This window comes from Narcine bancroftii, chromosome 5 (assembly GCF_036971445.1).
Source record: "Narcine bancroftii isolate sNarBan1 chromosome 5, sNarBan1.hap1, whole genome shotgun sequence".
Taxonomy (NCBI): domain Eukaryota; kingdom Metazoa; phylum Chordata; class Chondrichthyes; order Torpediniformes; family Narcinidae; genus Narcine; species Narcine bancroftii.
The window spans coordinates 118582411-118654499 of NC_091473.1; the positions used below are offsets into that span (position 1 = coordinate 118582411).

The 72089-nt window shown below is 42.6% G+C and overlaps 1 long non-coding RNA gene across 1 annotated transcript; it reads right to left on the reverse strand.

Moving 5' to 3' along the window:
* Nucleotides 1–15500: 15500 nt before the first annotated feature.
* Nucleotides 15501–39468, reverse strand: LOC138762785 (uncharacterized). The gene is made up of 3 exons (XR_011357145.1): nucleotides 39402–39468; nucleotides 27222–27314; nucleotides 15501–15659 (listed from the first exon to the last, which is right to left on the reverse strand). It is a non-coding gene; the product is annotated as an uncharacterized lncRNA (long non-coding RNA).
* Between the last annotated feature and the right edge of the window lie 32621 nt (nucleotides 39469–72089).

A 72089-nucleotide genomic window follows, 5' to 3' on the forward strand; every position in this document is an offset into this window, starting at 1 on the left:
AGAGGTCTCATCCAGTTAATTTCTGGCTTATTATGTCTAGGTTCCTGCTCTCCAGGAAATGAATCAAAAGGTTCTGCCCTTTCTTCCCGGAGGGTCTCACACTGTTCTGAGTCCCAGTCTCCTATTGTCAATAGAGGTGGTAATCTAGTACTTTGTGAACGGGTCATCATACCACCCCTACTTTCTTCTCCTTTCTTTAGCTGTGGGGGAGGAGGGGAAGGTGCAGAAGGGTAGAGCATAGGAGAGAGGGGAAAGATAGGAGACTGCATAGGAGGAGCATAAGGTGGAGGAAGGGAATGTAACACATCCCATCCTTGTGTTTCAGGGACAAAAGGTTCCTCATCCTTCTTGTCCTTACATTCCTTTTCATTCAAAACCAGTTGATCAACCAATCCACTGAGCCAGCAGGCTGCATATTCTCTGCTCTCAATATTATCTCTTTGGTTTTGATAGAGCCAGATGTTCAATGCCTGACACATCCAGTCATCCTCGGATCCGAACTTTGGCCAATATACCGAACTCCCTTTTATCGGACTTTTAACCCATTCCAGACAGCAATACCTGACCATGGTCAGTTTGTCTTTCCCGCGGGTTCTCCCCGCACCCCAATCAGATAGCATTAATCCTAACGGACTTTGCTTAATTATCTGATCGTCCCATCCTTCCCTTGGACTATCTTCTTTTTTTTTAAATTTTTTTATTTTTCACACCATAAATCACATTAGCCATGATATACACTATTTCTTTTTCACACATATACAGTGACTTTTTCTCCCCCCCCACTTTCCTCCCAAACCACCCCCCCCCACCCCCCCCTCTCATCCATTTTAGGTATACAATCTAGGTTGCATTAAGCCAGTCAGACAATGTTGTCATTCAACAAAATTACACCAGAAATTCTACTGAGTCCATTCTTTTCTTTCCTTCTCCTTCCATCAACTTAGGTACTGTTTGTCCCCGGTAGGTTTTCGCTATTGTATTTAATGTAAGGCTCCTATACTTGCTCGAATATTTCAATATTATTTCTTAACCTATCTGTTTTTTTTTCTAATGGAATACATTTATTCATTTAAATTTAGTAGTTTCTTCCTTTTAATTTGGTTATGTATTCCATTAATATTTAAAGACATATAGTTCAGCGTAGCCCTTTTATATTTTGTTTATCTTCTCTTTCCGTTTTTCCATCATTACCTTTCCTCCTTTTCCATTTCTGTTTTCTTATTTTCAACTCTTTATAAGACAACATTCCTACAACATCCAACATTTTCCTTATTCTCCTATTTCTATCTTATTTATCCCCAATCTCCCCTTCACCTCCTGAGTTGTCCTTTATCCCTTGTCGGACAACCACATCCCCCCTCTCCATTTGGATTTGCGAATCCACTCGCAAGCGTCAACTGATTTTGCAGTGACCGCTATTTCCCCCCACCCCGCCTCCCCCAGAAAAGATTTCACTTTTCATATGTCACAAGGGTCACTCTTTTAATTCCCTCCTTATTCTCTCTATTCCATTACCTTCCCTTATTAATTCTTGTCTATACTATCTATATTTTCCTCTAAGTACAGATACATTTATGTATGCTCATTGTCTCTATTCACTCTTAAACCTCTTTACCCGCATACATATCAATCGTGATCATTTTTACTCTCATTACCCGTCTTCATCCCTCAGTCTATTTTTGTCTTTACCCACATACATATCAATCGTGATCATTTTAACTCTCATTACCCGTCTTCCTCCCTCAGTCTATTTTTGTAATTGTTCTGCAAATTTTCGTGCTTCTTCTGGATCCGAGAATAGTCTGTTTTGTTGTCCTGGAATAAATATTTTCAATACCGCTGGATGCTTTAGTATAAATTTATACCCTTTCTTCCATAAAATCGCCTTTGCTGTATTGAACTCTTTTCTCTTCTTTAGGAGTTCAAAACTTATATCTGGATAAATGAAGAATTTTTGCCCTTTATACTCCAGTGGTTTGTTGCCCTCTCTTACCTTTTCCATTGTCTTCTCCAGTACCTTTTCTCTTGTAGTATATCTTAGGAATTTTACTACAATAGATCTTGGTTTTTGTTGTGGTTGTGGTTTAGAGGCCAATACTCTATGTGCCCTTTCTATTTCCATTTCATGCTGTAGTTCTGGACATCCTAGGGTCTTAGGGATCCACTCTTTTATAAACTCCCTCATATTCTTGCCTTCTTCATCTTCCTTAAGGCCCACTATCTTTATGTTATTTCTTCTGTTATGGTTTTCCATTGTATCTATTTTTTGAGCTAGTAGTTCTTGTGTCTCTTTAGTTTTTTTATTAGATTCCTCCAATTTCTTTTTTAAGTCTTCTACCTCCATTTCTGCTGCTACTGCCCGCTCTTCCATCTTGTCCATTTTCTTTCCCATTTCTGTTAAGGTCATCTCCATTTTATTTATTTTCTCTTCTGTGTTGTTTATTCTTTTTCTTAAATCCTTAAATTCCTGTGTTTGCCATTCTTTAAATGACTCCATGTATCCTTTAATAAGAGCAAGTATATCCTTTACCTTGCCTTTCTTTTCTTCTTCTATTTCTCTGTACTCTTCCTCTTCCTCTTCTTCTTCCTCTGGGTTGACCATCTGTTGTTTCTTTGGTGCCCTTTCCTCCTCTTCTTTCTTGTTTCTATTGTCTTCTGTGGTCTCTTCTTGCTGCAGGTGTTCTGCAGCTGTCGTTGCCGGCTGTGGAGATCGACTCCCCAGCTTGTCCCCCCTCCCGTCGGTGTGTTTTTTTTCATTCGCATCGCACATGCGCGAAGAATTGCGCATGCGCGGTTGCGCACTTTTACTCGGCTCTGCGAGCCATTTTTGTAGTCGATTATTTACCGACCTGAGGGAGCGGGTTTCTCTCTCCGCAGCGGGCCTCTTCGGACAGGTAAGGCCTTCACCTTTTTCCTCCTTTGTCTTCTCTTCCTCTCTTCTTACCGTTGCTTTCGATTTTTCTTTTTTTGTCGCCATCTTCTTTCCACCTTTATACTCACTTTTCTGTAACTTTTATTTCTGTGCCTTTGTGTTTTTCTTTGTTTTTCCCGACTTTTCTGGAGAGGGCTGGAGTTCACCATCCGGCCACTACTCCATCACGTGACTCCTCCCTTTGGACTATCTTCCATGCTACTCACACCTCCCATACTAACAGTTAAGTAAAATTCCTCTTACCGGGATCCAGTAGCTATTCCTAGCGCGCTTCCTTAACGTCCTCCCATCGTTTGTTCTCAATGCCTCTTCTTGGATATCACTCGCTTCATCCACTGACCCGTCACCCGCCGTCCGTGAGTCCAGCTGAATCAGCCAGGGTGCACCTACCCTCGTCGTCGGGCACTCTGTCAGTGGAGGGAGTGGGATCCCGGACGAGCCCCCATTTGTGAGAAACAGAAGTACCTTCACAGAAATTGCTCGAGACAAAAATTGAGAACAAAGAACATTTATTATACAACAATGCAAAGTTGGGTGCTTCCCCTTACCCTGGGAATACACACACACACTGGGGCTCACCCAACTTTTATACAGTTGATTTCAGTATAGAAATACCCTCCCCCTTATATTCTTCTGCCTCCTGGATGAGTTTGGCATTAGGCAATCCTGTCTGCCTACGTGCTGTTTCTGTGAACTTGGAGGACCAGGGGGTATCCTGTCGGTGTCCCATCATGTCATTGTCCTTAATGTCCTTATTCACAAACCTGCCTTTGTTCTAATTCACACCTTCCCGACTCTCAGGCTACAACCTTCTTATATGCTAATTCTGTCTAAGGCTAGAAGACCCTTATCTTATTCAGACTAACTCTACTTCCTACATTCTAATATCTATCCTTATCCTATTCATACTGGCTTTATTCATTACACAAATATCCATACTAGTTTCCTCATCTTTCATATTTTCATATTAGTTTTACTCATCTCTCACAAGAATGATGATGGCTGTCTTGAATTTCTCAGAGATGATGGACTGCTGCAGGGATATGCTGAAGATGTTTGTAAAGACTTCCATCAGTTGGTCTGCACAATCCTTCAGTACCTGACTAAGTCTGTCATCTGGTTCCTCGACCTTATGTGGGTTCAGTGTTCATGCTGCGAGGTTTAATGGTGCACCCAGGAGGAATATGATGCATTGTTTCTCACATTTAGTCTTGCCCTAATAGATATGGCCGAGGACAGACATGTCATTTCAGGAAAGACTTTGGAGGTGGTTCAGAGGAGGTTCACCAGGTTGATTATGGAAATGAAGGTGGGGTCAGTGTGACTGTCAAAGCCAAGAGCAAATGGATATTTGAATGTTCATTTTTGGGCTGCAGGAGTTGATAACAAGATGTGTGTTTATTGACTATTCCTAGTGACCCTTATGTGATCAGTCTTCTGGAATTGCTGCAGTCCAAATGGATATAGAGTTCCAGGTTTTTGATCCAATAATCATGAAGAAAATAACATACATTGTAAATAACCATGGCAAACAAATACTGAACTATATGATTCCACAGTCCTGCTTGTTGGGATTATATAAAATCAATGCATCTAAAACTACTGTACAAATTAAGCAGGAGCCAATCATTTAACTTCCCCACCCTTTCCTACAATGACATGTCTGTCCTCAGCCTCATCCATTATCAGTGCAAGACTAAGTGTAAGCGCGAGAAACAATGCATCATATTCCTCCTGAGGGCACCATTAAACCTTACAGCATGAATATTGAACCCACACAAGGCAGCGGGATCAGACGACAGACTTAGTCGGGTACTGAAGGACTGCGCAGACCAACGTCGTCAACATATCCCTGCAGCAGTCCATCATCTCTGAGAATTTCAAGTCAGCCATCATCATTCTGGTACCATAGAAGTAACAGGCTTGATGACTACTTCCCCGTGTCTGACCTCCAATATTATGAAATGCTTCAAATGTCTGGTGATGGAACACAACAAAGCACACTTCCCAGGGACATTGGATCCATTTGAATTCACCTATAGAAGAAACTATTCCAAAGATGATGCTATAGACTTGTCATTTCACTCCATCCTGACCAACCCGGAGAATGACGCTTCATACACCAGGCTGCTGTTCATCAACTTCAGCTCAGCATTGAATACGATCATCCCCCAAAGGCTGGCGGAGAAGTTGTCCTTGCTGGGACTCAATACCCATCTCTGTAACTGGATTCTGGACTTCTTAATGGAAAGACCAGAATTTGTCCAGGTCAGCAGCAGAATATCAAGCACTGCCACACTAAGTAGTGGAGCACCTCAAGGCTGTGTGTTCAACCTGCTCCTGTTCACACTACTGACCCACAACTGCAATGCCAGATCCAACTCCAACAGAGTCCTCAAGTTTGCAGATGACACAACAGTAGTTGGCCTCATCAGCAATAACAATGAGTCGCACTACAGAGAAGAAGTGGAAAATGGTGCGAGCGGAACAACCTGAGTCTCAATGTGGACAAGATGAAGGAGATGATCAGGGACTTCAGGAGGACCAGGAATGACCACCCTGTGGAGAGAGAATGACCAGTTGTGGAGAGAGTAGAAAGCACCACATTCCTCAGAGCCCACTTATCTAGTGAACTATCCTGGACACAGAACATCTCCTCACTTGTCAGGAAAGTGCAACAATGAGAGCATTTCCGGAGAAGACTGAAACGGGAAAAGCTACCGGCCTCTGTCCTGTCATCTTTCTTAAGGTGCTCTATCAAGAGTATCCTGGCCAGTTATATCAAAGTGGAGCGTTGGATCGGAGGTCAATCCACAGGCTCATTAGAGAGCAGCAGAGAGGATCAGTGGAGTCTCCCTACCCCCCATATCAAAGTGATTTACTGGGCTCATTGTTTGAAAAGGGTGTGCAAGATCATTGAGGACCCCTACAACAGCATCTTTCAACTTCTCTCGTCATGCAAGAGATACAGGAGTATCAGAACCAGAACCATTGGGCTGAGAAACAGCTTCATCCTACAGGCAGTGAGACTGATGAATGTCTTGCTGAACTGTTCACACTAAACATCCAAGATTATTATGTATTAAACAATATTTATTTGCATATATGTACTGCATAGGTATCTTTTGTCTGTGTGCTATGTCTGGTTGTGTGTTTGCGTGTTTTTGCTCCGAGAACCAGAGAACACTATTTCGTTAGGTTGCACTTGTACCATTAGACGGCAATGAACTTGAACTTGATTTTTCTAATTTAGGTATCCCATTCTCCCATCTGACTTCACTGCTCCCATCTTTTCTCTAACTTCTGTGCTTATTGCTTTTCTCTCTCAAACTCCCCATTCCACCATTCTCCATCTACCTGTCTCTTCACCTCTCGCACCTTCTGATCGATACTGTTTCCCCTCTGGAACTCTAGCCCATCTTCTTCTTCCGTTTACATATGTAAATTTGCCTATTCTATTTCAGTCTTGTTAAAGAGTTCACCCCCGAAACGTAACTGACCATTTGTCCCCATGGATGCTGTCCTGATCTGTTGAGTTCTTCCTGCATTTTCTTTTTGCTCACGACTCCAGCATCTTTAGCTTTTGTGTTTCTCTTGTGCAGGAGCCTGTACAATTCTAAGTGTGCTCCCAGCTGCCAAGAGGATCTTCTCATTTTCAAGCCTATGATTGAAAAGCTGCTATAGAATACAACAAAAAAACATATTGCAGCAGGTCAGCAAATTATTGGATTCCTTTGGAGAATATTGCTCGATATGAGCCTTGTCTATCGACTGTGAATTCTTCATAATCAATTCTTTGTCTATACCAGATTTATACAAAAAGATTTGCAAATCAAATTTTTTCTCTCTAATTTCACACATTATTGATAGCTGAAGAGTGGGTTATTCACCATCATAGTCCATCTAACAGCTAGAAGAGAGTGTGATGGATTATGTTATATTTCATATTGTATAAAGATATGTTTTAAAAGGAGATAAATTGTGCGGCGTTTTTAAGTGTAGGTTACTAACACACACAGTCAGACAGCCCAGGCTCCCAGTGTCCTTCTAAAGTCATTGGAAACTGCTTTGCTGAAGGACTTCACAAGTAGGTGTTAATTGGACATGCTGCGGAGTAATGGATTATTGTTTTGGAAAGCAACAGATGAACGGACAGAGGATTGAGTCTGGTCCCGCAGTCTGTCTGAGTGCAGAGGATCTTGTGGTTTTTCTCAGAGAGAGAGAGAGAGAGAGAGAGAGAGAGAGAGAGAGAGAGAGAGAGAGAGAGAGAGAGAATTCAGTTCTACAGTTCAGCAGCAGCTGGGACTGGAACAGGACAAGCTGGCAAGCTTGTGGAAAAGCCCCATTTTGAAGACAGATTGTGAGTTCTTAGTTCAGCCTGGTCAAAGCCCTTGTGGTTCATACAAGAGGAGACAGCTGGCTGTATAATGTTTTACCTGAGATAGGGGAAACAGAAAAGGAACTCTGTGATGACCTGAAAGAAAGAGGCTATCATCTGGAAAACCCTGATGGGTTAAGTTTCTTCAGCAAGACACTGAAGTGACTGATTGGAAGGATTCAGTTTGCACGTGTCCAACGAGCAACCACAACAAGAACCTTCCTGAACGGTAACCATTTATCTTTCAAGCTCTAAAGTTTGGTGAAAATTCATAAAGGTTAAATTCAGTGCACAGTATAAGTATTGCCTGATACCGGTGAACTTGGAGGAGTGAGAAGTGAGATTGGACTGTGAATCAAAGAACTTTTCTGAACTTATATACACATTACATGCATGTGCACTTAGAATTAGAAGGGGGTTGTTAGGTTAAGTTAAATCAATAGTAATAATTTAGAGTTTGATCCTGTTTACATGTTTAAAGATAACTAAAAGTAAATTTTGTTTAAGTAACCATTTGTCTTGGTGAATTTCTATTGCTGCTGGGTTTTGGGGTCCTCTGGGCCCGACACAAGGAATTGTCAAAGAAATGGCTGTGCCTTCATACTGTATTTTATGCTTAAAGTATAAAGTTTTAAAGTTTAGCTTTATTGTCTTAGTACATACATGACATTGCATGCAAACCCTGAGATTATTTTTTCCTGCAGGCCAGGCAGAATTTCTACTTATCGGTAGTGCAAAAAACTGAACTCAAGCGAAGAGACACATACAAAAGAGAGAAATGGAAACCAACTGTGCAACATGGTAAAAATAATATTCAGCTATAAATAATGTGTAAAGGAAGAGTCCTTAAATGAGCGTCCAATTGAGTCTGTTGTTTAGGAGTCTTTTAGTGGAGGGGTAGCAACTGTTCCTGGACCTGGTGGTACAAGTCTTGTGGCACCTATACTGCTTTCCTGATGGCAGCAGTGAGAAGAGAGCATGTCCTGGGTGGTGTGGATCCTTGATGATCACTGCTTCTCCCTGACAGCAAAGTTCCTTGTAGATTTTCTCGATAGTGAGGAGATTTTTGCCTATGATGTACTGGGCTGTGTTCTCTACCTTTTGCAGGGATTTCCCCTCAGAGGTATTGGTGCTCCCATGATGCAGCCAGTCAGCACACATCTATAGAAGTTTGTCAAGCTTTTTGAATAGTGATCATATTAAAGTACTGTTTGGATGAGTTTTGGGGGATGTTGATGGATATGTGTAAGTTTAAACAGGAAATCTGCACATCAATATACAATAAAGGAAAGATTGAAAAAAAAACTTTATCTTAATTCTGGCTTAGATACTTTATCTTTTTGTTCACCAGTAATATACTTGGTTTTCAGTTCTGAAAATCCCTGTTGAGCACAAATCGAAAGGATAATAAGATTTTTTTAAATAAAGCAAGTGCAGGGGAAGTCTGATCAGTTGGAGGGTCCCGAAATAAACAAGATTTCTTTTTGGACAGGGGGCTGGTAAAGACAATTTCTAAATAAACTCGGTCATCTTCCGATTAGTTATTTTGGCAGCTTTGAAAGTTTACATTGGAGCAGATGTAAAATTCATGTGGACAACTTAATCATTGATGATGTTTCTAAAACACACATGTCCCAAAAACAAACATGACAGCAAGTCTCTCACTTCATTCAAGCACAATTACTCCTTTTAAAACTGAGCAACCATCAAGTAGATTCAATTGCCTTTATAAGCTTCAAATACAAAATATATATTATGCAACAGTTCAAACTTTTTGCATTTAAATAGAGATTTTTTATTAAAATATTTGATTGTGGATATGATTTGTACCATCATGATGTGACTACATTGAATAATGAGGCCAAATGTGTCCTTCTCTGTTGTATGTAAACAAGCTCGAAAGAAGAACTAATAATAAAGATTAATAAATAAACTATCAAATAAAGTTTGTTGCACTCTTTGTTGTGGTCATAATATAATTGGACTGTTTGCACTGGATTTCAACAAATATGTCCTATTTAAACAATCGTACTCTTAGAAAAAATAGTATTCAATTAACTTGAAACTTTCTCAAGATCAGCTTAAAAAGGGAGTAAGTATCTGAGACATGATAAAACTCTGATTGTATTCTTGTCTGAAAATAATCACATCTGGATCAGTTTAGGGGTAGTAGTAGATTCATCCAGTCCCTGTTCCCATTCAGAGATTCCTAATGCAATTCCACAAGTTTCATCTGTTATGATTTTGGCTCAAACATGACTGTGATACCAAGGGTAATTTGAATCTTGCCTGTTTTGTAGAAACCAAATAGGTGGTAGTTATAATCCAAAAATAAGCACGAAAGGACAGAGATGTTCCTGAATCTTGCTGTTAAAAGCTGAAAATGATACAATATCTATCTCTTCTCCGTGAAATCTATTAAGACTTCAACATTTTTTTTCCACAGAATCATGGATTAGAACGGCAGAGGAAAGGGCCATTTAAAGTTGGTTCCATGCCCTTTAACCCATACCTCAGCACTATATTTCTCTGCAACTACTGTTGCATTTGTTCATTGTCCAGTTAAGGAGCTCATTCTAAATCCTTACCAGTCATAACATTGGAACACTGTTATCCCATGGAAGTGAACATCAGAAATCAGTCTGACTGCTGTACGTGGATAACTGAGTAACATAGAAACATAGAAGATAGGAGCAGGAGTAGGTCATTCGGCCCTTCGAGCCTGCTCCGCCATTCAATGAGATCATGGCTGATCTTAAAAGTTCAGTACACCATCCCCGCCTTCACTCCGTAACCTCTAATTCCCTTATACTGAAGAAATATATCTAATTCCCTCTTAAATATATTCAATGAACCTGCCTCTACTGCTCTCTGTGGCAATGAATTCCACAGATTCACCACCCTCTGGGTAAAGAAATTCCTCCTCATCTCGATCCTAAATGGTTTGCCTATCATCCTCAAACCATGGCCCCGGGTTCTGGACTTCCCCACCATTGGAAACATCCCTTCCACATCCATTCTGCCCAGTCCTGCCAGAATTTTATATGTCTCTATGAGATCCCCTCTCAATCTTCTAAACTCCAGCGAGTACAATCCCAAATTGCGCAATCTTTCCTCATAAGTTATTCCTGCCATTCCAGGTATCAGCCTGGTGAATCGCCCTCCATTGCAAGAACATTCTTCCTTAGATAAGGTGACCAAAACTGCACACAATACTCCAGGTGTGGTCTCACCAAGGCTCCGTACAGCTGCAGCAAGGTATCCTTATTCCCATACTCAAACCCTCTTGATATGAAGGCCAACATACCATTTGCCCTTTTAACCGCCTGCTGTACCTGCATGCTCGCCTTCAGTGACTGGTGCACAAGAACCCCTAGGTCTCTCTGCACTTCCCCATCTCCCAATCTATTGCCATTCAAATAGTAATCTGCCCTCCGGTTTGTATTACCAAAGTGGATAACCTCACATTTATCCACATTGTAATGCATTTGCCATGTATCTGCCCAGACCCCCAATTTATCCAAATCACACTTGAGCTTCCTGAGCCCCTCTTCAGTGCACACAATCCCTCCTAGCTTTGTGTCATCTGCAAATTTGGAGATATTACATCCAATCCCCTCATCCAGATCATTAATGTAAATTGTGAACAACTGGGGTCCCAGTACAGATCCCTGTGGCAACCCACTGGTCACCGCCTGCCACTCAGAAAATGAGCCGTTGATCCCAACTCTCTGTCTTCTATCTGCCAGCCAGTCCTCAATCCATATAAATACCTTGCCCCCAATCCCATGAGCCTTGATTTTGCATGCCAGTCATTTATGTGGGACCTTATCGAAGGCCTTTTGGAAATCCAGGTACACCACATCCACTGGCTCTCCCCCATCTATTTTACCTGTCACCATCTCAAAGAATTCCAATAGATTTGTCAAGCACGATTTACCTTTTGTAAATCCATGTTGACTTCGTCCGATCCCTTCTCTGCTAGTCATATGCTCCGCTATTACATCCTTAATAATGGATTCCATCATTTTGCCCATTACTGATGTAAGGCTCACCGGCCTATAATCCCCCACTTTTTCTCTATCCCCCTTTTTAAATAGTGGGGTAACATTAGCTACCCTCCAATCCATGGGTACTGATCCTGAGTCTATCGAGTTCTGGAAAATAATTCTTAAAGCATCTGCTATCTGAATGTCCACTTCCTCAAGTACCCTAGGATGTATATTATCAGGCCCTTGGGATTTATCTGCCTTCAATCCCATCAATTTCCCCAAGACCATGTCCTTAGAGATATTGATTTATTTCAGTTCCTCCCATGCATTAGTCTCTATGTTTCCCAACATCCTTGGGAGGTTATTTGTATCCTCTCTTGTAAAAACAGAACTAAAGTTAGAATTTAATTGGTCTGCCATTTCCTTATTTCCCATTATATATTCCCCTGATTCTGACTGCAAGGGACCTACTCTGGATTTCACCAATCTTTTCCTCTTGACATATCTATAAAAGCTTTTGCAGTTGGTAAAGATCAGCATTTTGAGAAGAACTTTTTCCTGTAGTGAAAATACTATTTAAATCATCTCACAGTCCCATCACAAACTATTACAATGGATCCTAGTTAATAAATCACAAAATATGCAATTTTGTTAAACAGGTTAAGGCTTTTGTTATCACAGGTTATAGATTTTTTGGGTGGTCAGTTCAAGGAGATTCCAAACCCCTTCCCTAAAGTGAGAGCACTGCATTTAAGTGTTTCCCAGTCCTTCAACCATTCCTCTCGTGGGATACTGCCATTGGAGTTCTAAAGGTTTATTCAAACTGGATCCAAGCCATAAAATAAGTTGTTAATCTGTATCAGTTCAGCAATGAAATTTGCCATGTCAACAGCCCTCATCCTGGCATTTGTCTGGTAATGTTGCACTGTCACATTTCTTCAGGAAAGTTTGCATGCATGATGCTGCGATGATCTGGAAAAGAACAGAGAAGACTGTTGAAAGCAGAAGACTCAAAAATGATAATGATTTTGAAAGTTAAGCAGCACATCTCTGCTAAACTTGCCTTCAAATGAAGCTTCCAATTTTATTAATATACTGGTAGCATGCCCACCATCAATGGATGGGGAAAGAAGTCTCAATAAACATGAAACATGATACAAAATGAACTCTCCACCATCAAATATTAGGCAGTGGGTCCATTGTCAGTAATACTTACTAAAACTTGCTAAAAAATAAAAATATGAACATGCATTTTTATTGGTGAAGAGTCGTGGTAGATATCTCCAAATGGGGATACATTAAAACAATTAGTTATAATCTCCATCAGCCAGCTCCCCACCATGACTACCAGCCCCCCCACATCTCCATCGGGCACACAAAACTCAAAACGGTCAACCAGCTTACCTATCTCGGCTGCACCATTTCATCAGATGCAAGGATCGACAACGAGATAGACAACAGACTCGCCAAGGCAAATAGCGCCTTTGGAAGACTACACAAAAGAGTCTGGAAAAACAACCAACTGAAAAACCTCACAAAGATAAGCGTATACAGAGCCATTGACATACCCACACTCCTGTTCGGCTCCGAATCATGGGTCCTCTACCGGCATCACCTACGGCTCCTAGAACGCTTCCACCAGCGTTGTCTCCGCTCCATCCTCAACATTCACTGGAGCGTTTTCATCCCTTACGTCGAAGTACTCGAGATGGCAGAGGTCGACAGCATCGAGTCCACGCTGCTGAAGATCCAGCTGCGCTGGGTGGGTCACGCCTCCAGAATGGAGGACCATCGCCTTCCCAAGATCGTGTCATATGGCGAGCTCTCCACTGGCCACCGTGACAGAGGTGCACCAAAGAAAAGGTACAAGGACTGCCTAAAGAAATCTCTTGGTGCCTGCCACATTGACCACCGCCAGTGGGCTGATATCGCCTCAAACCGTGCATCTTGGCACCTCACAGTTCGGCGGGCAGCAACCTCCTTTGAAGAAGACCGCAGAGCCCACCTCACTGACAAAAGGCAAAGGAGGAAAAACCCAACACCCAACCCCAACCAACCAATTTTCCCCTGCAACCGCTGCAACTGTGTCTGCCTGTCCCGCATCGGACTTGTCAGCCACATACGAGCCTGCAGCTGACGTGGACATTTACCCCCTCCATAAATCTTTGTCCGCGAAGCCAAGCCAAAGAATCGCTGCACACAAAATGCTGAAAAAACTCTCTAATCTTGCTTATTGCATTTTTCATAATGGTATAATTAGCAAAAATTAGGACTATGATACAGGAATGGCCATAAGTAAGAATGAGCCGTGCTGTGGATGACAGGTAACCAGATGTGACTATCAATTACCATCTCTTCTCACAACTGTACAATGACTTCAGTGAGGTGTTGGAGAACATCGACCATCTGTTAAACATGCACACAATGAATTTTCACTTTCAGGAAGGGAAAAATAAAAATAAAATTGGGTGAAAATGGCAGGACAAAATATATTTCAAAGTAGGTATCCTGAAGAACAACATAGAAACAAAATTTAAATCCTTTGTAATTTTCAAGTCTGTATTGGATCACTGAGAAACTATAAAGAGACCATTTCAGTAGAGGGACAGGCTCTTTGACCACAATGTCAGTGCCAACCATGATGTTAAATTATTCGAAATCTCTGCTGTTTGCACACGATATGCAGTATATCCCTCTATTCCCTGCAAAAGTTTCTTAAAGGCTACTATTGTAACTGCTTCCAACACTACCCCTGCGTAACGATCCAGGCACCTATCATTCTCTGAGTAGGAAATAAACTTGTCATCTCCCATTAAAATTTCCTCTGTCACCTTAAACACATGGTGAAATATACCTTTTTTTTGTTCTGTTATGATTAGAATAAAGTTGGATTTAATAGGAATGGATCCGACAGATGATAAAGTTTTTAAAATGTAAGTTATTTCTCAAGTTTTAAAAATCTGACTTCAATTTATTTTAATGTTATGCATGTTAACTCATCCTTATTGTTCCCCTTAATTTCAATGATGTTTTTACTGATAATGTTACCGATAACTAGTATTGTCCCTATAAAACACTGAAATAATTGAGTTTTAATGGAACCCTGGTAAGTTATAATTTGAAATATGCACTTTTAATGCTTGAACTGATTTGGGTTTGAAGTGAAACAGGCTTAACATGACATTGGTACAAGTGAGTTACAATACCTTTCCCATCTTTGTCCCAGATTTGACAATCGTTGATTACTTTTTTAGGCTTCTTTTTAACCTTTGGCATAGTGAGTGCTTCTTGTATCCCTGGAAAGCAAACATACTAAAGATGAGTGGCATCCAATCATCATTTGGCAAAAATGGTGCCAGGTATTTACACACGTTAGTCGGAAGGGAAATATCCCCTGCGTAGGTCAGTGATAGAATATGGGTACATGATAGAATGTTGAGAGAACGGGATTGATGCAGGATTTGTGTAAGTGTGTGGTTGATGGTCAGTACCGACTGGTTGGGCCAAAGGGCCAGTTTCTATACTGCACATGCCCCTTGATCAGCAGATATTTAATAATCCTAGGTCAAAGATATTATTTCATTGGCGGTGCCTTTCATATGTATTTTGACAAACAGAAAATAAATGCTTGGATTAAAATCTTGCAATCAAATCACAAAGTTGTCAGTAAGTAAGATACCTTAAAAATAATCAGATTATTTTTTTCCCCCAATGCTGTGGTACTGTGCACTTGATAAACCACTGCTCTCGGTAATATTCTCTGTGCAATTTTGGCATAGATATAAAAATAATAAACTCAGGAAATAAACAGTGTGTTATGAAAATATAATCTTATTCCACATAATGACTCACGTTATTTTTCAGCTCTTTAGAACCCCATTGCTTTGACATTCTGTTGATGATAGCTGGCAAGAACAAAACTTTAGCTGGGCAAATTGAAAAGGGAATGATTCAGTATATTTTAATGAAAGATATTTTTGTGTTTATGGCAAAAAGTCAAGTTTCAAAAGCAGACTAAATCAAGCCTACACAGCCTTGTGTGTATAATTATATTCTAGTTATAGTAAATATATAAGGTGGCAAACATATTCCCATGTTCCTTTCTGATTGGTGGAAGGTAATATAAATGTCAAACAAACCAAGGTATACAGGGGTCAGTTTAATTCAATTCAAACCCAAGAAGGAGATTATTATCTGATTCATCAAGCTGATTACTGCAAGTTTAAGGTAGTCATCAGGCCTCATGGCTGCAAAACCATTGCAAAAGGAAGTATCATCAAAGACGTAGCTTCCAGATTACGTGGGGCACGTGGACTAACAGAAATGGCTGTGAACTCGTAGAGAGAGAAAATGGCCTCTGTAAAACAGAAATTAGAAGATTAACTCCATGGAAACAAGACAAAAATCCTGAACTTATTCTTATCCTAAAGGACTTAAGGAAAAAAGGCAAATAAAATCCATATGTGCATATCCCATTTGAAGCAAATTTCTTGTATTATTTGGATAGATGTAATTTATGACTATCCTGCAAAATGTATTACTTAAAAAATGCTAAAGATAAAGGCTGATCATAGAAACTGCAATACAGATGGAAATCATTCAAAACATACCCCTATTTCTTACAAAATGCCAAAGTTAAAAGCTGATCATTGAAATTGCGATTCATGATATATTCCAGACCTTTTATCTGAAACTTAAGAGTCTATTCCCATTTTCTCCCCTTTGCCCATTTACTGATAAGAACCATGAAATTCATTTCTAGATACAAGATCGCAGAAGGTTGAAAAGGACATCGGATTTCCACTGGGATACCAATAAATCAATTATTTGTTGCAGATGAGCAGCCACCTGTATTTGTGTCACTGATATGGATTCAAAATTGCCTTGGCCAGAGAGGTCTGTGAGCAGAGGTGTTTTGCACGGAACTGCTGTTCATTTTAAATTTTTTTAAAACTTTAGACATACAGGTCCTTCCATCACAAGACCCTGTGCTGTTCAATTACACCCAATTGACTACAATCTACCACCAGCACCCGATCCTCTGCGAGGACCGACCATTCACGGCCTTTGAAGCGAATAGGCGGCTATATCAATTTCTCAGGGTACCATTCGGGGTCACGAATGGTGTCGCGGTCTTCCAGCGGGAAATGGACCGGATGGTGGATCAGAACGAGCTAACCGCTACCTTCCCGTATCTGGACAATATCACCATCTGTGGCCACGACTTGCAGGACCACAACGCCAACCTAGACAAATTTCTTCAAACTGCCCGTCGGCTGAACCTGACTTACAATTTGGACAAGTGTGTCTTCCTGACCACACGACTCGCTATTCTAGGTTGCTTGGTGGAGAACGGGATAGTCATGCCAGATCCTGACCGCATGCGTCCCCTAATGGACTTACCACCCCCCCCCCCCCCCATACCCAGAAAGCGCTCAAACGCTGCCTGGGCCTTTTCTCGTATTATGCCCAATGGAAAGCCCACACATACACAGGGAGAGTGTACAAACTCCTTGCAGGCAGTGCCAGATTCTAACTCAGATTGTTGGCATTGTTACAGCATTGTGTTCACTGCTGCACTAACCATGCTGGTCTTTGCTGTTTGTGTGTTTGTGTTTTGAGTTGTGAACAGTGAAGCAAGTTGTCAAATGGTGAAGCAGGGTATGGGTAAGTTGGAGATACTGTACGTAGAGAGAAATAGCAAATGGAGATTAGTCAAGACCCGTGTGATGTGTTACACTTTGGAGATCAAATGTTACAGAAAAGTATCCACTAAATTGCAGGAGCCTGAGGGATATGATGTACAAAGGGATTTGGGGGTACATCCATTGCTCATTGAAGTGACAACAGGCAGATAGAGCAGTAAAGGCAGGGTTTGTCATGTTTGCCTTCATCAATATTGTACTGAGAATACAAGCTAAATCATCATATTGAAGTTGTATTAAACTTTGGGAAAGGAACATTTGTAGTTCTGTGTGTAGTTCTTGTATCAACATAACAGGCAGGATGTGGAGGCTTTGGAGAGGGTGTTGAAGAGGTTCACCAGAATGTTGGCTGAGGGAGTATTACTAAAGAAGGAGAGGATTGATAGGAGGGATTGAGAAGAGAATGTGAATTGATTTAAATTAGGAAGGATAAAAGGAGCCATTAGCAAGATTAAAAAGCATCCGAGACCTTGTTGGTGAAAGGGCCTTTTCCCGCCCCATACCCTTCGAGATCTCGTGATAGCCAGTGACATAGCTAGGGAGGGTGCAAGGGGAGTGACTATTCCCCTGAGTACATTTTTCAAAAGTGGCACCTTGCCCCCCCTCCCCAGTCTGCACTGCCAACCCCGCTCCGATGCCACTGCCACCCCTTCTGCCCCCCGGCCTGCTCCAATGCCATCAATAAATCAGTGCAGCCTGCCATTCAACCCCTGCTCATCATCTGGCATGTGTCATGGCGCCTTTTTTATGTGCTCGCTCCCCCTAACTTTAGAACCTGGTTACAACCCTGATAACCATTGCCATTAGAACAAACTTAAATACATATAAAATGTGAGCCAAATGATTACAGTTTAGACTGAATTCCCAGCAAAGTACAGCACACAAAGAACCATAGCAAAAGGAGTCATAGACTCCTTCAGTGTCAGTTAATAATTTCCAAACTTCAAGATGCAGGCCACAATGCCGCCACCCCCCACCCACCGCCCCCCCCCCCCCACCAACTCGATCCATGACTTCCTGTCTAACAGACTGCAATCGGTGAAGATGAGTAGCAACATCTCCTTCACAATCAGACTCAACACCGGCGTTCCATCCTCCCTCTATATCCACGACTGTACTGTTCCAACTTCATCTTAAAGTTTGCAGAAAGAGAGATTTTGTTCAGCACAAGTTTGAAAGTGCTTCATGTACTCTTGTTGATATATCCTTGTGAGGATCACAAGGGTCCCCCTCTGCCCCATCGACGTGATCTCCTGGGATTAATGTTTGGAGAAGGCGCACTAAACCATTGAGGACCCCTTCCACCCCGCGCACAGCATCTTTCAGCCACATCCATCGGGGAAGAGATACAGGAGGATCAGGGCCAGCACCTCCAGGCTGAGGAACAGCTTCTTCCCATGGACAGTGAGAATGCTGAATGACCAAAGGAACTGCTTACGCTAACCACCCGAGACGCTCAAATTTACTAAATGATATTTATTATTTATTGTTTGTCTGAATGCGTTTTATGTCTGGTTGTGTGCCTGTGTGTTTTGCACTGAGGACTGGAGAATGCTGTTTCACCAGGTTGTACTTGGGCAATCGGGAGATAATGAACTTCAACTTGCTTTTCTTTTATTCTGCAAAGATACTGCAGGCATGATGAGATTTCCTAGAGCAATTTGTGATTTTCAGTAGCCACTAACTCCATTCCATTCCAGTTGTTGCAAGTCCATCGAATAATATTTGCACATGTTGAAGTCTTGATTGTTGAGAGAAGAACTACTGTCAGCTTTTTAAAAAAGTTTAAAAAACTAATAATAGAGAAAATTCTTATTCTAGAATGGGTTACTTTTTAATTGACAACCAATTGATCTTTTTGAGCAAAACATGTGAATATCAAGAAATAGTTTTCTCTGATCATTTGAATTTTTTTGGAATCCATAGTTTTTCTCTTGCCAGTCCTAATCACCTTTTTTTTAACCTTTTGTCAGATACAGGTTTTAGGGAGTGGTGTAGACTGGGTATCAAAAATTTTAAGGATTATTTTTATTCAAGACTATTAAAAGTTTAATTACCTATTTAGTCATAAAGCACTGACATTAAATTTTACACTCTTAAAATATGGTTCGTCTTTTTATTTTGTAAATTATGTTAGCAATTTATTACTCAAAGTTTGCTGAGCATGAAATTTACAAGTTTCCAAAATCATTGCAAAATATGAATATAAACCAAAATATATAACAACATTAAATAGGTGGGTTTTCCAGAAGAAAGACCTGTGTAACCCCTTTTCAAATGACTGCATATCCAAACATCTATATACCGTGGGCAAGCACATGATCAGAGATCCTAAAAGCATTGAATGGACAAGTTTGTTTGGTTTTTTTTAGACATAGCACGGTAACAGGCTATTTCAGCCTGCATGTCCATGCTACTTAATTTACATCCAATTAGTTTACACCCCCGGTATGTTTCAAATAGTGGGAGGAAACTGAAGCCCACAGGGAACACCTACTGAACCTTCTTCAATCAAAAGCAAAGAAAGAAAATTCAAATTCAATCCTCGTCCAACGTTACAACAGAGACAGAATCGGCTGATACTCAGTCTTCTTCAATGGAGACAAAGCAAGCCAACTCAATCCAAGTCCAACACTAAAGCTGAGTTGGCTTTGTGTTTGGCCAAAACTCGCTGGGCTTCTTTCTCCGAGTTTAGGAATTTCTTCTGGCCGTCTTTTATGATGACTCTCAGTCATCAACACCAGCCTAAAACCCTGCTTGAAAAGCTTCTCCATGACCAGATGGAATTTTTGCCTCATCTCCATCATCTCAGAGTGATTGCTCCATAAATCTAATATGATGGTCTTGAAAGGTAGATATTTATTTCGTTGAGCCTCTCGAATGACCCGTTCTTTTTGTTGAAAATAATTGAAAAGAAGAATCACCAGCCTTAGACATTCTTCAGAAGATGCCTTTGGTTGTACTTGATTGATGTGCTCTATCAAGTTCAGGCTCCGGTCCAAGCAAATCTTTTTACAAATATCTTGGTGAGTAACTTGATAAAAAAAATTGTATAGGCAACTGTCCTTTTTCAGTATGGTTTTTAATCCCAAGATATAGATATTATTATATCTGCTTCAGCCCTCCAGATCAACCAAATGCGACGTTAATTTTTTATTGCTGGCAGCCATATCGAGTTCCAGCTTATCAAGTCTACTTTTCACGGTGACTGATTCTTTCTCTGTGTCATCCAGGCATTCTTCAATTGCCAGAATAGCATTTCGAACTTTGTTCAACTTAACCTGTAACTCTCGATAGTGTTTATCCATAGTTGCTGTTAATTTCTTTATATTTTCTTGGGATTGCACCTTCATCATTTTAGCAAGGGGAACCACTTCCTCCTTGATTTCTTTACTCTCCTTCATTGCCTTGGGTCTTTTTTTTTTAGGCACGTTCTGTACAACAGTAGTAATAACAAGCGGTGAAGCCAAGATTTAACCACTTCATTAAAAAAAGGTGGAAAGTATTAGAAGTTGGCAGGAGCTCACGTCTACTACATCCTACTCCATGTAATGGCCAGCGAGGAGTCACAAACTCCTTACAGACAGCGCGGGATTCGAAACCCTGTCCCGATTGCTGGCGCTGCAAAGGTGTTGCACTTGCCACGAGCCAACCGCTCTGCTTTGTTTCTGCCATTGGTCACACCCATTTGTTTCCTCACTGGGTGTACTTTCAGATTTGTAAAAGCAATGGTGCTACCTCACCAAGATAAAACTCCACTACGTCCCTCTTCTTTTTCCCTTCTTTACTGTTCACAGATGACCATGAACTGCACAGAGAAATGTTTTATTCTAGTACATCATAATTCCTAATGTAAAACCAGTTTATATTTCATTCAGTTAAAGAATCAGTCAATGTGAAGCTTCTATAAAACTGACAAACTAGCCTTATAAGCTACTTAATCTCTGCTGCATTTAGCAAGTGACAGGGCTGTCCTATGTAGTTTCCTCCTACCCGAAATGTGGCTTCCCTGCTGCTATTGAGGATGGAGCTCTCAATGACGTTTCCTCTATTACCTGAACATTTGCTTCAACCCCTCTTCCCCAGACAGAACAAAGATAGAATTCCCCTGGTATTTACCTTCTATCACATCAGCCTTTAGCCTTTGCATCAACACATTCCAGCTCTAACATGTTCTCACCACCAGTTTCATCTTCCCTTCTTTTATCAGCAGTAGATGGCTGATATCTACCTTTATAACTGAGGCCCAATTGTAAAATCTTTGATGATTTGCTGGCACAATTTTGCTAATATCATCTGACCATTTTTTTTTCAAACATTTTGCTTCCTGAAAATAAATTAGGGATTATGATAGACAACTTCAAGATGAATACAAAGATAATTTCAGATTTGTTGTATCACATAGGAAGAAACATTAAATTAACTTTTATTGAATTTAGCATGTTTCATCGCACAATAATGCTGACACATTGTATTAGTTCAACTGACCTAAAAATGTTTTTGTCGCTGATTTTCACTTGAACTCAGCATCTGATGCTTCTCATGTCAGTGTCCAATGATAGTCAACCAGCATTGATGGATTCCAGTTGCCCTGATACCGCTTTTCTATGGTTGCAAGGTCACCGTGCTCATCACTGACTGCACCAAGATCAGCAGGGAAGAAGTCCAAGTACAAATGCAGAAAATGAATTTTCATTGCGTTGCAAATATGTTGCATTTCATGGCTTTGTATCATTGAAACATGACAGAAAATCACAAAAATTGGTTATATCTAAAAAAACGGTACACGATAAGAAAATTTAAGATGATTTTTGTGATCACTGTTCAGGAACCAAAATCTTAATTGTCCAGTGTTATTAGATAGGACCACAAACCTGACTTTCATAGCATATATTATTTTCCCCTGCAACCGCTGCAACCGTGTCTGCCTGTCCCGCATCGGACTTGTCAGCCACAAACGAGCCTGCAGCTGACGTGGACATTTACCCCCTCCATAAATCTTCGTCCGCAAAGCCAAGCCAAAGAGAAGAAAGAAGATGCATGATCCTCAACTAAACTACTGAAATGTTCAACCACCACTTTATTGAACTCCATTAACATTCCTTAACATTACTAAAAAAAATAAACTCAAAATTGCAAATGTTTGAAATCTAAAATTTAAAAAAACTGCAACCGCTGGGTATACGCAGCAGGTCAGGTGCATCTATTTGAAGAGAAACAGGCTTAACTTTTCTGATCTAATACTCTTCATTAGAAATGCAAAGGAGAGTTGTTAAGATGCAAGGGTGGGGAAGTGGAGTGGTTGTGTTACAGTAAAACTTGGGTGATCTCAGGGATAATGACTTCATTAAGAAGATTAAGTGTTAGGATTTCTAAATGACGTGTCTACTACTGGATTTATGCACCATCAAGACTTCCTTCCTAACTAATCCTCGTGCTTCATGCAGAAAAGTGGTGGATAAATCTGTCAGTTTATCATAAAATTTCTACTACTACAATTGTGAAGTTAATATAGAGGACATAGTTACATTGGGAAAGCAGCTAACTATAGAACACTACAGTCATTAAATATGGCATGGAGGTTCCAATCTCAAAACAAATTGCTGAAGAGCTCAAGCCCGAAACATTGGTGATGTATCTTTACCTTTACTACATAAAGGCACTGTTCCACCTGCTGAGTTTCTCTCCAGCATTTGATATTCTTCACAAAATTGCCAATGTGGCTGCTCAGAACCTCATTCCCCCCCCCCCCCATCCCACTATGTGGAGTTGGACCTTTTCTGACTGTAGATGACAACAAGTCTGAGCTTCAGTTATGAGAGATTTTGTTATAATTGTTGTAGTTGGAAGTAAACTCTCAGCCATCATTACAGACAGGTGAGAATTAGCTCCATGAATCTTCCAGAATTGTCCTGTTTGTGAATCCTTACCAGCCATCACTGAAGGTGTGTAGGAGTGGGGGGGGGGGGGTGGATATGGTGGTTGGCAGCATAGTCTGCTTTAACCTCGCACTCGCTTGCCTCTAGATTCTTTCCTGTGAACTGGTTGGTCTTTTACCAAGTCTTCCAATGCAAGTTTATTGACTCCTAATGAAACTTTCCATCAGGTCTTTCTGGCCTTGCCTTGAAACAGGCTGAACTCTTTTTCAGTGTTGAAGGCTCACTGTCATACAACCATTGCCATTCATTTCCAGGGCCCAAGAAATATTTTTTTTCTCTCAGTTATTAAGAATTCAAGGCTGACATCAATAAAATTTTGAATTCTGAAAAGAATCAATGAATTTATGGATTGAACAGGAAAGTAAATTTGAGGTGGCTTGAGGAGGCTGAAGACCAGCTCCAGATTCCATATATATAACAACACAATGTTGGAGAAAATCAACAGGCCAAATTGTGCCCTTTATTTATAAAGATAAAAATACATAACAGATGTTTCGGGCTTGAACCCTTCATCCGTGTATGGAAAAATGTCAGTAGGCATCTGAACAAAAAAGTAAGGGGAGAGGCGAGAGGGTTTCATCTATTTTTATAGATATATATATTCTATGTTTATGTTCCCACATCATTATGCAAACTCATGATTCTCAAGTATACATTCAATTTTCCTTTGAAAGTCATTCCTGAAACTGCCCCAACATCCTTTCAGGTCTTGTGATGCAGAGTATAACAATTTGTAAAAAAAATCACTCCCCTCTGGTTTTTTTGTTGGTTATCTTGAACTAAATTATCTTAAATCATGTAAACAGGAATGATTTTGTTTTTTATATAATGATAATTAATAATTTCCTGGCATGGATTTAAATGAAGCAACTTTGTGTTGTGAACTAATGTTCTTCAGAAAAGGCTGCATGAAGTCTTAGTGGGAAAAATAATCCTGTATCCGAGCAAACTGAGTGGGTTCAGATTTTCAGGGTGAAAGGAAATAAAATGCTATTTTTCTGGCCCAGTGTAGAATTAACACCAAGGTTTACCTGTAAAATTCTTAGTTTCAAGCACCAGCATTGGGCTTAAGTGAATGGTAGTATCTTTCATCCAGGCAATGTCAGATGGGTCTTCAATAAGTTGCTGAATGAACTCAATGGATAAAGAAGCATCTATGGAGGCAAAGGGATGTTTGATGCCTTGGCTTCTTTGGTTAGCCCTCCCTACATCTTTCCATCATGTCCCACCCCTCATATGGTTCTAATCATCTTCTGTCTCACCCTTTCCTCTCATTTCTGTATGCTTCTTCTGCAAACTCGGTCCGGGTGCAGAATCTCAACTTGAGACATCATCCATCTCTTTGCCTCCATAGATGTTGCTGGACCCACTGAATTCTTTCAGCAATGTTTTGCTCCAGATTCCAGCACTTTTGCTGTGACTCCCCTCTCCGCCAGCTGTAGTTCCCCTGTAGCGTGAATAATGGCTCTCATAACTAAGGGTAGGGTTTCACAGTAGTCTTCAAAAGGATTCTGGGTTTAGGCAGGAAACCAGGGTTATATGTGAGTGGATGGGGGCCAGCCATCAGCACCACACCCTACCAGTGTATCCCAGTTCACTGCATTCACCCCTTCCTATAGAATTTAGGGTCTGTGAAGAAAGACAGAGAACATGGGTTCAGAAAAAAAAATGTTTATAAAATATAGGAGATCTCATAGAGGCATTTCATATTTTGAAAGGTTTAGATAGGGCGGATGCAGGCAAGATCTTTCCCTTGGTGGGTGAATCAAGGACAAGGGGTCATAGTCTGAAAATTAGAAGTTATCCATATAAAACAGAGATTAGCAAAAAACTTCTTTAGCCAGAGGGTCGTGGATCTGTGGAACACACTGTCGCATACAGCAGTGGAAGCCAGATCACTGGAGGTATTTAAACAAGAAATAGACAAGTATCTCATTAGTAAGGGTATCAAAGAATATGTGGAAAAGGCTGGAAATTGGAACTAGTGTAGAGTAGCTTAGTGTAGATTTACAGAACAGACTCGATGGGCCTAGTGGCTTGCTTTGGTTCCTTTGTCTTAAAAAATAATTTAAGCTGTCCGTGGGTCTGGAGATCCTGGTGGAGCGTCTTAACACCGGGGAGCCTTGGACTCCTTGGGTCTCCTGGTTCCCTTATGAGGGAGGAGAGGCGGGCTAGGTCTCCGGCTCAAAGGTGGAGGGGGATGCACTTTCCTCCTGAATCAGATCCCCCGAGGCCCTGACTGGGGGTGGCGAGAATTAACTCTGTGGCTCACAGGGCACCTGAGGCAACAGACCCTCTGTTCTGGTGGATGCCAGGTCCCTGATAAAGATGGGTACTCCACACAGGTGTACATGTGATTGGCATGGAGCAACCCTTTCCACCGGGGGTTGGTCTTGCTTCTTCTCGCATGATTCCTGAGAAGGACTGGACCAGGAGTGGTGAGCCAGACTGGGAGTGTAGTTCCCAATGCCAACATTCTTTCAAAATTGAATAGGAGCTCGTGAGGAGAAGTGTTGGTCCCAGTACATAGTAGCGACCGGATGGAATGGAGCACCATAGGAAGGACATGCTGCCAGCGTGAGTCTGGAAGGCCTTTTGACATCAGGGCAAGTTTGACAGCCTTCCAGACTGCGGCATTCTCCTTTTCAACCTGCCCTTCCCCCAGGGGTTATAACTAGTAGTCTTGCTGGACACAATGCCCCTCACCAGCAGGTACTGACGTAGCTCATCACTCATAAAGGATGAGCCCTGGTCACTATGAATATAGTTGGGATACCTGAACAGGGCAAAATGGAGTCTAGGGCCTTCATGACTGACAAAGTGGATGTGTCTGGACATTGACTGGTGAAAGGGAAACAGGAGTACTCATCAGTGTTAGAGAGGAAGAAGGTGTTACCATCTGTAGAGGGGAGAGGTCCTTTAAAATTGACACAGAGCCATTCGTAGGGCTTGGATGGCTTGATCAGGTGTGCTTTTGCGGGGCAGTAGAAGTATGGCTTGCACTCCATGCAGACCTTGCAAGACCTGGTCATTTCCCTGACATGTTCCTACCCTCCAAATGAGTGCGGACCTCCTAAGTTTATCAGTGTGGAAGACATCTCTGGTCACATTCAGGTTGGCCTGGAAGCAGTCTAGCCAGTATGTGAACTCCTCAGCCACATTGGGGGACAGAGGGTCTATCAGCACCATTCCTGGCTTGAGTAGCACTTCCATCGTTAAGGAATAAGCTAATAAAATTATAGCGTGAATAAAAGCTCTCATAATTGGAGAACAAATGCTTTTATTAGCTTATAACTAAGGGTAGGGTCTCACAGTAGTCTTCGGAAGGGTTCAGGGTTTAGGCGGGAAACCAGGGTTATATGTGTGCAGATGCGCCCTCCCAGTAAATCCCAGTTCACTGCATCTCCATGGTGTTCTGGTGGATTCCTCATGGAAAATGGGAGACATTGACGTGTGAGAAAAGGAAGTAGTTATATTTGTATTTATATACCGTATATAGTTGTATAAAAGTCAAAACTGAGTAAAAGTCATCCCCCTATTTTTGGCCCAAAAATCTGGTACTTCAACCCTGGACGCCCAAAGGCCGGAGTTCCTGATGCTTTGGTCACAAACACATGTCTAGGCCCCAGCCACCCACCCATCTGAGCTCCCAACGCCTTGATTGCGAACTTACTACCAGTCCCGGCTGCCCACCCACCCATCAGTGCTCCTGATCCCTTGAACTCAGAATTTCCACCCATCGGATCACCTGATGCCTCGAACACAGACTTATCACCTCATCCCGGCCAGCCACCCGCCTACTGGAACATGCGACACCTCGGCTGATGCAAGTACTTACTGTGATCAAAAGTAATAGCCATGAAAGAGTCAACCCCATAAATTTAATGTTACAAAATAGTCTAAAAAAGCTCAACTTTTACATGAGTATTTTCAGTATTTAAGTTAGTACTTTGTGAAAGTTTTGAATTTCAAATACTCAATTGCTTTGATAACATTGCAACCTTACTTAATGCCTCTGGGAGTTCAACTAGACACCTGTTTTGAAACATCTCATGCTTCACTGGGCCAGTTCAAAATGTTGGGATTGACACTCTCAATGGAAAATTTCAGAGGGAACCAGGATGAAATAAACAGAAGCGTCTGCAGTGCAGCAACTCATGATTTTGGTGCAATAGAAGATCTCCAATTCAAAGATTTCAGCTGGGATAGGAGGACCATTTGTAATCCAATTCTAATGCTGTGCTTATCTTAGTACAGATTTCATTAATTACTCACTTGAAAGAACATCTGTTTGAATCTCTGAAACCAGGGGATTTGGAAGTCAGACAATATGTCTCATAATCTGTGATGCGGTAAGAATATAATGTCCTATAGTTTTGAGATGGATAAAAAGAAAGCATGTGTCATTTAATACAAATATATTTCATTGCAAAATGAAATGTCAGCAATAGGCTCAAATAAAGTTAGACATTTCTGTCTTCTAGTCTATTAATTTTCTAAATTTCAGATGTTTTATTCAGTTTTAAAACCTCCCACATAGAGAGTAACAGTTGCCATCATTGAGACAAGGGTCAGTTGAGTTTGAGGAAGCTCTGGCACAGTTATTCCACCTGATACTGAGAAATCAAATATTTAGGAGGAGATATTAGTTCAATACCAGCTATCTGAGGCTGGCATAATGCAGCAGAACCACAGCAGAAATAACTTTCAATGGAACTTACTGCAATAAATGAAGCAGACATTGAATTGTTCCTTATGGAATTTGACTAATAATTCTGAAAGAGCTAAATATTTATTGCAATCAACTCGCTCAACATAAAATTGGGCATTTCAAATGTTCTTGGCTTGGAAACATGGATTATTTCTGGTCATTTCTCCTGAAACCAATACCTTTGTCCAAAAGATGAAATATGTGAAGCTTGCTATGAGGGTTGCAGTAAAAGTCCTAAAATCTGGACTGCCGGGATTGGGTCAGTCCAGATTTTCAGGATTCTTATGCAATGCCAGCATGCAGGCAGTCACGCACACAAATGCTGAAAGTTGTCAAAAAGTCTGCACTCTCGGGAGGTCCGGATTTCACCAAAGGTTTTCAAGAAGTCTGGATTGTCAGGTGGTCCAGATTTCTGGCGTCTGGATTTTTGGACATTTAGGGAAAGGACTGAAAAGTGTATGATTCACAAGCGAATAGACAGTAATGCTGATAGGCTTGGATGAGAAAAGCTCAATTACAGAAAAATACAAGCATAGACTAGAAACACAAGAGACTACAGATGTTAGGATATGGAGCAAACAAAAAAACAAGCCACTGGAGAAACTCTGCGGGTCCGGCAGCATCTGTGGAGGGAAGGGAATGGTTGACAAGAAGCACATTTGATTAAAAGGAAGGGGAGCTGTGAGGCAGGAACTTGTAGGTGAGAGGTGGAGTGAGGGATGATGGAGAGATGGAAGGGTGGAATCGGAAGATAGACGTTGATAAGTGCAAAGAGACAAAGGAAGAAAAATACAGGGCAGATGGGGGTAGGGGAGAAAGGATGGTGAATGTGAGGCTGGAAGGAAGTGTCCTTATGGTAGGTAAGAAATGTGATATCAACCCAAATAAGAGAAGGCTAATGGGCAAATGAAACCAGATGTGAGAGGGGTTAAGAGATCCAGTAGGGGAAAAAACTGTGGGTCCTAGGCAAATGGAACCAGGTAAAGAGGGGGACTAAACTGTAAAGATATTCTTTTTGAGTCCATGTACTGAGGTAACAATTAATTCCTCAAAATTTCTCACTAGTGTTCCTACCAAGGTCTACACGAACCATTTGGAAAGTCTTGTCCCATAACCTACCTATCATCAACTTAAAGTCAGATAGTTATGGAAGAGATAACCAGTACTTTTGAACTCTTTGGCTAGCTGTACAAGGAATCTTCTACCTGGAATGAGTTTCTCGGTGAATTTTGTTTCTCTTTAAAAAAAAAAGATTCTGCTTTCTCCCAGAAATTCCTACACTAATGTTGTCAGAATATGTAACATTGACGAGAATTGAATTGGTTAGACGTACATTTCAATCAACCCACTGAAAACTGTTTTGGTTCATAAAGGCAGGCAAATTACAATGCATCATGCCTCCAGTATTCACATGCAAAATATGGATGGTATCACTCACCAGCTGCACATTAATACAATGATCTTGCTTTCCCTTGATAAGATTTGATAGTTTTCAGTCAGGCATTCGATGCAACACAAGTTCTAGTACTTGCATCCTGTCTCTGGTGGCGGATCCTGCTACTTGAGGAAAGCTTGCTTTTTGTTTGCCAGGGTCCATAGAGAAGGACAAAGTGTGAGGCCCACCTGAATAGAACATCCATCACCCTGATTTGGTGGTGTACTGCTGATTGATTTATGTGACTGCGGTTACCACAAGGCTGTCTGGAATTACCCAGTGGTGTAAAATTTCAGTGCTGTAATCACTTTAACAGCTATCAACAAGGCTTGTGTTGCTTGCTGAGGTGGACTACAAGGCTGTAGCCACAGGAAGGCATAACTCTTCAAAAGTTTATGTGGAAAGGGAAACATGGCATCTAATACAATGTCTCATGGAAAAACACAAATAGGATCTTTGACCTCTCTGAAACAAGAGTGGTATCAGTGCAGTTGAAATGAGTGTCTTAACTAATCTGACATTTCCCAATCTAGGATCTTTTACTTGCTTGCCCTTTTGCAAAAAAAGAAGATAACAACCACTGAAGGAACTTCAATTGTCCAATACTAAAATCTCTCGAGAACCAATTGGAGCTTCAGCCCTTCAGTGATTCTGTTGGGCCAAAACCCATCAAAAGCCAGGATTAGAGAAAATCTCCACAAACATGTAATAATGCTCTCTATAAAAGCTTCTTTTATCCAGTAGCTGTTTGCAGGTCTATCTGAGCATTTTCCAATATCATGTTAATTAGGACTATTGCATCAAAAGGAATGGTGATGTGCTGCAGCTGAGGTAGGATGGAACAGCATGTGCTGTTGTTCCGGTGGTATGGACACGTAGAGAGCGGGGAGCAGAGACACAGCACTCCCCTGCAAGGTCCAACTGCCAGCAGCTCCATATAGGCTTTAAACATCCATTTAAAGAAGCCAATGGTGTTTTATTTTAAAATCCTATGACTGCAGGGTCTGGGACCAAGATGGCGATGTTTGTATTTTGAAGAGGCAACAGTGCAGGGTGGAGGGGGGTGGGGGGGGGGGGATGTGGGATTCCGTAGAAGCAGTGGACTGGGACAGGGCATCAGTAACAGGGAGAACTCCCCTGCTGGGAAGAAGCAGAGGAGAATACCCTAAGAATGGCGGACCAGAAAGCAGCTCTGCAGTTGAAGAATGCACACAGGCTGCAAGCAGTTGGCGACTTGTGGGCAAGGCACCCACAAAGGTTGCGAGTTGCTGGCGATGTGATCAAAGGACTCGACCCAAGCTGCAGGCTGCTGGAGACTGACTCGTGCGAAACGGGCATTGAGAATGGAATTCAAGAGGATGGTGATGGCAAGGAGGGCTCCCGAAGGGCCCTGGGCGCTGAAGCCTTCCTCATCGAGTCAGAGTTTTGGATCTGGACTCGAGTTACCGATGGTTTGAACTGGAGTCTTCAGCGGCTGAAGAAACTGTGGGCGTGCTGGAGATTAATTCATGGACACTTGGTGACTCTGAGCGGACTCTCTCTGCTTCTCTTTCTCTGTCTGTAAGGGGTGCCAGGCCGTGCTAATGGAAGATTTTTGTCTGTCTTATGACAGAATAAAGACAATTTTGTTTAATATCACGACTGTTTTATTACATGACAATAAATAGCATCTGTATCTATAAATTGCCTGTTCCTTTTCTCACTCATTTGCATATAGTAGGCAGTGAAAGGTGTATGGTGGTTTGAAATTCTGATGGCCATTTCCTGAGGTAGGATGGAACAGCATCATCTTATGCACAAGACACATTCTTTTTTATGCCACCGATTTAAAAATTGACCTTCTTTTTTTTAATCCCAGTGTGAAATGTATCTGGAAGCCTATCTGGGTCCAATTAGGTAATGTCAGAAATACACAGGGCATACCTAGTTCGGATTCAGCCATATACACAAGGCCCGATTGTCGTGTAAGATGTGTATCAAACTGGTTTGCTACTATTTTTTATGTTCTAAAACATTATATTAACACAGAATTGGATTCCACTTTTCAAAATTACTCAAACATGCACCAGCATCAAGATGTTTTACATTCAGAAAGAACATTTAATGAGGACTGTCGCATTTCCTGATGGGACCACGCTGAATTTAACAATAACAGAAGACCACAGCCATACTCCCCATATAAACTATATCTGCCTAAAAAGAGCAGAGAGGGCGAGGTTGCTACAGCAGTCACAGAGACAAGAGATAAAGGATAAGAGGGAGGCCATTTGTGGTGAAGTGCCAGGACTAAGTTGGCTAGGTTAGTCTCCTTCAGATTTGATTAACCCCACAGAATGGAAAAAAAACCTCCAAGAAATCTCATGACCGCACAAGGCAAGCCACTAAATATTTTGTTGACTCCTAAATGCACTCTTGTCTAGATAAACACACAATCGGTCCTCAATCTCATCCTCCACACCCGCCCCCCCCCCCCCCACACCTTACAGCCTTATTCTTCCTCCCTATTGATCTGCCCATTTCAAACCCATACAGAGATCGAGACTGCGAGAGTAGGGTAGTGAAGTTTATTAATTGCCTTTCATCTGTTCGACTGAGGCTGAGATGGCAAGGAATATGAAGGAGGCAGCTGCACAGGAGGGGAAACTTTTCAGGTACGTTCAGGTTTCTGGTGCTGTTTTGGGGTATAGCCAGAGATAGCTGATCTACGCATCTAAGTTGTTCTGGGGGATTCAGTTGAAGACTAATGACTAATGCTACAATTTTACAAGATACTAATGAGGTGGAAAATGGAGTACTATGTGCAGTTCTGGTCTCCTTATTGAGGAAGAATGTACTGGATTTGGAGGCAGTGAAGAGGAGGTTCACCAGGTTGATTCCAGAGATGAAGGGGTTTAGCCTGTGAGAAGAGATTGAGTTGTCTGGGACTGTACTCCCTGGAATTTAGAAGAATGAGAGGGGACCTTATAGAAACATATAAAATTATGAAAGGTATAAATAAGATAGAAGCAATAAGTTGTTTCCATTTGTGGGGGAGACTAGAACCAGGGGACATAGTCTGGAGATCAGGGTAGTAGATTTACAACGGAGATGAGGAGGATCTCAGAGGGTGGTGTAGCCGTGGAATTGAAGCAGTGGAAGCAACCTCAGTAAATATATTTAAGACAAGATTGGATATATTTTTACATACAATGGATATGGGGATTGCTTAAGGTGGTATGTAGGTGAAAAGAAAATGTAACTGCATGTTAACTTTATGTTACATTTGCCAGGGACCTGGATCCACTTGTACTGCAACTTATTGTAATCAACATTTAAAAAGTGTTTGCATTCTTCCTTTCAAAATGAAGAACTTCATATCTTCTGACATTTTATTGCTCCTCTCTATCCACCTGATTTGTTATATCCTTAAGGATCTTTACCAAACAACACTTGGAAACCAAGTTAACTCTAATTGATTGTCTTACCATTTTCTGAATGCTTTGCGTTTACCTTCTCAGTAATAGATTCCAGCATCATAACAGATGTTGGTCCTTTTGACCTCAGTTTCCTGTTGTCTGTTTCCCTTCTCTCTTGAACATTGGCAGGTCAATCCTGGATCTGGAGGCCAGACCATGCTAGTGCAGTCCAAGTACAAAAAGGTCATTGTAGCATTGTCTACTCTGACCCTTGAGAAGTTGTCTGGTGTGCAGATTCAAGACTTTGATGCCTCCCTCATGAAGTAGCCTCTCATCATGGCCTTGCGTGCTGCAATATGCTGAGCCATGGCCATCAGCCAGCCACACAAGACTACTCCTTCAACTTGCTGTTGGCAGTGCTGTGAAGCTAGCCTATTTACATCATCAAGGACATCTCTGGAGGCTCATAGAGAAAGGAACAGGCTCCCAGCTGTCAGGCCCCCGCATAGAGGGAAATATGCAAGAATGTGTTTGGATATCAAGACAGACCTATAAAATTGTTGAATGGGAAAGACACTAATTTGGTAAATGAATGGCATGATTTTCTCTTCATACATTCTTTGATTTAATGCATCGCAGAAAACATGTCCTCTTTTAGTATCTTTCAATGTGAAGATACATGTCATTTTGACATAGCACCATCTGGTATTGTTGCTGACCCTTCATTGCCTTGCTGAAAAAAGTTCTCAATGTCATCCGTGTTTGCTGCCAGATAGTAATGCTTTTCTATTGATTGCCTCACTTGTGGAGAACATTTGACTGTGAAGTGATCTGATTGATACCATAGATTGCATCCTGTTCTCCAATATGAAGATGATTCTTACCTTGGGATTCCCTCTCCTGCTTGATCTGCCCTTACAATGGCGAAATCTGACTTAGCAGGGAGGTGGGGACACCTTCGAGACAGGAATAATAACAAGGTTGTACAGTGAAATGGAAAGTCACTTCTACGTTGCCCACTCTCCAAGAGCCCCATTTCATTTGTATAATTGAAAGCAACAGAAAGAGGTGAAGGAACGTTAACTAAAAGTGGCTGCTTGTGTAGGAATGATGTGTGCTTTGAACTGTTAGCTTCTCCACCCATCTCCTAACCTACTACAGCCAATCTAATAAATATGTTGTGATGACCAAAGCTGCATTTGCTGTAATTTGCTAAGGCATCATAGACATTGATTTACAGTTTCTGACAACTACACAGTTTTGACCTCTATACAACACATACGCTTTCCTTAGAGGATGTTCTCAAATGTTTTTGAGCAAAATGATACAGGTACTCATCGTGAAAGAGAGAGGTGGAAAACCGTTTAAATAATTGGATCAAGAATTCACTCAGTATAGGCAGACACGCAGAGGAGGAAGTGGGAGGAATTCAGCAAGTTGCAGGATATTTTATGAAAACGTTCCAGTGAATTTTTAAACAATCTTTTTTTTAAACACGTTAAGTTTCCCAAATGAAGGGTGACACTGACAGCCTAGCAGTTAGGACAACAGCCCCAGCAACCCGGATTTCAATCCGGCACTGTCTGCAAGGGGTTTGTACATTCTCCTCGAATCTGGGTGAGATTCCTCTGGGCGCTCTGGTTTTCTTCCACATTCAAAAGACGTATGGGATTAGTAGGTTAATTGGTCATGTGGGTGTATTTGGGTGGTGTAGACTCGTGGGCTAGAGAGCCTATTAGCCTGCTGGATCGCTAAAGCAGCAGCCTTTATTCATATTTAAGGAAAGGAAACCTTTCTGTTAAAGGCAAGATCTAGGTTATTAATCAGATCTTTAAGGGACACAAGTGGAGCCACCCGCAGCCTGCAGTCATTGCAAGCTAGAAAATGCAGTGAAATCAAAAAAGTTGAAATACCGGTGATAGGGAGTTTCGCAGTGACCTCTCCAATGTAAGAGAAACATTAATAAATAGGATGTAGATGTGGTGCAGCAAACTAAGATGGTCCAATGGTCAGAGTCATCACTGCCTTGACCTCCACAGGAAGAGGCTGGTTATTAAAGTATGGCTGAAGGTTATTCTGAAGAACATCAGGTATCTCATCGCAACCCTGCCTTCATCGATTGGGACACTGAGTATAAAATTTGGGAAGTCACGTCGCCGCAGCATAAAACTGTGGTTGGACCACGTTTGGAATATGGTGCGCAGACATGGTTGCCACACTCTACAAATGAAAAGGTGCAGAAGAGATTCAGCAGCCATTTACCTGGATTGAAGTGTATTAGCTATGAGGAGAGGATTGTTTTCTCTGGAACATTAAAGAAGGAATAACATGATGGAAGTGTATATAGGGTAGAAAATCAAAATTTTTCCCTCCCCCCTCCGCCCTATGGAAATGTCAAACACTAGAAGTCATAGCCTTAAGGTGAGAGGGTAAAAGTTCAAAGGTGATTCATGAGACAAGTTTTTTTTGCTTTATATAAAGTACAGAGTAGCAGCTGGAATGTGCTGCCAGGGGAGGTAGCTAAAGCAGATATAACAACATTAGGAGATATTTATACAGGCACATGTTCAGGCAGAGATGGATGGATAAAGACCACTTGCAGCCAGGAGGGACTCGTTTAAATTTGCATCATGACCAGCAGAAACACCATGGGTAAAGAGCCTGTTCCCATGATGTACTCTTCTACATTCTGTCAGCCAGCTCCAGATACAATATGGTGTGTCCAAAGACTTGCTGGGAGTCTTCTTTCTTTGGCTTGGCTTCGCGGACGAAGATTTATGGAGGGGGTAAAAAGTCCACGTCAGCTGCAGGCTCGTTTGTGGCTGACAAGTCCGATGCGGGACAGGCAGACACGGTTGCAGCGGCTGCAGAGGAAAATTGGTTGGTTGGGGTTGGGTGTTGGGTTTTTCCTCCTTTGCCTTTTGTCAGTGAGGTGGGCTCTGCGGTCTTCTTCAAAGGAGGTTGCTGCCCGCCAAACTGTGAGGCGCCAAGATGCACGGTTTGAGGCGATATCAGCCCACTGGCGGTGGTCAATGTGGCAGGCACCAAGAGATTTCTTTAGGCAGTCCTTGTACCTTTTCTTTGGTGCACCTCTGTCACAGTGGCCAGTGGAGAGCTCGCCATATAACACGATCTTGGGAAGGCGATGGTCCTCCATTCTGGAGACGTGACCCACCCAGCGCAGCTGGATCTTCAGCAGCGGATGCTGTCGACCTCTGCCATCTCGAGTACTGGGAGTAGGCTCTTCAGAGATGGGTCTGTCTTAGTCTTGTGCCCCAACATCCCCAGCTCTTTCTGAGGCACCTGCTTGCATATTCTCCAATGTAATGGAGAGCTATTGGCAGTTAAGGAATGAGTTGCTCAACGAATAAATTCTGAAAGTTGTGCTGCAATGAACATTTACGCCCTGTGCAATCTGCGGTCATTTTTCAAGCTATCAACTTAGATCTCCTTTGGTTGGCACAGAATCTACTTAAATTGCAATTACTGCACAGTGCTCCAAATTATCCTTGGGCTACTCCATCCCAGTTGTGTGCAGTTCCAACTTTCGATTGGCATAAAAAAATCGATGCCATTACGTGCATGCCTAATGCTGGTTATATGGAAGGAGCATTAATATAGAGTATGGCAGTGCAAGCCCACTTTAGTGACCATCTTGATTTCACTCTGAAGTGAGTGCTAGTGCACTTTATTGAGGCAAAACCTATTTTGGATAACACAGATCTGAAAGGGACGTGCTACATGATCCAACTTCTGGTCTGTCGTGAGGTAATGCCTTGGGATCTCCAGATGTACTGTATGATTAAGCCGCATAAAATGTAAATCAATGCCCCTTTTCAAGCAGTTCTTCCAATATTGTAATTACTTAGTTTTTACATAAACAGATGTTCACTTTCATGATATTTGATATTTCTTCCTGGCAAGTTCTTTTTAATAAGAACACACAGAAGTTGTTACTATGCAGAATAATTTTCACATTAGCTTGATGTTGCTATTTCCTTATCACAGGTGGCATTTATGATTTCAATGTTGAAAAATAGGCCAGGACCTGTCACTTCTGGGACAATCATAGCATAGTGCAGCACTGGAACGTGCTCTTCGGCCACAACGTCAGCGCCGAACATGATACCCAAATTAAAATCTGCTGTTTGCATGTAATCCAAATCCTTCTATTCCATGCATATCCATGTGCCTATCTAGAAGCCTCTTAAGGGCTACAGGTGTATCTGCTTCTACCACTTCCCCTGGCAGCCCACTACTTTCTATGTGTAAAACAAATTCCCCTGCACATTTCCTTTAAACACTACCCCACCTGCACCTCACTTTCAACACATCCTCTCACAAGTGACTTCTTTACCCTGGGAGAAAGATTCTGACTGTTTACCCTATCTAAGTTTCTCATTATTTTTATTAACTTCTATCAGATCTCCCTGCAGTCTCCAACACTCCAGAGAAAGGAACCCAAGTTTGTCTAGCCACTTTCCATAGCTCAATCCAGACAACATCCTGGCTATTCTCCTCTGTACCTTTTCCTACACCTCCACATCCTTCCTCAGATTTAGATTCAGATTTATTGTCAGAGTACATACATGACATCACATACAAGTTTAAGATTCCTTTTCCTGTGGGAGAGGTAGAATTACAACTTATTGGTTGAGCAAAAAAAACCTGACTTAACGAACACATGTAAACAAAGAAATGCAAACAAACTGACTGACAGAGAAAAAAACAAATCGATAAAGTGCAAAAGTAAGAGTCCCTGATTAAGTTTGCTGTTGAGGAGACTTATGGTGGAGGGGGAGCAGCTGTTCCTGAACCTGGTGGTGTGAGTCTTGTGGCATCAAGACCGCTTTCCTGATGGCAGCAGTGAGAACAGAGCGTGTGCGGGGTGGTTTGGATCCTTGGTGATTGCTGCTGCTCTCTGACAACAGCATTCCCTGTAGATGTTCTCAATAGTCAGGAGGGTGTTGCTTGTAATATCCTGGGGTGCATCCATTACCTTTTGGAGGGCTTTATACTCAGGGGTATTGGTGTCCCCATACCAGACCATGATGCAGCTGGTCAGCAAACTTTCCACCACACATCTTTAGAAATTTACCAAGGTCTCTAATGTCATGCCAAACTTCCACAAACTCCTGAGGAAGTAGAAACATGAATGTACTTCCTTCATGATGCAATTTGTGTGTTGGGTCCAGGAAAGATCCTCCAAGATAGTGACTCCCAAGAACTTAAATTTGCTCACCCTCTCCAGCTCTGATCCCCCAATGATCACTGGATCATACATCTCTGATTTTCGCTTCCTGAAGTCAACTATCATTTCCTTAGTTTTGGTGACATTGAGTGCAAGGTTGCTGTAGGTGCACTATGCAGCCAAGTTTTCAATTTCCCTCCTGTATGCTGACTCATCACCACCCCCCCCCCCACCCTCTGCTTTTTATACACCCTGCTACAGTGGAGTTGCTGTCATACCGAGCCACACATTCATAGTTGTAAAATAAGTAGAGCAGGGAGCTAAGAACATAGGCTGGTGGTGCTCCGGTACTGATGGAGATTGTGGAGGAGATGTTGTTACCAATCCTTGCTGATTGTGGTCTGGAGGTGAGGAAAGCAAGGATCCAATTTCACAGTAGGGGATGATGATGTTAACTGCCAAACTGTAGTCAAGGAAGAGCATCCTGATGTATGTATCTTTGCTATCCAAGTTTTTCAGGGCTTTGTGTAGAGCCAATGAGATGGCATCCACCAGAGATCTGTTGCTACGATAGCTGATTTGGAACAGAACAGATCCATGTCACTGCCCAGTCAGGAGCTGATATGCTTCAACAACAGCCTTTCAAAACATTTCATCTCAGTTGATGTGAGTGCCACTGGTAGATAGTCATTTAGGTCATACCTGCTCCTTGTGTAGTGATCTGGATCTCCAAATTAAATGTTTGTGATTTGTGCCTCATCAGGTTCCAGATCTCACAGATCTCATTGTTCATCCAGGGCTTCTGATTAGGGAAATCCCTGAATGATTTGGTGGGGACACACTCATCCACAGTGCTTTGATAAAGCCTGTGACAGCCCTGGTGTAATCATTCAGATCCTCAGCTCAGTCCTTGAACATTGCCCAATCCTGGATTGTTGTATCCAGAATTGCACAGAATACTCCAAGTGCAACCTAACCAGTTTTATAGATCTGCAACACAACTTCCTCACTCTTATACCCATTAAAAGCATCAATTTTAAGAGCCCTGACATTAACTATATACATTCCCCTTACATTTGACCTCCCAATGTTCAACACCTCACATTTGTCCATATTAAATTGCACTACCCAGATCTGTAATTGACAACTGTACTGTACCCTTCCACACTGTCCACAACTATACCAATCTGTTGTCATTTGCAAACTTATGAGCCAACCCACTTATTGATTCATCCATATTTATCGTAAACAACAGAGGTCCCAATACCAATCCATGTGGAACACCACTGGTCACAGTTCTCCAGCGAGAATACCACCCTTCCACCACTACCCTTTGTCTCCGATGGGGCAAGCCTATTTTCAACCTTAACTTTCAATTCACCATGAATCTCATTCATCTATACCTTCTGGATCAGCCTATCATGTAAAATGATCAAGCATTGATGGGATGTGTTTTAAAAAATATTCTTTATATTCTCAATCCCTTACAAGTGTTTTGCAAAATATGACGAGGTCCCACCATCACCTGAGATTCTCTGGGACCCCTTAGATTCAGCAGAATATTTGAATGATAATGTTCTCTGTGGTTATTTTCAAACACTATAAAAATGATAAAGAAAAAGATGAACATCAGGGTGGCAGACGGTTTAAAGTTGATTTGGTGGGTTATTTCTTAATTTGCTCCCAGTACTCCCTTATTTAACGAGGCGTTAAAGTGACTTACGTTAGATGTATTTTCTTCTGACATCCTCCAACTTCTGAGTTACAGGGAAATTATCTGTCGATAATCCTTCACTTGACACGCGACTGAATTCCACAAACAACAACATATTATGTTAACTACTATTACAGAGTTTTCTCAGCCTTGTAACTACTACCATCTAGCTGGTTAAAGTAGTACTGTACCTACTTGACTGTTAGGTTTCTCAAAACAGTGAACATCACTTAAGAGGAGTTGGTTTAGTCACATGCTGCAATATTGGACTCATTTGCACTCTTTTCTCCAAGGTGCACACATTTCAATGTGGTAGCAACCATTTCCATTGGGATAGTAAAATAGGCACTTTAAGGTGCAGTTCAAATTTTACTAGTGCAATGATGACAAGTGATGATGTGAATGTGTGCCATGCTCAATGTTGCCTTATCAACAGAAGGAGAGGAATAAGGGCAACCCATGAGAAGACCCAATATTGATCAAATTGGTTGACCACATTGGTGGTTCGCAGAAGGGGGTATGTGTCCAATTGAGTGCATCTATTGATGACTCAATGAATGTTGGTGCACCTTGTGGCATGTTAGTGAAGGATCAGAATTGAAAGGGGCTTTAACAGTGGGGGGTACTGTGTGTGACACCTTTAGACAGATGGTAATGTCACAGCTCTGCGCTGCTGTACTGTTGGGGCTTGATTTTCAATGTCACCTTAAAAGCTTGACAATGGCATTTGATGGGCCCCATCCACCCCTCATCATTTGTAATCAGCAATTCAATAGCCAAACCCCCGCCCGTACATTTCCACCAACTAAACCACTCACCGTGCACAATTTGCGGGCTCTCGACAATTAAAGTTCCCATTCCGTCACTATTCGCCAACCTCACCCCTGACTGAAAACCCGTCGCCACTAAAAGCAGACGGTACAGCACCAGAGACAGGACCTTCATCCGGGCAGAGGTACAGTTCTTACTAAACGAAGGGGTTATTGAAGCCAGCAATAGCCCTTGGAGAGGGCAGGTAGTGGTAGTGCAGAATGGGGAAAGAATAGTATGGTCAACAAGTCATCAATAGATCCACTCAATTGGACACATGCCCCCTTTTGTGAATAACCAACGTGGTCAACCAAGTTGACCAATATTGGGTCTTCTCGACCAGCGACCTAAAGTCAGCATATCACCCTTCTGCCCAAAGGTCTGCCTCTACAACTTCCTGCAGATGTCCTTTGGCGTCTTGGTCTTCCTGTGGGAGCTGGACCGTATGGTGGATCAGTATGAGTTGCGGGCCACTTTCCCATATCTCAGCAACATTGCCATCTCTGGCCTTGACCTGCAGAACCACGATGCCAATCTCCAGAGATTGCTTGAGACAGCCAAGCTTCTTAATCTGACGTACAACAAGGCCAAGTGTGTGTTCCACACAACTCACTTGGACATCTTAGGCTGCGTCAATGGAGAATGGTTTCATTGGCCCGGACTTAGACTACTAATGACCTGAAGCTTCCCCTCCCACACAGCCTCAAGGCCCTGAAGAGGTCCCTTGGGTTTTCTCCCATTATGCTCGGTGGGTCCCCAATTATGCAGACAAGGCCCGCGCCCTTATCAAAGCTACTTCCTTCCCCCTGGCGGAGAAGGCTCAGGCAGCATTCGACCACCTCAAGTCCGACATTGCCAAGGCCACGATGCACACCATGGACGAATCCACCCCTTTACAGGTGTAAAACAATGTGTCAGAATTCGCCCTGGCAGCTACCCTTCATCAGGCTGGCAGGCCCGTGGTATTTTTTTTCACGCACCCTGCAGGGCCTTGAGATTCGACACTCCTCAGTCGGAAAAAGAGGCCCAAGCCATTGTCGAGGCAGTGTGGCACTGGCACCATTATCTGGCTGATAAGAGATTCACCTTGCTGACTGATCAACGCGCTATCGCATTCATGTTCAACAATCCCCAGTGGAGCAAAATCAAAAATGATAAAATACTGCAGTTGAGAATAGAATTATCCACCTATAACTATGACATCCTGTACTGGCCGAGAAAACTTAACAAGCCACCAGACACCCTGTCCCATGGGACTTGCCAGTGCCCAAATCAACCAACTGCAAAACCTTCATAATGATCTCTGTCACCCCGGAGTCACCAGGTTCTTTCACTTCGTCAAAAGAAGTAATCTGCTGTACTCCAATGACGAGATCAGGACCACGAAAAAGAACTGCAAAGTCTCTGCTGAGTGCAAGCCACACTTCTACCAGCCAGACAGGGCATAACTTATTAAAGCCACTCATCCCTTTGAGCGACTCAGTGTCGACTTTAAAGGACCCCTGCCCTCCACCAACCATAACATACACTTCCTTAACATCATTGACGAATACTCCTATTTTCCATTTGCCATCCCCATGCTCGGTCATGACCGTTGCCACAGTCACCAAGGCCCTGCACAGCCTCTTCACTCAATTTGGCTTCCTCAGTTATATCCACAGAGACTGGAGGCCTTTCATTATGAGTGACAAGCTGTGCCAGTACCTGTTGGCCAGAGGCTTTGCCCTGAGCAGGACCACTAGTTACAACCCCTGAGATAGTGGGCAAGTAGAGAGGATTGTCTGGAAGGCAATCCTCCTGGCCTTGCAGTGAAAGGGCCTTTCATTCTCCCACTGGAAGAAGTTCAGATCCCTGGTGAGTACCGCCACTAATGCTACACCACATGAATGTATGTTTTCCTTCCCCAGGAAATCTGCGACAGGAACCATACTACTGGTGTGGCTGATGCCCCCAGAGCCCGTCCTGCTCCATAAGTCTGGCCAATTGGTCAAAAGGGTCCATCTCCTCCCTGCCAACCTCCAATATGTCTACATGGCATACCTGGACAGACACAAGGATACCTTTTCCATCAGGGACTTGGCTCCCTCAGGGGCCATGGAGACCATTGCTAATCACCCCCCACCCTCCTCACCTTTGAACGCACACAATGCACCCGACTTCTGCCCCGAGGGAGGGTACACCAGGCTCAGTTCCTACCCTTCAACACAATTTTGCTGGAAATGAACAGGCGCCCGAGACCGTCCAGGACTCCGCTGCTGCACTGCAGCCACAACCAGTTCTACGATGGTCCCAGCGAATGACCAGATTGTCTGATAGGCTGAATTTGTGATCTTTAATTTGTAAACATGTAACTCTGCAAGTTCCACTTCACCCCGCGGGACTCTTTTTAAAACAAGAGGTGAATGTGGTAAACCACTGTAGTGTATAATTATCTGGTCAAGCATGCTTATTGGCCGGTTGTACCTGTGGCCCCTCCCCACAGGCATCTGTATAAAGGTGGCTGACAGCCAAACAGTAGGGATATGCTATGTTCTCAAGTGAATTAAAGCCTATTGGTTTCTCCACAATAGTCTCCTGAGTGATTGATGGTGTATCATGTATATGTTATACGTCACACTAGACGCCATCGCCTACAAGTCACGCCTCTTTGCTGCATGCTTTGTAAAATGACACCCTGGGGCAGCATTATGCCAGAGTTGTTTGGATCAGTGTAAACAAGCAAAGCTGGCTTGTCCATGGGTCCTTACAGCAGTATTGTGGGATCTTTGCACAAAAAGGGCTATAGAGTCATGCAGCAGAAAAGAGGCCCTTCAGCCATGCTGACTATGCTGACCAATTTGCCATTTTGGGCTCATCCTATTTGACTGCATTTTGTCCATATTCCCCTAAGCCCATCTTGTCCATAATTCTGACTCCTGACATTGAGCAATTTTAGTTTTCTTTTCTAAACATAAACTCCTCCAAGTAGTAGTACAAGGGGAAAAACTTATCTTTGGTAAATTTCAACCTCCCTCATGCGAAACACAGTAATTTATATTCACTCAAGGGTGAACCAAGTTTTAATAACCCCATTTCCCCATGAAACCATGCTAGTTAAAAGGGCCAAAACTCTTTGTCTTCGCTGAGGTCTGTTATATCATCCAAGAAAACCGTGTGTGCCTGCACTGCTTTTCCCCATGGAGCTCAGGGTCACAATCTCTGTTTTAGCTGTTGGATAACACCAGGCTAAATCTGTCTATCTCTGTGACATCTCGCAGATTACTGCTCTCTGCTGCACGATCAAAATCACTCGATTCATTACTCAAGGAGAGAAAACTTCAGTAGCTTCACTTCAGCTCCCAGGAACAGCCAGGGGCATTTGTCTGCATTGCAGGCTCCCTGGGAGTTTCAGGGATTTATTGGCTGTGCTAAAATTCTTACAAAGACCACCTACCAGGAGTGCATGGCTACAGTTCTGGCAGATCTCTGTAGCCCCCACGCACAAAATACATGCCCCCTGCAGGGTCTGTCTTTCACCAACCTGTCCTTCCATTGCACTGCTCTCCAGTAGCTGAAACAACACTACTTGCATTGTTGTAAGTCCCACTTGCTGCATACGTGACACATGGTCGACTTAATGGTGGCAGGTGCAAGAAATTATGGTAGATAACATTTTGGTAAACTGCACATGTCCAATGCATCATGTAGTGAACCTCACAAAACAAAAGATGCTGTTAAAAATAATTACACAATTCACCCTTGGTCCAGATTATCGCTGGCCTGAATTAATCCTGAAATGGAAAGCAAGACTTTGCTGGTGTATAATAGGGAAAATGATAAACAAATGCAGAATTTCATTTAGCAAATATGCCATAATAAAACCACATTTTTAATGCCTCTTTACAGCCTTGTCATCAGTGGCAAGAGTGAATTTTATTTTATCGATGCTACCCAACTTTGCTAATAAAATAAAAGAACTAGCTTTTGAAATCAATCAGAAATGTTTCAGTTAAACACATTACTTTCTTTCTACATTAATTTGGATTCAAAAATGTGAAATGAATAAACATGACAATATCGCCATCTGCAGGATAATGTAAAACTACTGCATGAAAGAATGTCTTGGGATTAGTAGACCATTCCATATTATTAGTCAGAGATTTCCAGCACAGAAACAGGGTCTTCAGCCCATCTAGTCCATACTCACCAATGTCTATCTAATCTAGTCCTATTTACTTGCATTTGACCCCTAATGCTCTGAACAATTCCCCTCAAAATACCTGTCTGAATGTCTTTTAAACATTGTAACTGTGCTACCACATCCTCTGGATCTTATTTCACATTCTTTCAATGCTGTGTGAAAAACGCTGCCTATCAGGTCCCTTTTTAACTTTTCCCTCTCACCTTTAGACTCCCCTACTACAGGAAAATCTATTCTGCCATTAGATCACTTGGAACACAACAACACCTACATCTTTCTTTTGGCTTGGCTTCGCGGACGAAGATTTATGGAGGGGGTAAATGTCCACGTCAGCTGCAGGCTCGTTTGTGGCTGACAAGTCCGATGTGGGACAGGCAGACACGGTTGCAGCGGTTGCAGGGGAAAATTGGTTGGTTGGGGTTGGGTGTTGGGTTTTTCCTCCTTTGCCTTTTGTCAGTGAGGTGGGCTCTGCGGTCTTCTTCAAAGGAGGTTGCTGCCCGCCAAACTGTGAGGCGCCAAGATGCACGGTTTGAGGCGATATCAGCCCACTGGCGGTGGTCAATGTGGCAGGCACCAAGAGATTTCTTTAGGCAGTCCTTGTACCTTTTCTTTGGTGCACCTCTGTCACAGTGGCCAGTGGAGAGCTCGCCATATAACACAATGTTGGGAAGGCGATGGTCCTCCATTCTGGAGACGTGACCCACCCAGCGCAGCTGGATCTTCAGCAGCGTGGACTCGATGCTGTCGACCTCTGCCATCTCGAGTACTTCGACGTTAGGGATGAAAGCGCTCCAATGAATGTTGAGGATGGAGCGGAGACAATGCTGGTGGAAGCGTTCTAGGAGCCGTAGGTGATGCCGGTAGAGGACCCATGATTCGGAGCCAAACAGGAGTGTGGGTATGACAACGGCTCTGTATACGCTTATCTTTGTGAGGTTTTTCAGTTGGTTGTTTTTCCAGACTCTTTTGTGTAGTTTTCCAAAGGCGCTATTTGCCTTGGCGAGTCTGTTGTCTATCTCGTTGTCGATCCTTGCATCTGATGAAATGGTGCAGCCGAGATAGGTAAACTGGTTGACCGTTTTGAGTTTTGTGTGCCCGATGGAGATGTGGGGGGGCTGGAAAATCTATTCTGCCATTAGATCACTTGGAACACAACAACACCTACATCTGAGCTGTTGTTAACTGACTACAGCTCGGCATTCAACACCATTCTGGCAAAACTCCTGATCAGTCTGAGACTCTGTTCGTTTTTCTGTCACTGGATCCTCAGCTTGCTCATTGGCAGACTCCACTCAGTGTGGATCGGCAATATCATCTAACCATCAACACAGGGGCTCCACAAGGATGAACATTTAGTCCCCTTCTCTACTTGTTGTACACATGATTGTCTAGCCAAGCTCATCTCCAACACAATCCATAAATTCACCGATGACACCAACATTGTTGACCGGATAACTGAAAATGATGAGTCAAGATGAAGGTTGAGAATCTGGTTGGGTGGTGCCAGAATAACAGTCTTGCTCTCAATGTTGCCAACCAAGGAGCTTATTGTGGATTTTAGAAAGGGGAGGCAGAGGGACCATGCGCCTGTGCTCAATGATGGACAGAGGTGGAGAGAGTTAGCACCCTCAAGTTCTTGGATGTCCAAATAGTAGAAGACTTCTCCTGGAGCAGCACATGAAGAAGGCACACCAGCGTCAAATCTCTAAAGAATCTGAGGAGAAATGGGCATGTCATTGTATACTTCATAATTCTACATGTGCAGTGCGGGCAGTGCAATGACTGGTTGCATCGCAGCCTGGTTTGGTCATTCCTATGCCCAGGAATGGAGAAGGCTGCAGAAGTTAGCAAGCTTAGCCAGGTCCAAAACGGGCTCCGACCTCTCATCTATGTGAGGCTCTGTCACAAGAAGGCATCAAATATCAAAAAGGACCCCCATCACCTTGGTACAACCTCTCCTCACTCTTAGCTTCAGGTAAAAGATACAGAAGCCTGAAGACCAACTCCTTAAGTTCAAGAACATTTTCATTCCTGTTGTGTGCTGTTAGCCAGAATCAGACACACACAAAGTAAAACTGTACAACAGGCTTTAATCCACAAAGACTTCTACAGAGCTAGACTGGCTGTGGCTGCAGCAACTCTGAGTGAGGCCTTGGGAGACCGGCGCAGGCTTATATCCCGAAGGGTGATTGACACCCGACTGGGTGGGACTTGATCCATTCAGGCCGACTGATTGACAGCCGGCCAGGTGTTGTCCTGTCCCCCTTACACTCCTGCAGGTACAGAGGGTGCCCCCTGCAGTAGGCCGGTGGTGTACGACCACAGTTCCAATAACGATTGGCTCTTGAACCTCCTCTTGTTACATTAATCAAAGACAGTTCAGACACCACAGAAAGAATGTCAACACTATAGTAATCTCACTTTTTTCACTATGGTAACCATGAATATGATCTATCTATTTTTAATTTAATGTATACAATTGAATTGGTTTTTTTTTTAGTGTTTGGTCAGTTGCAGCAAGTCAGAATCTTGGTGCATATGTACAATATGGCAAACCAAAGTTGACAAATTTTGAAAATTCTGTACATAATAATAACTCTATGACTACTTACTTGATTAGCATCTCAATTTAATTCACCTGCAGATTATGGTATAGTCCTGAAAACCGCCATACCACCATTACTAATGGTAGAGAGTGTTTTTAAAATAATTTTTCAGCAAAATACACCAAATGACTTTCTCAATGTTTCTATGTTGAATTCTTCCTTACTGGTTGCAGAATGACAGAACAAAGCAAAGGCAGGGTCCCCAAAGGGTCACTGAAATTTTCCACTATCCTGTCTTACCAACCTCAAGTGCGAGGGAAAACTGCCATTTCCATTTGTATGATATTTTTGCATTGTGAACCTTCTCGATGATGAACTGTGAAGACTCCTCAAATAAACATTCTGCACCTTCCAGAGAGTTAAAATGCTCTAAAATAGCATAATCCTAAACACAAGTGGAAGGTTTCCAGAAATATTAATACGAGAGAAAGTAATAATTCATCATATGGAGTTTCTGCTACTCTTTTTATGGCATGTAAAACTGGGAGTAGCTAATTAAAATTCCATCTCCACCTCACTAAAAGTAAGCCAAGTTACATTAGGCATTGCCATTTTTCTCACAAAAAGTCTGTAAATATGCAAGTAAAATCCCAAAAGTGAACCCGCAAAACTCTGAATTTCATGACTCGTTCATGACAATAAACCTTGATTCTGATTAGTTCTTCCATAATTCTTTCAACCCTTTACTGTTTCAAAATAGCCTTGAGAATCAAGAGATAATGGTGAATAAGTTACCTATTACTTTCTTGTCCTATATGTATTTATGGAAATGACAACAGCATATAGCAATTGCTTTTCAGTCTGAACATCTGCAACGAAAAACCAAGTGACCTGTTGGTAATCAATTTCTAAGGCAATGGGTAACTTGGATATAAGGGACAGATAAAAATGACTCAGCGTGGGCTTTATTGTATGCACATGATAGAGAGAAATGCACACAAACAGTGCATATACAGAAAAAATAAGTGCTCTAATCAGTAATAAATAAATTGCAAAATAAGAGACTGTGGTTGAAGAGTCTGATGTTGGAAGGGTAGCAACTACTCCTGAACCTGGTGGTGCGAGTCTTGTGGCACCTAAACCTCGTTCCTGATGGCAGCAGCGAGAACAGAGAATGTCCTGGGTGATGCAGATGCTTGATGATTGCTGCTGCTCTCTGACGGCTGTGTTCCAGGGAGAGTTTTACTATGATGTACATGGCTGTGCCCATTATCTTTTGCAGAGCTTTCTGCTCAGAGGTATTGTTGCCCTCATACCAGCCCATGATGCAGCCAGTCAGCACACTTTACACTATGCAGCTGTAAAGGTTTACCAAGGTTTTCAATGTCATACTAAACCACCATAAACTCCTTAGGAAGTAGAGGTACTGACATGCTTTCTTCAGAAAGGTCCTCTAAATTAGTGACTCCCAGGAATTTAAATTTGATCACCCCCCCCCCCCCCCCACCCCTCCCAATGATTACTGGATTTTACATCTCTGAATTTCCCTTCCTAGAGCTTCTTGGTTTTGGTGACATTGAGTGAGGGGTTGTAAGCCAAGTTTTCAATCTCCCTCGTGTATGCTGATACATCACCCCATTTTATACAGCCCACTATGGTGACATTGTCAGCAAATTTGTAAATGGCATTGTCATACCAAGTCACAAGAGTAATGCAAGTAGAGCAGGGGGCTTATTATGCAACCCTGTGGTGATGGAGATTAGGGAGGAGAAGATGTTCTTGCCAATCCACACTAATTTGGGTCTGGAAGTGAAGAAATACAGGATCCAATTACACAATGGGATATTGAAGCCCAGGTCTTGAAGCCCAGTTTTGAGGGGATGATGGTGTTGAATCTCAAACTGTAGTCAATAAAGAGCATCCTGATGTCTGTGTTCCAAATTTTGTGCAGAGCCAATGAGATGGCATCTGCTGTAGACCTGTTGCTGCAGTTGGCAAATTGGAATGGATCAATGTAACCACTCAGTCAGGAGCAGATATGTAACTGAGTCGAGAGTAACAATCGGGGTGTCAATGTGCACAAGATGAGGGATGATGATCGTGGACTTCAGGAGGACCAAAAATAACTACCCTCCACTACATATCATCAACTCTATTTTGGAAAGACTGGAGAGCACCAAGTTCCTTGGAGTTCATTTAACTAGTGATCTATCATCGACAAACAACATCTCCTCACTTGTTAGGAAGGCGCAACAGCAACTGAACTTCCTGAGAAGACTGAAGTGGGCCAGCACTATTGCAGCCCCATTATGTCAACCTTCTATAGGAGCTCCATTGAGAGCATCCTAATTGACTGCATCACAGTACTGCAGAGAAATGGATCGGAGGTCAATCCACAGGACCATGAGAGCAGCAGAGAGGATCACTAGAGTCTCCCTCCACCACCACCCCATTGACATGATCTGCCAGGATCGTTGTCTGACGAGGGCGTGAAAAATCATTGAGGACCCCTTCCACCCCAAATACATATTTCCATCAAGAAAAAGATACAGGAGGATCAGAGCCAGCACCACCAGGCTGAGGAACAGATTCTTCCCACGGGCAGTGAGATTGCTGAATGACCAAAGGAACTGCTCACACTAACCATCTGAGACTTTAATATTCATGAAACAAAATATATAAAAACAAGTATATGAATACTTGTTCTACATATATATTGTTTGTCTATATGTGTGTTATGTCTGATTGTGTGTCTGAGTGTTTTGCACTGAGGACCAGAGAACGCTGTTTTGTTGGGTTGGGTTGTACTTCTGCAATCAGATGACAATAAGCTTTCTTTCTTTACAAATTATTTTTATTTGAAATTAAAATATTTTTATTGACAATTACATAATAATTCATTTGTATGCAAGTAAACATGCATAATAAAAGCCAATGAGAAAAAAGTAGATAAAACAACATAAATAATTGCTTATAAAATATCTAAAACTTTTAATTGAAATGATCTATGCAACTATGTTTATTGAAATAACTTGAATAAAGTTATAAAAACTAAAAACTAGAGCAAACTCTAATCTAACCCTTCCCTCTAATCAAGGTTACTTTTAAATTAATTTTAAAAATCAATAATGTGGAACCACTGGTGACCTCTGGAGAACAGGCAAAGAATGACGGGCACAGACAATAATTGTTAATTCTTCCAATTATAAAAAAAATTCCAAGAATGGGCCCTACAATTTCTTAAATTGAGACTTTCTATCTTTAATATTATATTGTGGCGGCCCAGCACTGCAGAGATCGAGCCAGCACATCGCGTGGCACGCCAGTAGTAAACAGCAGCTTAACACACTGTAGCAAGTCTATTAACACAGTGAACTGGCGCGGTTGAAAGCTGGAGCAGTAGAAGACCAGCAGCCGTAAAATGGCTGCCCAGCTAACAGATCAATAACAGGCTGGGGAAGAAGGGTATTCACATGCAAGAATGTTCCTGCCCACTATTGTTATTCATGTGGCTGATGTCAGTCAGTCAAACAAACGGCGGGAATCCAACTGAAATAAAAGGAGCCTTTCCAGCCTCAATAAATCTCAGAGCTTAACCTCCCACACTGTGAGTGTGTGTGTTTCTTTGTGGCAGTCGGCTACAATTAGACGGCATCTAAACCCAGCGAGGGATAGCGAAGCAGCGATCAGTGCAGTCGGCCTCAAGCTCCCGACCTTCTGGATAGTACAACCCGGCATGTGGTTCGACCAGGCAGAGGCTCAGTTCTAGATTTGGGGCATCACATCTGAGTCCACATGATACTACCACGTGGTCAGCGCCCTGGATCCAGAGACTGCAGACAGAGTGGCCAACTTCATCTACAGGCCACCAACGAAAGACACTTACACTGCCTTCAAGGACCTATTAACTGAGACCTTCGGACTTTTGTGGCAAGAGAGAGGGTCACGACCCCTCCACCTGGATGGGCTAGGGGACAGATCCCCATCCACGCTCATGAACGAGATGCTGGCCCTCCTACATGCAGGCATTCGTAGAACAGCTGCCAGAGGACATCCAACTGCTCCTGACTGACATGGACTTCAGCAGCCCCCGGAAAGTCGCAGGATGGGCAGATACTCTGTGGAAGCTGAAACAGAAGTGCTCGGCTACCGTGGGGCTCATCAGAAAATCTTGCAACCAGACCAAGGCAGGCCCTGGAAAGGAAGGCAGTAGATATGGTGCTTCTGCCACCAAATATGGGATTCCGAGACTCGCCAATGGCAGTTGCCCAGCAAGTTCCAGGGAAATGACAAGGCAAGCCATCACTGATGGCCACAGAGGCTGGCCCTCGAGAGAGCTTCCTGTACATATGAGATCGCCTTTCCAGTAGATGATTCTTGATGGATACAGGAGCAGAGGTCAGCGTGATGCCCCTTACAGGTTTGGACACTAGATGCAGGCAAGTGGTCCCCATGTTGAGTGCTGCCAACAACAGCATTATGCTATGGTACACGTAGGGCTGAGCTGCAGTTCGGAGGCAGTCACTTCTCGTGGGAGTTCACGCTGGCTGCAATGGAACAACCATTCCTCAGAGCAGATTTCCTGCAGGCCAACAACCTCTTAGCAGACCTCAAGGATAAGAGACTTGTGCATGCGGAGATGCTCCAAACATTCGCACTGAGGGGCGCCACTGCACCTGAACTCCATCTATAACTCGGACGAGGAGTTCACCAAGGTTCTGGCCCAGCAATCCTTTCCCCTCAGTTCATGGTGGAGGTGCCCTGTCATGATGTCAGGCATCACATTCTTACCAAGGGTCCACCTCTCCATGCAAGGGCGAGACAACTTCCCCCGGAGAAGCTCCAACTGACCAAGGAGGAGTTCTGAAAACTTGAGGAGTTAGGCATCGTTCAACGGTCGGACAGACCATGGCTTCTCCCCTGCACATGGTGCCTAAAGCATCTGGGGGCTGGAGACTATGCAGCGACTACCGTCGGCTTAACAAGGCCACCACTCCAGATAGTTACCCCATGCCGCATATTCAGGACTTTGCAGTAAAACTGCATGGAGCGACAATCTTCTCCAAAGTGGACAGTGCGATGGTATCACCAAATCACGGTGCACCCTGACAACATCCCCAAGACGGCCATCATCACTCCATTCAGGCTCTTTGAGTTCCTGAGGATGCCATTCGGACTCAAGAATGTGGCACAGACCTTCCAGTGACCGATGGACGTGGTTGGCTGAGACCTGGACGGCTCCTTTGTCTACTTAGACGATATCCTGGTGGCGAGCAGAACCCAGCAGGAACATCTACAACACCTCCGAAGCCTCCACAGTCACCTAAGTGAGTTCGGCCTTACTATCAACCTGGCTAATTGCCAGTTTGTGCTGAGCACGATTGAATTCCTGGGCCACAGGATTACCAAATGCGGGGCCACACCACTACCCAGCAAGGTGGAGGCTATCCTCAACTTCACGAGACCCATACAACCGCACTGCAGGCGTTCGTGGGGATGGACAACTTTTAATGGCAGATTAATGCCCACAGTGGCTCGAACCACACGCCCACTCTTCACCCTGATGACCAGCAAAGTGAAGGTCTTGACCTGGTATGTCGACTCCACACGAGCGTTCGTGAAAGTGAAGGAAGCCCTGGCTAATGTTGCACTTCTGGCCCACCCCAGGCCAGATACACCCACAGCCCTCATGGTCGATGCCTCAGGAACGGCAATTGGTGGAGTTCTGGAGCAACAGATAGAAGGAAGTTGGTGTCTGCTAGTTTTCTTCAGCAAACATCTGTGGCCCCCTGAACTAAAGTACAGAGCTTTTGACAGAGAGCTACTGGCACTGTACTTAGCCATCCGCCACTTCCTAGAGGGAAGGACTTTCGTGGCTTTCACGGATCACAAGCCACTGATGTTTGCCCTGGCAAAAATCTCTGACTCCTGTTCAGCCTGCCAGCAGAGACACTTGTCTTATGTCTCGGAGTACACCACCGACATAAGGCACATCTCGGGAAAGGACAACGTTGTCGCGGATGCCTTGTCGAGACAGAGCATCCACTCTGGCTACCGGTCTGGATTTCATGGCACTGGCGGAGATACCTCAGTGCAGGACCACCGTCACAGGGCTGCAGCTTCAGGACATACCAGTCAGCACAGGTAACACTACCCTCCTGTGCGATGTGGCCACTGGGCAGGTGTCGAGGTTTTGACTCCATCCTCAGACTGGCACATCCTTCAATCAGGACCACAATCTGGTTGGTGGCCAGCAAATACGCATGACAAGGGTTGCAGAAACAAGTCAGAGGGAGGGCCAAGATGTGCACACAGTGCCAAACTGCCAAGATACAGCAGATCACCAAGGTCCCCCCGCAGTCTTTTGAGCCAACGGAATGAAGGTTTGACCACATTCACATGGACGTAGTGGGACCCCTACTAGTCTCACAGGGTTCCCCTACCTGTTCATAGTGGTCGACTATTTCATCTGGTGGTCAGAAGCAATCCCCCTGGCCGACACATCCACCAGGTACTGCACCAAGGTACTTGTCTCATCCTGGGTAGCAAGGTTCAGGCTACCATTCCACATAACCTCTGACAGAGGCCCACAATTTACCTCCAGCCTGTGGACCAACATTGCCAACCTGTGGGGAGCTCAGCTACACCACACGATAGCATACCACCCACAGTCTAACAGGATGGTTGAGTGATTCCACAGGCACCTCAAGGCCATCCTTATGACCTATCTCAAGGGCCCCAACTGGGTGGATGAACTGCCATAGGCACTGCTTGGAATTCGTACAGCCCCGAAGGAAGATCTCCTCACATCTACGGAGCTGCACTCATGGTCCATGGGGATTTCATCCCACTGGTCAGAGGTCAACAGGAGGAATCAACCACCTTCCTGGGCAGGCTGCAGGAAAAGGTCGGTAACCTGGCTCTGATCCCACCCTCCAGACACGGGCAAGCCAAGTTCAACATCCCTAAAGAACTCCAAGACTCTGAGTATATGTTCGTGCGCAGAGGGCCACACCATCCACCGCTACAGAATCCCTACAAAGGGCCATTCTGAGTCATCTGGAACAAAAGGGCCACCTTCGAACTAGACATCAGTGGCAAACCAGAGGTCTTCACCGCAGACAGGCTCAAGCCAGCACACACAGACCCAACACAACCTGTGGAGACGCCAGCACTTCAATGCAGAGGCAGACCACCAAAGACATTGGGGACTGCATCCAAGGACACTATAAATTGTAGCGCCGGTTCTGGGTGGGGGGTGTCATGTGGTGGCCCACCACTGCAGAGATCGAGTCTGCACATCGCGCAGCGCGTGCGGTAGTAAGTAGCGGCATAACACACTATAACATGTCCCTTAACACAACAAACCGGCGTGGTTGAAAGCTGGAGCAGGACAAGACCAGAAGCCCTAAAATGGCGCTGGCCAAGCTGCCCAGATAACAGATCAATAACAGGCTGGGGAAGAAGGGTATTCACATACAAGAATGTTCCCGCCCACTATTGTTATTCATGCGGCTGATGTCAACCAATCAAACAAATGGCGGGAGCCTTTCCAGCCTCAGTAAATCTCAGAGCTTAATCACCCACACTGTGAGTGTGTGTCTGTTTCTTTGTAGCAGTTGGCCTCAATATCTAATTTTCTCTAAACTTAAATAGGTTATTTAGCCACTGTGTATGAGTAGGGGATTGCTTGTCTGGCTAACATCATGGTAAAAGCTAAAACTTTTTCACGAGACGCCAATGTAATTTTATCTGAATCACGAGAAAAAACAAATAAAACAATTAACGGGCAAGGTTCCAAATTAATCTTAAGAATTGTTGATAGAGTTTGGAAATAAACTTGATTTTACTTTTATTTATTTATTTCAGATTTATTGTCAGTGAAGTAACATGACATCACAAACAACCCTAAGATTTCTTTTTTCCTATGGCCGCAGCAGAATTGCACTAATTGGTTGTGAGTAAAATAAACTGTACACATGTAAATAATAAAAGAACTGTAAACAAATAATGAATGTAAACAAATTGACTGTGCAAACAAACCTGATTTGATATGATTCAACATCAGTCTCTCAAAATACTTTATTATTGTGGATGCAAGTGCCACTGGTCAGTAGTCATTTTGGCAGGTTACCACACTCTTCCTGGGCACCAGTACAAGTGAGACCTGTTTGAAACAGATGGGTACCATGGCCTATGTGGAAGATATCCATGAATGCATTGGCCAGTTGGTCAGCGCAAGTTTTCAACACTTGGCTGGGTACTCCATGTGGACTAGATGCTGTCCTTGCATTCATTCTCCTGAAGGCTGCCCGCTCTTCATCTTCCACAGAGGTCTGTGGAGGTGCATGGTGTTTCTTCCTTGTTCTGGTAATCAAATCAGGCATAGAAGGCATTGAGCTCATCTGGGAGTGAAGCTTTGCTGACTCCTATTGCATCCGATTTTGTTTTGCAATGGATTATGTCATTCAGGCCCAGCCACAGCTGTCGGGTATCCCTTGTTGTTTCTAGAATCTCCAGAGAGGTGGCTTTCTGAAGGTCGCACCTGCTCCTTGTGTAGTGTTCTGGATCTCCAGACTTAAGTGCCTGTGTTCTGACTCTCAGCAGGTTTTGGATTTCATTGCTTATCCAGGCCTTTCCAGCCCATGAGCCTGCGCTGCCCAAATCCACCTAAGTGATCAACTAACTTTCTAACCCCACATTTCTTTTGAATGTGGGAGGAAACCAGGGCACCTGGAAGAAACCAGGGAGAATGTAAAAACTCCTTTCAGATGGTGCCAGATTCGAATTTAGAACTTGAAATTTTTGCAACAGTCAATATGTGCTGTGGAATTGCAAATTGAAATGTATATTACAATGTATGCACGCTCTGGATAATAAAGTAAAGGAATCTAAGCATTTTCCAAGGGGAAGTACAATTTTTAAGCTGATTTATCCAATGTAATTAAACAAAAAGTGCCATGCTAACTGTGTGTTGCAATAAGCAACAGATGAAGTATCCTAATAGAAGACCTGTATCTGCAACTCTTGGCTGTTTATTACACTGTTGTGTCCACTGCTCCTCCCAAATTTTGACCATAAGCTCTGGTGACAGTCTAATCTGGGTGGTTGGACCAGCCATCTTTTATCTGCAAGGTGCCTCTTTCACGTGTCACAAGAATGAACGAGAATTGACGTATACAACAGGAGGCAAGATATGAAGAATCACATCCTCCTGCATGGTTTTGCTTGCAATATAGTTGGAGAGTCAGACAGTAGGGTGAGGGGATTCCTACATTAGGAGGCTAGGGCCGAGCAGACATGTCTGGATTTGGCCAAGGGATTGTTCACAGGTAAATTCAGAATGTTTGTAAATTATTATACAAATCTGCAGGGATGATTTAGAGAAAAGCCTAAAGTTACTTGTAAAACAGTGAGTAAGATTTAACTTTAATTCCCTAATACACTTTTTAAAAAATGCTGAATCTCTTATGAGGAGTCAACAGTTGAGAGGAAAAGGATATTAATATCTCTGAAGAACTATCATGGGGCCATCATGTCAACGCAATCATGAAGAAGGCATTCTAACGGCTATATTTTGTTAGGAGTTTGAGAAGATTTGGTATGTCAACAAAGACTTGCAAATTTCTACAGGTGTACTGTGGAGATCTTTCTGATTGATTGTACTCAATCGGCACCATATCATGGGCATTAGTTTTCACTCCATTAAGGTCTCCTGAAAGGCTCCAGAAAGGCTCACCACCCAGAGGCACACCTAACATTACAAAAACAGCTTCTTCCCCTTTGCCACAGATTTCAGAATGGACAGTGAACTCCACTTTTCCCTTTAATGCACAAATTATTCATTTCTTTAAATATTGTATTTAAGGAATTGTAATTTATAGCCATTTTGCACTTGTTATGTCAATACTGCTGCCACAAAACAACAAATTTCATGGCACGTTCATGACAATAAACCTGATTCTGATTCTCCTACTAACTCTTGCATAAGGTATTTTTATATGCATTGTTGGGTGGCATGGTTGGCATAGTGATTAGTGCAATGCCTTTACAGTACCAGCAACAGGTTCCAATCCTGTACTGTCTGTAAGGAGTTTGTATGTTCTCCCCGTGTCTGCATGGGTTTTCTCCAAGGACTCCAATTTCCTCCCACCATTCAATGGGGTGTAAATTGGGCGGCACAGACTTATGAACCAATTTTTATCATTGCTTTACAGAGTCTCAACATGACATACCTGCTCCTATATGCTATTCTGGGAATTATGTATATGAATTTCCAGATCCCTTTGTTCCTCTGCACTCCTAATTGTCCTACCATTTACCATATATGTCCTACCTTGGTTTGTCATTCCAAAATGCAACACCTAACACTTTTCTACATTAAATTCCACCTGGCACTTTCTGGCCCAATGGTCTAGATTCCTCTGCAAGCTTTGAAAGCCTTCCTTTCTGTCCATAATGCCTCTGATCTTAGTGTCATCAACAATCTTGCTGATCCAATTTATCCCAGCACTGATTCCTGAGGCACACCGCTAATCTCCAGTCTGAGAAAATTTTTGAGATGCATACCAATCTTATCACCAGTGTAGAGTATGGGTATTCAGTGGGTTCTAAACCTCTAAAGAAGTCTAATGCAGAATATACAACCTTATGAGTCATTCAGGTACCTTGCCGTTTGATGTGGGCGATAATGTCTCTCCATCCATCACGATCTCTGACCTTCCAAATTGTAGTTGTTGCCTCCCTTCTCTCCTTCAGTGAAGGCTCCTTCTTTGAGCTGAGACCATAGTCGATGTTGAGTTCATGATTATACACAGGAAAAATGCTGAAGTAATTTTCTGTCACCTTCAGTTGCAGTGTCCATACTGGAAGGTAAACCTGGCCATATATCAGCAGGTTCATCTGCCCAACATTTTTACTTTTACAACCATCAATACAAATTTGTAGAATCTGCTTACAAAAACCATCTGCAATGCATGGCTTCTCATGACCTTGATTGGGAGGCTAAACAGTTACTACGCCTTGCCCAAGGGTGGAGACCACACATGTCAAACTCTGGCCCGCGGGCCAATTTTGGCCCGTGATATAATTATATTTGGCCCGCAAGATCATTTCAAAAATGTATTAGAGGTGGCCCGCCCTGCAGTGAGAGCTGATGCTGTTTTTTCGTAATGTCACCCCCATCATCCTCCCCCTTCATTGCACATCCTTCCCCATTATAACACGAGAAATTGTAAAACGAGAAGTCTGTCGATGTCATCAGCCAGCAAGCCAGTTGGAAGGCTCCCCACACAACCAGTCACTTCTCCCACCTGTCGAGCGGTGCGGCGGATTGGCGAGCGCCTGTGATTTCCTGTCGGCTCGATGGGCATGGCAGGCTGCGCACAGCCCCTGGGCAGCGCGAGCCCCACGCGACTGGCACCGGACGGCCCTTCCACAGCGCGAGCGCACTTCTCCCGGTCACCACGGCCTTCAGCGCTTGCACCCGCGCGGACCCCAGGGACGGCTGGTTCGGCCCTGCACGTGAAGAGAGAGATGGTGGCTGTCCGCAAAGGCTGATCGGCAGCGCGCTGGGCCTGAGTGGGTGGGTAAGCAGGGGTGGGCAGAGGGTGTAGGTGAGGAGTAATGGGCAGGGGAAGTTATGGTGGTGCGAGGGGCAGTTAGAGGGAGGGATGAGTAGAAGGAGGGGTGGATAGAGAAGAGGAAAAAGGGGAAGGGCAGGGCGAGTAGGGGAGGGGTGATTAGAGGGTGAGAGACGGGTAGAGGGAGGAACAGGTTGAGGGGAGAGGCAGTAGAAGGGCGTGTATAGGATGGGGTGGGTAGAGGCAGAGCGAGTGGAGTGAGGGGTGAGTAGAGGTTGGGTAAAGGACTGGGATGGTGGGTCGAGGGTGAATAGAGGCCTAGAGCCTGAGGAGTGAGCAGGAAATGCTGAGTCCTGACGTAGGCCAAAATGGACACAGCCTGTGAATGCTGACTACATCTCCACAGGGACCAAATGTTTCCCTCAGGTCAAGCAAAGGGTGAACTTGAGCTACCTACTCCTGACCTGTAACATTATCCTCCTAAAGTTATATCCTAAAGTTTAACATTACATATGTTGAAAGAAGAGAAAACATGCAGATGTTGTTGAAAATTTTCAATAACTATTTAGTTCGGCCCTCGACTTAGTCCGAGTTTTTGATTTTGGCCCTCCGTGAATTGGAGTTTGACACCCCTGGTGTAGACTATTGGACGGAAGAAATGCCTTACACCTCCTTTGGCTGAACAATCGAGCAGCACGGACATCTTATGAGTATGAGACACAAATTATTCGATGGCATTTCATAGACAGTCTCTGATATACTCTACGTATATTCTGGAAGCCGAGAGAACAGTCAGCCACGTTACACAATTCTTAGAGCAATTTCAGCCTTAGTGACAATTATCACTCACAACCAGAATAATCAGAATCAGGATTTATTGTCATGAACGAGTCATAAAATTCAGTGTTTTGGGGCAGCGTCACAGTGCAAACTTTCATAACATAACCATCTTTCAACATTAATATATAAAAATAATAGCACACGATAAGTAAGGCAGTATCTTGGGTTCATTGCTCATTCAGGATTCTGATGACAGCGGGAAGAAGCTCATCTTTAGGCTCCTGTACCTTTTCCCCAGTGGTAACAGAGTGAAGAGAGTATGGCCTGGGTGGTGGGGGGGGGTTTGAGGATAGAGGGTGCTTTTTTTAAGACACCACATCATGTACATGTCCTTGATGGAGTGAAGTTTGGTACTTGTGATGTTGTAGGCCGAGTTAACAACACCCTGGAGTTTATTCTTGCCCTGAGAGTTAGCGCCTCAATACTAGGCAGTGATACTCTCCACGGTTCACCTGTAGAAGTTTATGAGAGTCTTTGGTGGACATCCCAAATTTCCTCAGACCCCTTACGAAGTATAGACGGTGGTGAGCCTTCTTTGTCATTACATCAACATGGAGGCTCCAAGACAGATCCTTGGAGATGTTGACACCTAGGTTCTTGACCCTCTCCACTACTGAGCCCTCAATCAGGACAGGGTCGTGTTCCCCTGACTTTTTCCTGAAGTTCACAATCATCTCCTTGGTTTTGCTGACATTGAGTGCAAGGTTGTTGTTCTCACACCATTCAACGAGCTGATCTTTCTCCCTCCTGTAGGCTTCATCTTTGCCGTTGGTGATTCTGCCGACAACTGTGGTGTCATCGGTAAACTTGTAAATGGCATTTGAATTGTTCCCTGGCCACATGGTCATGGGTGTATAACGAGTGGAGCAGTGGGCTATGCAAGCATCCTTGAGGTGCGCCTGTGTTAATAATCAGTGAGGAGGAGACGTTGTTTCCAATTAATACTGATTGTGGTCTTCTGATGAGAAAGTCAAAATCCAGTTGAGGGGGGGGTGGTTGTACAGAGGCCTAGATTTTGTAGCTTCTTGACCAGCACTGAGGGAATAATGGTAATGAAGGAATATCCCATTTTAATCAATTAACATGTTAAAGCTATTGACCATTTAGGCAGAAATTGTATTTTCTTCAGAGAGATTCATGGAAATAAACTGCACCAAAATAAGTCCTTCAGCCCACTGAGTCCACGCTCACCGCTGAGAACCACACTCAGCAGATGTGCAAAGCAACAATATCCAAGATGCATTCATTGTTGAAATAAAGGGGGATACAATCTTGATAAATACAGCTGAACAACAGACAAACAAGCCAAAAAGGTGGTAGTCAAGTTCGATTAAAGGCAATGGAAAGAATTGCAGCAGGAAACCACTGAAAAGGAGGTTTATATAACTCTGAGGGGAATGAGCAATGCCTGCAGTATACCTTAGCTGGCATGAAAGCTATCAGCAGGGATTTTCTTTTAAAAGTGATTTCACAATTAAATGTGATGAATCAAAATATCATAGTCTTAGAGCTGCATAGCATGAAAACAACGTCTTTATAATCAATCGTAAACAGCCCATTTTCAAAGTCATGGATTGTTCAGCTTTGGCTGCTGAGTTCAGCAATTCATTTTACACCTGATAATCTTTAGTCTTGTATCTATGATTTTCTCAATAAAAAAAGTGATGAAGAAGGACATTGCTGGAGAGAGCAACAGGATTAATGTTTCAGTTGATGAATATTTTATTTTCCTCTTTCCAAAGATGTTACGTTTCCAGGATAGGTCATTTTGTGAGTGGACTCCAAACAACATGGTGCTATCACCTACTGACCTATTAATGTTTAGTGGAGAGTGGTTGTCTCTGGTCCTCTTGAAGTCGACAATTATATCCTTTATATTGTCCACTTTGACACTTCGGTTGTTATTCTCGCACCATTTCATGAGACTTTCCACCTCCTTTGAATTTTGACTCATTATTGATGCCAATGAGGCCAATTACTGTTAAGCCTTCTGCAAATTTGATGACTCTTTTGGAACTGGATCTTGCTTTGAAGTCATGGGTCAGTAGCATAAACAGAAACGAGCTGAGAACACAGCAATGAGGTGCTCCAATGCTCAGCTTAATGGTGCTCGATGATCTGCTGCCAACCCGGCAGACTGTAGTCACTTTATTAGGAAGTCCAGAATCCAGTTACAGAAAAGGGTGTTGAGTCCCAGCAAAGACAGCTTCTTCTCTAGCCTCTAGGGTACGATGGCATTAAACACCAAGTTGCTGTCAATAAACAACAGCCCAACATATGAGGTATCATTCTCCAAGAGGATCATGTCGGAGTTGAGGGGCAAGGCTATAGTATCATCAGTGGAATGGCTGTGGCGGTAGGCAAATTGAAATGGATCCAATATCTCTGGGAGGTGCACTTTGATACATTCCATCACCAGACACTCAAAACATTTCATAATGGTGGAGGTCAGTGCTACTGGGCGGTAGTTATTGAGGCCTGTTACTGCCATCCTCTGTGGTACTGGGATGATGCTGGCTGCCTTAAAATCCATGTGTATGATGGACTGCTGCAATGTCTTGTTGAAGATCTCTATAAGGACCTTTGTCAGTTGGTCAGCACAGTCCTTCAGTATCTGGTTGGGTGTGTTGTCTTGTCTCGTTGCTTTGTTTTGGTTCACCTGGATAGGATTCTCCTCACCTCTGAGTCTGTAAAGATGTTGTTATGCACCCTGAACCCAGCCCTCAAAGTAACACTCACTAAAAAACAGAAGCTTGCACTTGATACAAGAGATAGCACAAGAGTAAAAACAAAAAGATACAGGGGTTAATGTTATTATATAACAAAAGTGCTGGATATAATGCCACACAAGACAAAAGTTCAGGGCATAGTGTTAACACAAAAAGTACAGTTAAACAGTGCAACGGATCATCTTCAATGCCTCAAGAGTCTGATGACAGCAGAAAAGAAACAATTGATTCTTAGTTGTCCAGTAATTAGAGAGAGAGAGATCTGCTCATCCAGTATGAAATATCAGATGTTGTAAGTGGAAAGTTAAACAAAAGTAGTTTTATTGTAAGGGTACAATTAGAAAAATGACCTTGCCCAGGGCCAGCATGAAGAGGGGAAGAGGAGAGTTTCAAGTAGAGATTTCAGGTCCTCTTCAGATTTTCTCCAACACTTTGCTAGTAAAAGGAAAATGCCATTTCTATATACAAAAACAGATCTCCATTTTAAAAATTAAAACTCCACTGTATAGTCGATAAACAGACCATCTGTTCTCAAAAGCTGGGAGACTGAGGTTCTATAATTTAATCTCCATCCCACACTTTATATCTTATGAGGCAAAAACAGATTTCCTAAACAAATATAATGCTTGTTCAAAAGAAGACAAGTTCAAGGTCAGAAATTCCCCCCCCCCCCCCCCCCCCCATGAAAGCAGCTCAGATCAAACAAGTCACACTCAAGAAGAAGTGAACGATCCTTTCACCAAAATGAGGAAAACTAGTGTCAGGAAACCAAAGAGAGTAAAGTTATTTCATCTCCAATTAAATTATTATTTGATTAATATTAGAAATAGCAATATTTTATCATATATACTAATTATTGTTATTGACTACAGCACCAACCAATGTTCCCTTGTGCCTTTAAATGTTTCCTGTCTTCCACGTACTGTTATCCACACTACCAATGTATAAAACAAATGGTTAATGTTTTTTTAAAATAATTAGAATAATTATCTATGCACATACACAACAAAGAATGGACACATAGTTGTTCATACAGATTGCAGAAAAAAAATAAGAAGTTTAATTTATCAACCCCATTTAGCTCAGTATAAATATTGTGACAAACATATACCCAAAAATGATTACAAGCTGGTGATTTAATTTTAGGGTTCCGCTGACATTTATTAACTGCTGGAAATCTCCTTTTATGGAGCTTTGCATTTAAGCAGATTTAACAGCCATCCCCATCAGTCATAATTCCACACACAACTTTTTATTCACAGCTCCTTTGGAAGGCCAGGCTCCAAGAGTTTCCGAAATAAGAGGAAACACTGGCAGATTTTATTTTAACGCACGATTACCCAAGTAGAACCTATCAGAAGTTTAGATTAATTCCCTTCTTTTGCTCGAGGATATGTCAAATCTCCTGGGAACACAGTTACAACAAATTAGCCTCCTTTCATGGGAGAGCGGATGGCCGACAGCTCAACTGCACGAGCGTGTCAGCGTGGGTTCCCATGAACCCCTTCCTAACCTCCCTTTCATTGGAGAAGGAAGCGGTTATTGTGTTAGCACCTGTGTCTGTGAAAATTGGGAAAATGATGGCTTTGTTTGTTGGTTGCCTAGGGAATGGGGAGATCAGGGGACCCCAGTAAAGGGTCCTGATTGATGGTGATGTCCGCGATTGCCTGCTTTACTTTATATTACAAAAACTAAACTATGTGTATGTAAATGTCTGAGACTGCGCATTTGAACTTCTGTGAGCTTGGTACACAGGGTATCCTCACTAAACAATCAGTCTCTAGTAATATTATAAGTGGTCTCCCAATTTCAGTGTGTGGAAGCAGATGATTTCTGTATGGAAGAAATTTCATCACTGCAAACCACTTTATGAAGAGGAGGTTTGCAGTATGCCAAGCCTTTATACAATTTGAACAAGTTGGACCATTATAAACTTCTCTCCTAATTAAATGGGAAAGACATGAGAGGTTGACAAATAAAATATCAACTTTAAAATGCAATGCATTGATGAGAAACAAGCTTGAGGATTTCATAAACAGAAGATTTATCGTAACAATTTATTCTAATTTCTTGTTCGATTTAGCGTTGCATGAAATCGACTAAAGAACTGATTTTGTGAATGGACAGGCTATCTTTCCAAAACCAGAGTGCAGAAACAGATTGCTTCTTTCCCCACTGTGACCTCCTAACATGCCATCTATCAGATGATTTGCACTGGGCAAAACACTGTTTTGGATAAGGAAGTAGTACAGTGTCATGTACATAGTATACATCTATAATCCAATTAAAGGGCTTCAGATTACAGAGGAATGTCGATCCCATTATCCGCATTCAATTATCCACTCAAATTCTTGTGTAAGTTGGGCCAGTTAGAATTTTCACTGGAGCTGCGGACCTGGGTCAGGAAACTGGCGGAGGTCTGGGCTGCCCCTATTTACGTTATTTTAGAAAATAAAGGGGAAAATCTTTTCAGTTTAAAATGAAACAGAAGCTCACAAAGTTCATTTAAAACTTGTTGAAAGGAGATTTGGAGAGACTCAATTGTCCATCAATTTCCATTCTCCACAGGGGGCAGGCTGTGGATGTGGCAGATAATCAACATTACAAGCTACAAGAGCAAGAGTGTGTTTTGCTCCCTGCAGCTTCACTTTTTTTTGCATAATAGATACAGTAAAATGATTTTTGTGATTGCCTTTTTAGCATTTCCTGTTTCCCCATCAATGATACTTTATTTTTCCAATGCAAATTTGTGATGTGGAACAGTTCCTTGTTACACTAATCGCCCTGCGCCAACAACAAAAGGACTGCCTACACTATTGCAAATTCACTTTTTGTAGCATTTGGATAAATGTGAATATTACCTATCTTTTGTATTTTTTATCTGTTTTTAATTAAAATTAATATTACTATTGTCTATCTTTTTATGAAGAGCCTGTTGGGCTGCAACAAGTTGAAATTTAAATGCATATGTACATTGTACAATGTATATGACAATAAACACATACGTTTCTATTGATTGGTTCCAGGATGATTGATATGAATCTCCTAACACCAACCTCTCCCCACCACCCCCCCCCCACCAACCCCACCTTTAGCCATTCTTTAACTCACAAGATTATGTCTGTATTAAGTTACTGCAGACGGACATCTGGTACAACAACTTTATATCATAACTGCAGCAAAGCACACAAAGGAGTTGAGTTACAGGGAAAGATTAAACAGATTAGGACTTCTTTTCCTGAGAGCGCAGAAGAATGAGGGAAGATTTGATCGAGGTTCAGAACATTATGAGGGGAATAGACAGAGTAAATGCAAGTAGGCTCTTTCCACTTAGATTGGGAGAGATAAATATGAGAGGACATGGCTTTAGGGTGAAAGGTTTAGTGGAAACATTAGGGGGAACTTCATCACTCAGAGGGTGGTGGGAGTATGGAACAAGCTGCCACCTGACATGGTAAATGTCACTCTTAAGTTTTAAGAATAAATTGGATAGATACATGGATGGGATTATGGACTGGGTGCAGGTCAGTGGGACTAGAGGAGTGACATTTTGCCACAGACTAGAAGGGCCAGAAGGGCTGTTTTCAGTGTTGTAGTTTTCTATGGTAATTCTCCAGAGATTTAGTTAACCTGACAGTGAACTATATCAAAAGGTGTTGGGACAAGTGACCAAAAGCTTGGCTAAAGATGTAGCTTTCAAAGGAGGAGAGGAAAATAGGGAAGCAGGAAGATTTCATGAGAGAATTGTAGTGCTTGGGACCTGAGACTGGCAGCCAATGGTGGGCATTTTAATAATCAAGAGCAAGTTGGAAACAGATCAAGAGATAAAGATTTCCATTTCGGCACTTCAACATGCTGTGAGGTGTATCCCCATTCTTGAGTATACTTTTTGATTTTACTTTTATCCCAATCATTTATGCTGCCCCACAATTTTTCTGGTTAGGTGAAGGATTTCATGTTGGCCCGTGGTGACCATTCCACAATGACCCACCAGAAAATCAATGACTGGAATCCAAAACACCATGCCTCTCTCTTTCAGAGAGTTTCTATGCTGCTCCACATGCAAGATCCACATGTGCAAACTTGCTGATACAAGCCAATGTCTTGATGTGTTATAAATTGGAGTACTTTTTAAAAGAATAATATTCAATAAATATTTAGGGTGGTCATTTATTCAATGTTAGTCACGCTTTTGCATTTTAAGGGGTGGTGCTAATTTTTCATGGGGGCAGTAAGCTTAACAGCAGAAAAAAATTGGGATAACTCACCATAGTTCAATAGGCACATTAATCATTCTGCCTTCTGTAACTATCTCACTGCCTTAGTAACAAACACTCCTAAATCAGACAGAGTTAAGATAAAGATTTCGGCATTAATATATGCATCGGACCCATTTAGAGAAAACAAACACTTTTATTCTCTGCAACATGGATCTAATGATATTTGTTGTTCACTACATCCTTCAACACAATCTGCTGACCTCTACAAAGTATCTAAAAGTCAAGTTGATGACAGAGAGCAGGAGGAATGTTTTTAACCAATGAGATTTAGGACTGGGAAATAAGCAGTAGCAGGACCAAGGAGATGGAATAAAGAGGCATGAATGTCAAATTTTGTATAGTGTCAAAGAAAAAATGGAAAGACTGCGTAAAGAGAAGAAAATGCAAAATTTTCTTTCAAAGAAAGAAAAGCGCATTTATTTTTTAAATTGGCAAAATAATTAAAAACTAGAATAATCGAGATTCCAAATCTAAAACAGTTCATTTTCATCAATTAGCAGTCATGAACACAATTTTGAATGGTTGCATACCACCTTAATTCTTAGTTCTAGGTATCTGGCTAATTTAACGTGTAGCTGCAGATTACACACTGCAGTTTCATGGGATTCAATGCATGTGAAGCAACAGGGGCCGTACACAGCCTTTAGTGTCTCATAAAAACCCCTGAAGTCACCAATGTCGGCGCTAAGCTGGGTTCGCTTGGCGAGGCTAGTCCACCACTCATTTTGGATATCCCAGAGTTTGCGGTGAAGGTGGCTGCATGCAAGACAGAAGGCTCGTATTTCCTCTGGCCAGGAAGGCTTTGCAAGGTGAGCCTGGTGGGCAGATCGCTTCTTTGCCAGCAGCTCCTGGATTTCCTGGTTGTTTTCATCAAACCAGTCCTTGTTTTTCCTGGAAGAGAAGCCCAGTACCTCTTTAGTGGATTGCAGTATGGCCGTTTTCAGCTGATCCCAGAGGGTTTCAGGAGACATGTCCGTGAGTCAATTTGCATCCTCGGGATGCCCCCCAAAGTTCCTCAACATGGTTATCCAACTGCCCAAAAACCAACAAGGTCGGGTCAGATACAGCAATGAGCTCTCCGAACCCTTCTCCAATGACAACCTAAAGGTTGCGTCCTCGCACCAACCCTCTTTACTATCTTCTTCAGGATGATGCTGAAACAAGCCAATAAAGACCTCAACAATGAAGACGGTGTTTATATCCAGTACCACACGGATGGCAGTCTCTTCAATCTGAGGTGCCTGCAAGCTCACACCAAGATACAAGAGCAACTCTTTGCAGACGATGCCGCTTTAGTTGCCCATTCAGAGCCAGCTCTCAGGCGCTTGACGTCCTGTTTTGCGGAAACTGCCAAAATGTTTGGCCTGGAAGTCAGCCTGAAGAAAACTGAGGTCCTTCATCAGCCAGCTCCCCACCATGACCACCAGCCCCCCCCCCCCACATCTCCATCGGGCACACTGAACTCAAAACGGTCAACCAGTTTACCTACCTTGGCTGCACCATGAAGAAAGGATCGACAAAGAGATAGACAACAGACTCGCCAAGGCAAATAGCGCCTTTAGAAGACTACACAAAAGAGTCTGGAAAAACAACCACCTGAAGAAACACACAAAGATCAGCGTGTACAGAGCCGTTGTCATACCCACGCTCCTGTTTGGCTCCGAATCATGGGTCCTCTACGGCTCCTAGAACGCTTCCATCAGTGCTGTCTCCACTCCATCCTCAACATTCATTGGAATGTCTTCATCACCAACATCGAAGTACTCGAGCTGGCAGAGTCCGCAAGCATCTAATCCATGCTGCTGAAGTCCCAACTGCGCTGGGTGGGTCACGTCTCCAGAATGGAGGACCATCGCCTTCCCAAGATCGTGTTATATGGCGAGCTCTCCACTGGCCTCCGTGACAGAGGTGCACCAAAGAAAAGGTACAAGGACTGCCTAAAGAAATCTCTTGGTGCCTGCCACATTGACCACCGCCAGTGGGCTGATCTCGCCTCCAACCGTGCATCTTGGCGCCTCACAGTTCGGCGGGCTGCAACCTCCTTTGAAGAAGACCGCAGAGCCCACCTCACTGACAAAAGACAAAGGAGGAAAAACCCAACACCCAACCCCAACCCACTAATTTTCCCTTGCAACCGCTGCAACCGTGCCTGCCTGTCCCGCATCGGACTTGTCAGTCACCAACGAGCCTGCAGCTGGCGTGGACATACCCCTCCATAAATCTTCGTCCGCGAAGCCAAGCCAAAGAAAAAAGAAGAAAAGAAGCAACAGGCAACAAACATTGAGGGTCCAACAGTGGAACATCTCAACTCAGCAACTTTATGATATTACCATTTAATTACATTTTGTTTCTTGCCTGAAGTTCACTAACCAGTTAATGATGAATAATTACTGACAATGTCATTTTTGATAGCCAAGCATATATATTTCCATTTATACACCAGTCGTTTAATGGCCTCTCAAAATGTGATTGCCAATTTGCTATAACCATTGTTTGCTGTCTTATTTCAACTTTTGACTGAATTGAGAAAAACTGCAAACTCCTTTTACTGCAGACTATTGTAACTAGTAAAACTAGATCTTCATTGTGTCAATTTGGATTGAAATCAAGCCCAGCTTCCAGAGGTGAAAGGGCAGACTGTTTTCTCTAAACAAAAGTGGCTGCTCCAGTTCCAATACCATAACTTTCTGATTTCAACCTTACAACCAGCTTCAAATCTCAGCCTTCAGTGTCTTCAGAAGTTATGTCATATTAAATTAATAGATGTAAAGTAAACAGTTTGGAAAGGGGATAAGTGCAGATAATATCACATTATATGCCATCTCTGCTCTGATATGGTTCTGCATGTTTGGCATTTATCATGTATGAGACAGGGGACAAAAATGACTAAAGGTAAACTAAATGACATGTCTTTAATCATTCAGATCCTAAGATTCTCCTGCTATTCCCACTTTAACAGGCATCTGGCACAGTCTTTAACATTAGTGATCATTTTCGGCTATTTACACCATTTCTTTTCTCCCACAGAAGCTAAGGGTGTTGGTGGGGTTGGGGGGGGGGGGGGTGGGAAGGAGTGCTGGGGAAGAGGGGAAGAGAGCATTTCAGAAACGTGAGGCACTCGGATTTTATTTGACAACTTCTAACTGCATTAAAGTAAGTGCCATCAATTGGAGGGCCTACGATAACTTCCACTTTTTTTTCTCATCAGTTATATCTAAGTCATAAACAAAGTAATTCCCAGTTTATTCTGCTTGAACATTAATAATATCCTAAAAGAACTATTTCGAAATGGTCTGTGTTTTGCAATTTCTGTACTGGTAAATGAGGCCAATTAGTGTTATGTATAAATATGTCTCCATAAATTTTAGATCATGTTATTGAACTACTTAAAATATTTTGTATAGTTACTTCATAACAAAAAAAGATTTAAGATTTACATTGCATTGGTTGCGGGTAAATTAAAACTGTGATACTGATGGTGAAAAAAAATCATGGGCTGACTTGCTGTAACATCTAGCTTTGCTTAACCATAAAAACAATAAAATTGTTATTGACAGCAAAAACACCCCATGTACCTTTGAGGCAGAAGTTACAACGGCTCAAAAGACTTGCGTAGGGCCAGTTTGAATTTTGGAAGCTTCAGGCAAAGGGTCTCCAGGAAACTATTCAACTCCCCACCCCCAAACTCTCCTTTTAACAACACATATTTAAGTTGCTACTGGGATCCAAAGTCCCTGTAATCTTCCTTCTGACTGAATCACAGTCAAGAAAACATTGACAATGAAAGAAAATAAAGCCATTTATGGAGAGGGCTTAAACACAGGGTGGGGGGGGGGGGGGTGTGGAATAGAGAAAAAAAAATTCAACAAGCTTGCAAAACTTTCTGTAAATATTCTTTCAGGCAGAATAAAAGGTCTACCAGACCGTGTGCTATTCATCCCCATGTATAAACTCTGTCAGTCATCTAGGCTGGGATTCAGAGAGACCCAAAGCCCTATTCCTTTTGAAAACATGTCTGTCTTCAAGCCATACTATTAAAATTCAGTGGCTGCACATTGTGTATTGCAGAATAGAAGGCTTTACAAAACACGCTCCTGGCTCCAGAAATAAATCATGTCCCTGACAAAGGGCCAAGGCCTGCTTTTGTTGCTTCTGTGACAGAACTCTGAGCCACGAGTGAAACTTTAGCCATAGACAGAAGTAAAGATTTGCCCCCAGACTTTAAAGGCTCAAAATTGTTTGAGAGAGTTCCATGCACAGCAGCAATGCGCATATTTAAAAATTAAGGTGCTTTTGTTTTAACTAAACAATTTGGTTATTAAAGTAATGTCTTCACATACCTACACTTCTCTGACTGTTTTCTTCCTAATTCTATATGTCCATCCTGTTTCTGACTTTAAGTGTTTAAAGGGGTAACACATGCAACATTCAATAAATAGAAAATGTCGTAAAAAAGCATCCTCTATCCTCAAAGACCCAGGCCACACCCTCTTCAATTTGGTCCCATCGGGAAAAAGGTACAGGAGCTTAAAGGCGAGTACTCAACGGCACAAGGACAGCTTCTTCCCCACTGCCACCAGATTCCTGAATAATCAATAGTTTTATAAACCCAAAGTCACTGTCTTACTTCTCGTGCAATATTATTATTTTCTTTTCCTTACAGTGATGTAGTAAAATGGTACAAAACGAATGTACTGCACTGTGATGCTGTCGCAAAACGCCAAATGTCACGACTTGTTTGTGACAATAAATTCCGATATCTAAATTCCAGTTGCTTCGTTTTGTAGAGGAAGATTGGGCTTGTTCTCCCTCTTGCCTCAGAAAAACAGAACAATACTCAATTTATTTTGCAAAATATTGAAATAGAAATTATATAATCTTATAACCATATAACAATTTACAGTACGGAAACAGGCCATATCAGCCCTTCTAGTTAGAATTCAAAACTGATGATTTTGTTCAAGTATCTTAATTAAGAATCCAGTTTTGTACTTACAGAATCAAACATGTTCCCCGTTGATGTGTACAACCTATATATCTGGCATGCCATACACCATGATGTGTTTCGTAAGTGAGCAAGTGACGTCTAGTGGTACAACATCAATATCACAGCATTTTTTAAAATCCCTATTGCTCTCATCAGCCATGGGTCCTTATGTGGCTATCTAACAGGAATATGAAAACAATTAAACATCTGCAGAGATCAGCAGTTAGCAAATAATGAAACCCATACTTTCTTAGATTTTTGCACCTTAGTAGTCGTGCCAATTGAAAGGAAAGGTCCTCTCTCTTTCTCATATTGGAATTCTTAGTCACATTGCAGAACCTTACATTCTAACAAAATGAATGTAGAAAGTATTTGTGAGATTTTGTGCTTATTGAAATTAGCTGGACATTGATAACAAATGCAATATCTTTTCTCCAGAACTAATACTGATTCTTATTAAACGCATTGTGAAAGGTTGACCAATTGTATTGAACCTGGAATTTCAGCAAAATGTGAACAAGTGTCAATTCTGAGTGAAATCATTAATATAATGATATTTTTCAGAGTTTATTGACTAATATTATGAATTGATTTAATGTTAAGGCCATAAGAAAATTAGATAGAATCACCTTAAATTAATTTAATTATACCTTGTTTTGAAATTGGATGATGATGTTTGTCTCTTCAAGCTATATTCCAATTCAGGACTCAGTGAAAGGATGATGTTCTGTAGTGGGATGTAG